The sequence below is a fragment of the Triturus cristatus genome, chromosome 4_2, assembly GCF_964204655.1.
Source record: "Triturus cristatus chromosome 4_2, aTriCri1.1, whole genome shotgun sequence".
Taxonomy (NCBI): domain Eukaryota; kingdom Metazoa; phylum Chordata; class Amphibia; order Caudata; family Salamandridae; genus Triturus; species Triturus cristatus.
In genome coordinates, this window is record NC_140586.1 from 22,786,713 (window position 1) to 22,858,801 (window position 72,089).

A 72,089-nucleotide genomic window follows, 5' to 3' on the forward strand; every position below is an offset into this window, starting at 1 on the left:
TGGGGGGGAAGTTACTCGTCTGTACGATCGCTGGAGACGGCTCTCCACGGAGACCTCTCCCCTTGTCCTCGGCCGACCCTCCCGGTCCGTCTAACAGTACTACTCTCAGGGCTGCCCATGCAAGATGTGGCCATATCCCTTTGGGCAATCACATAGTTGGATGTTGTTTGTGAGATGCTAGCTGTGTGAAAAGTGGACATATGTACGTATGATGTAGCTGAAGGTGTCCCTACAAGTAAGTTGTGCTGTTAGCTGGACTGTGATGCTAGTCATTGTTGCCGTTGTGTCAGTCAAAACTTAAGATTCCGGACGCATCTCCAGGTGGATTGCACTGACCTGTGTCTGCTTTCTTATCACCTAGGAGGAGACCAAATGTGCATCGTCCCTAGAAGGATGAGGAGGTCATACGGAAATTCTGTCTGGATCGAGCCATCCTACAAGACCTATGTGCTATGTTGGAGCACCACCTGCAGCCTCGCAGAACATATCTGACGGCTTTCACGCCAAAGTCTAAGATTATGGCGGCCATGCATTTCTTTGCTACTGGATCTTTCCACCACACGGTGTCCAGCGCAGGTGGGATGTCGCAACCTATGTTCAGCATGGTGCTACGTGATGTCCTGTCCGCTATGATGGTCTACAAGGACAGAGATATCCATTTCCCCAGGAGGCATGAATTGGCGGCTGTGAAGGGAGATTTTTATGCCCTTGGGCACATCCCCAATGTTGTTGGTGCCATTGACTGCACACATGTTGGCCTGGTTCCACCCCAGGCACGTGAGCACATCTACAGGAATAGGAAGCATTTCCATTCCATCAATGTGCAAGTGGTGTGCCAGGCGGATATGATCATTTCACACGTCTTTGCCAAATTCCCTGGCTCAGCTCATGACTCGTACATCATGCGTAACAGCATTGTGCCCCGACTGATGGATAATCTGCTTCCGGAGCATGCATGGATTGTGGATGAGTACGAAGAGTCCAGTAGCGTGCTGTGTATGTGACATGCTGTCCTCTGCCACAGTTACATTACAAGGTTTCTCTGTGTTTCTCACTCCTAGGTGATTCTGCATATCCCAACCATCCTTAGTTGCTGAGCCCACTGTGGAATCCCAGGACACCAGCTGATCTGCTTCAAAGATGCCCATGGGAGGACACGTTGTGTGGTGGAGCGTACTTTCGGGGTCCTGAAGTCACCTTTCCGTTGCCTGGACAAGATCGGAGGTGCACTGATGTACTCGCCCAAGAAGGTGTGTCAGATTGTAGTTGCATGCTGCATGCTCCACAACCTGGCCTTGCACAAGTAGATCCCCCTGCTGGTAGATGCTGATGAGCAGCCAAGGCCCCCGCCTGCAAACCAACCTGTGTCCAGTGACGAGGATAGTGGAGAGGAGGAAGGTGTCGACCTGCGTCAACAGCTCATCAACCGCTACTTCACTTGAAGGTGAGTGGCAATGTACAATGGACCCATTGTGTGATGATGTCGCTGTTGTTGGCAAGGTGTATGTTAGTTTTGTGACTGCAGCTGGTTGTTGACTCAGTGGTGGCTGCCGATTTTTCTGGGACAGGGTAGTTTGGCACAGCTACAGGATGTTTATGCCGGCACTGTTGCTCATTGAAATGAGTGCTGATTGGAGTACCTTGATGACAAGTGTTGTGTGATGGATATGATGCCAACACCTGACTAGTGAATATTGTTCTGTTGTGTTTTCCTAGGTCCCTTCAGTCTCTCCTTGCCTGCATACATTCCATACTCCAGGTACATTGTAATCATGGTGAAGACTGCACTTCCTGGAATAAAGGCGGAGCAGACACAACAACATGTGTGTAAGGAGTGTTTATTTACAATGGGGACATGTGAGGGGGTGAATATTTACAATAAAGTGATTAGTGAAGCAGTGAGTTGTCAGTTATGGTACATGAGACAATCGAGTAGTCACCACATTGATGTGGTGACCCAGTCCAACAGACAGATGCCATTCATAAGACAGTGGGGGTAAGGACAGTCCAAAAAGTCAATGCAGTATTGAAGAGTGTTGCCATCATGGCTGGTTCCGTGACAGGGAAGAGGTGTGGCGCTGCGGCCAGGGAGACTGACTCTGGAATCTGGGGATCACGGTTCGATCCCCGGCGCTGGTGGCAGATTAGCCCAGCACCATGTGACTCTGTGCAATAGCTTGCTTAATCTTCCCGACTGCCCCAGCGCCTGGAGACCCTTACGGGTGATTGTTCTCGCATCACAAATGTGTATTATTATTATATTATACTTGCGTTTGGTAGGTGCTTTGCCACTTGATCCTCCCTGGGATTTCTTGGGACGGCTCTTTGGTCGTTTTGTGGGGTGGCCTCTGCTGCGGGCCAGTGGGGTCTGAGGACTCACCATTCTCTGTGTCCGCAGGGGAGGATGGTGAACTGTCATCCTGCGGCCAACCAGAGGGAGGTAGAGGTGTGGGTTGTGGTGCAGGCCTGTCCCTCAGTACCGCCACTAGCTGGCCCAAGAGGTCCATAATTTGGCCCATGCAGGTTTCCATGGACCTCATCAGCAGGAGGAGCTCACGTGAATCTTCCACAGCCTGGCCCGTTCGTCCCTGGGCACGTTCATACACCCCAAGGACTCTGTTGATGTTGTCCAGGGCTTCGGTCCCAGTGTCCGGTTGTCTGTGACTAACCCTTGCCCTCCCATCTTCCCTGCTGCCATGGACCTGTTGCCTCACCACTGTAGGCACCCGCATCCTATCCCTGCCCTTCTCAGTTGTTGGTGTGGGGTGGTCATCCTCTGGGGCAGGGGGAGTGTTGCAGGCAGCACTGGTGGTGGTGGTGGTGGTGGAGGCCGCACAGGCCAGAACAGTAGGGGTCTGCGTGGATGTTGGTGTTGCTGCAGATGTGGTGGGGGGACAATGTGGTCCTGGAACCTGTTGCGCCCTGGCACACCAGATGGGCCGGCTTCGAGCTCCAAGTCCAAAGGATCCAGGGAGTCCACATCCAGGAGTCCATGTTCCGGGGGAAGGGGGACTGGCTCTGCAGGTTGCTGTTGTCGTCCTCTGCAGTCAGTTCTTGGTCACCTGTGGGACAGAGGGGAGATGGTTATGGAAGTGCACCCCTCAAGCTTGGTGTTAGATTTATCTTATTAATAGGTTATACACCACACAGTTTACTAGTTATCACATTGTTTGTCTGCACACTACTGTGCATCCTGACATGATGTGGAGGTACATGCATTACTTGTCCATGGTGTGACATGTCAATACATACCATGCGCAACGTACATATTTTGTGATTTCAAGGACATGTTGTAATCTGACGACTAGCGCCACAACGGATTTATGTGAAGCATCTTTGTTGCTTACTCTGCCTGGTAGACATTTAATCTGAGCATCAACTAGCCATAGTTGTCTCATGCATACCTTTGTCATGTCATGTGCAAATCTCAATTTGTTCTACAGACCATACTTGCTTTGTTTTCATGTGGTCCTTGATGCTCTGCCCACATGGCACTTACACATGGCATTCAGTGCTGTGCATGATTGTGCACAGACTTTCTTCAACATGTGAATTAGTGAGTCACACTTTGAATACTGGTACAGTTACAGTCGCTTAGCTTTATGCACACTGTAAGTGGCAATTGGATCTGTGTGGATTTTTGTGTGATGAGAGGGCTAGTGTTGTCATATGGCACCATGCTTTTTGAGAGGAATGGCTGGGTGCATGCACTGTCTACTTACCTGTTCTGTTGTCACATTTAGGTTGAATTTGTGACACATCTCTGTGTGTATGTGGTGGAGGGCTCCATCCTGCTCAGGGGTGGGACAATAGAGCATAACATGTCTACCTACCTGTTAGTTTGAAGTGTACAATGCAATGGCTGACACTTGCATCTGGGTGGGAGGGTGTGCTCCATCTTGATGGGCTGGGGAACAAGGGGGCATGGTGGGAGTAGTAGTGCAGGCCTCCCACCCACCCACAAACTGCCCTCTCTGGAAAGATGGTTATCTACCTGTTAGTTTGAAGTGTACAATGCAATGGCTGACACATGCTTCTGGGTGGGAGGGAGTGCACTACTACACCCACCATGCCCCCTTGTTCCTCAGCCCATCAAGATGGAGCACTCCCTCCCACCCAGATGCATGTGTCAGCCATTGCATTGTACACTTCAAACCAACAGGTAGGTAGCCATCTTCCCAGGGCGGGCTGTTTGTGGGTGGGAGGCCTGCACTACTACTCCCACCATTTATTTATTTATTTATAAGGTTTTATATAGCACAAACGTGACCCACGAGGGTATCAGAGCACTTTACAGTATATAGTTATAAAGACATAAGAAATGAGGCAGTATACTCGCATTTGATATTCGTCATTACTTACAAAAGAGGTAAAAGGTATAAGATAACATAGGTATAAGGTAACATCGGTGACCAGTGGACGACACATGACGATTCCAAAGGGCAACATCATATTACAATCAATACAGTTATTGAGACTTAGGTCAGTATTGTGGAAATAAACAAACCTATAATGTTCTCTTTCAATCCACACGAGGTAGCCAGTGATATGAGGTTCGTATCGGTGACTCGATGCCAGCATAGGGTCGGGTCTTAGGATATGAATTTGTTCATTAGGAGTATTGTTCCCCAGCCCATCAAGATGGAGCACTCCCTCACCCAAATGTGTCAGCCATTGCATTGTACACTTCAAACTAACAGGTAGGTAGCCATCTTCCCAGGGAGGGCTGTTTGTGGGTGGGAGGCCTGCTCTACTGCTCCTACCATGCCCCCTTGTTCCCCAGCCCATCAAGATGGAACACTAACCCCCACCCAGATGCATGTGTGTTAGAATCCGGGGTCTTTGGTTGGCGCAGGTATGCACTTGCGACAAGCAGGGATCCTTTCCTCTAAGTCAGGGCGTAGGATTACCTCTTTAAAAATAACCCCTGCTCACCCTTTAGGTAACGTGGCGCGAGCAGTCAGGCTAGATTCCAGAGGGCATTAGGTTAAGCGTTCAAGATGTCCCACACAATAACCACCAACCCACCACACAGAGACACAAGGCTGTATTTATGTAAAAATAAAGTTCTTTATATAAAAGATTTCTTTAAGCAGGCTTTCAAAAATACAGATCTTCATGTAAATCAAGTTCCAGTTACTTGTATTGCTTTTAGGCAGTCTACAGTTCTTAAAATGGCAGATTGTTATTTAAAATGAGCTTCTTTGGGGGTCTGTGCGCTTCGTAGCGCCGCTGGTACGCTTCGTACAAGGTTTTAAACGTGTCTTGCCGTTTCTCACGCTTCCCGCGTGAGCAACGTCCTATATATTCAATGGAGTACGGACCGTACCTTCACGGGGGCCTCGCACAGCTGATACGGAAGGTGCCAAAGTTCACGCTTCACGGGTGAACAGCGTAGCGGTACGGCAGCGCCAGTACGGCCCGAACAAAGCAACGGACGGGTCGTACTAGCGCGCGCAGGTCACAGTACCTTTGTTCTTTGGGGGAACTCGTCGTCACGGCCTCAGGGGTCCACAGAGGAGGGTCCCACGTCGCGTTGTCGTCCCTCCTGGTCAGTGGGCGGCGATGCTTCGTGGGGCACTTCGGAACGCTCCCAGGCACACAACGAGGTCGGCAGAAGGAGGGGCCGGCCGGGGGTGATTTCTAGCACGTTGCAGCGCTGTCGGCTTCGCTCAGGGGATGAACGGTGCGTCGCAGGTCCTTACAGGTGCTTCCACGGCCAGGAGGATCGCAGAGGCTCGGCGCTTGGAGCCTGATCAGTTTCTTCTTTGCAGTGCGAGCTACGGCTCGGGGGGCAGTTGCTTGCTGGGCTCGGGCCAGGCAGGCCTTTGCGGTGCTTACAATAGTCCCGGTGGCAGAAGTCGCGGTGCTCAGATGAGGGGCACACAGGTTTGCTGAGGTCAGCGGCTTGCAGAATCACTTCCAGCAGCTTCTCTTCTTCTTGGGGAAAGGTAGCGCCCACTGTTCCTGGGGCGCAGTTCAGGGGGCAAGTTCACAAGCAAGCCCTTGGAGATTCTTTGATAAGCACAAGTTGATCAAAAGTTTTTCTCAGTCTTTTCTTCCTCTCCTTCCAGCAGCAAGGCACCCACCGCAGGCCAGTCTCTCAGGCTTAGAGACAGTACTCCTCCATACAGCTTTCCCAGGTCCTTCTCTTCAGGCAGAGTTTCTTCTTGGCGCAAACAGGATCTGATTTCTTAGGAGCAGGGCTCCTTCTTTTATACACCAATTCTTTTGTTCTTTGTCGCCACGGGGCCTGGGCCTGGATCAGTCCGGTTTTGGAGCACTTTGTTGTGGTGACTCTGCTCTTTCCTTTCAGCAGCAGGGCAGAGACATCAGCCGCTCCACAGGGGGCGGAGCCGGCATTGTGGTGGCAGAGCATAGGTCTATTCAGAGTCAAGGTGTACTCCTCCCACCCATCCTGGTGTAATCTCTCTACCCACCACCTGGCAGCCAGCCTGTCCCCTGGAATTCCCCAGCCCTGCTCCTCACTGTTAGTAGGCAGAACACACACACACACACAGCGCAGAGGCGGACTGAAATGGCCAGACAAGTAAATACTAACTTTCTAAAAGTAGTATTTACAAACACAGGATATTAAAATAAACTTTACTAAAAGAAGTATTTTATTATTCTGAGTTCAGGCATACTAAACTTGACTTTCTACCATGCTCTCGGAGTCCACTGGGATTACAGCGTGTAGTAATTCCAGCAGCCCATTCTGGCCTATGGAGAGCAGGTTGCCTTCAATGGTGAAAAACGAAAATGGCTGTAATTCACTATTAGGACATGCCACACACATCAGGGTATGTCCTACCTTATACCTACAATGCACCCTGCCCTTGGGCCTACCAGAGGGGTGACTAATATGTAGTTAAGTGAAGGTTTGGGGACTGGCAAGTAGGTGCACTTGCGCAATCAGCGCGACAGTACCAGACCGCGCGCAGGCTCTGCAATGGCAGACCCTAGACACATTTTACCAGGCCGCTTCAGTGGGTGGCACAACCAGTGCTGCAGTCCCACCAGCAGCATTTGCATTTACAAGCCCTGGCACTCCTGGTGCACTTTACTAGGGGCTGATAGTAAACCAAATAGGCCAAACATGGACACCAATCAATGTATACACTTTTTAAAAGGGAGCACTTGCACTGTGGCACTGATTAGCAGTGGCACAGTGCCCTGAGCAGCTAACACCAACAAAACACAATGAGGCACATCAGCAAAAAAGTGGAAGGGAAACTCACGCCAAGGTGCCAGGTCTAACAATGTGTCAGCCATTGCATTGTACACTTCAAGCTAACAGGTAGGAAGCCATCTTCCCAGGGAGGGCTGTTTGTGGGTGGGAGGCCTGCACTACTACTCCCACCATGCCCCCTTGTTCTCCAGCCCATCAAGATTGAGCTCTCCCTCACCCAAATGTGTCAGCCATTGCATTGTACACTTCAAACTAACAGGTAGGTAGCCATCTTCTCAGGGAGGGCTGTTTGTGGGTGGGAGTCCTGCACTACTACTCCCACCATGCCCACCTGTTCCCCAGCCCATCAAGATGGAGCACTCGCTCCCACCCACAAGCATGTGTCAGCCATTGCATTGTACACTTCAAACTAACAGGTAGGTAGCCATCTTCCCAGGGAGGGCTGTTTGTGGGTGGGAGGCCTGCACTACTGCTCCTACCATGCCCCCTTGTTCCCCAGCCCATCAAGATGGAACACTAACCCCCACCCAGATGCATGTGTGTTAGAATCCGGGGTCTCTGGTTGGCACAGGTATGCACTTGCGACAAGCAGGGACCCTTTCCTCTAAGTCAGGGCGTAGGATTACCTCTTTAAAAATAACCCCTGCTCACCCTCTAGGTAACGTGGCGCGAGCAGTCAGGCTAGATTCCAGAGGGCATTAGGTTAAGTGTTCAAGATGTCCCACACAATAACCACCAACCCACCACAGAGAGACACAAGGCTGTATTTATGTAAAAATAAAGTTCTTTATATAATAGATTTCTTTAAGCAGGCTTTCAAAAATACAGATCTTCACTTAAATCAAGTTCCAGTTACTTGTATTGCTTTTAGGCAGTCCACAGTTCTTAAAATGGCAGATTGTTATTTAAAATGAGCTTCTTTGGGGGTGTGTGCACTTCGTAGCGCCGCTGGTACGCTTCGTACAAGGTTTTAAACGTGTCTTGCCATTTCTCACGCTTCCCGCGTGAGCAACGTCCTATATATTCAATGGAGTACGGACCGTACCTTCACGGGGGCCTCGCACAGCTGATACGGAGGGTGCCAAAGTTCACGCTTCACGCGTGAACAGCGTAGCGGTACGGCAGCGCCAGTACGGCCCGAACAAAGCAACGGATGGGTCGTACTAGTGCGCGCAGCTCACAGTACCTTTGTTCTTTGGGGGAACTCGTCGTCACGGCCTCAGGGGTCCACAGAGGAGGGTCCCACGTCGCGTTGTCGTCCCTCCTGGTCAGTGGGCGGCGATGCTTCGTGGGGCACTTCGGAACGCTCCCAGGCACACAACGAGGTCGGCAGAAGGAGGGGCCGGCCGGGGGTGATTTCTAGCGCGTTGCAGCGCTGTCGGCTTTGCTCAGGGGATGAACGGTGCGTCGCAGGTCCTTACAGGGGCTTCCACGGCCAGGAGGGTCACAGAGGCTCGGCGCTTGGAGCCTGATCAGTTTCTTCTTTGCAGTGCGAGCTACGGCTCGGGGGGCAGGTGCTTGATGGGCTCGGGCCAGGCAGGCCTTTGCGGTGCTTACAATAGTCCCGGTGGCAGAAGTCACGGTGCTCAGATGAGGGGCACACAGGTTCGCTGAGGTCAGCGGCTTGCAAAATCACTTCCAGCAGCTTCTCTTCTTCTTGGGGAAAGGTAGCGCCCACTGTTCCTGGGGCTCAGTTCAGGGGGCAAGTTCACAAGCAAGCCCTTGGAGATTGTTTGATAAGCACAAGTTGATCAAAAGTCTTTCTCAGTCTTTTCTTCCTCTCCTTCCAGCAGCAAGGCACCCACCGCAGGCCAGTCTCTCAGGCTTAGAGACAGTACTCCTCCATACAGCTTTCCCAGGTCCTTCTCTTCAGGCAGAGTTTCTTCTTGGCGCAAACAGGATCTGATTTCTTAGGAGCAGGGCTCCTTCTTTTATACACCAATTCTTTTGTTCTTTGTCGCCAGGGGGCCTGGGCCTGGCTCAGTTTGGTTTTGGAGCACTTTGTTGTGGTGACTCTGCTCTTTCCTTTCAGCAGCAGGGCAGAGACATCAGCCGCTCCACAGGGGGCGGAGCCGGCATTGTGGTTGCAGAGCACAGGTCTATTCAGAGTCAAGGTGTACTCCTCCCACCCATCCTGGTGTAATCTCTCTACCCACCACCTGGCAGCCAGCCTGTCCCCTGGAATTCCCCAGCCCTGCTCCTCACTGTTACTAGGCAGAACACACACACACACACAGCGCAGAGGCGGACTTAAATGGCCAGAGAAGTAAATACTAACTTTCTAAAAGTAGTATTTACAAACACAGGATATTAAAATAAACTTTACTAAAAGAAGTATTTTATTATTCTGAGTTCAGGCATACTAAACTTGACTTTCTACCATGCTCTCTGAGTCCACTGGGATTACAGCGTGTAGTAATTTCAGCAGCCCATTCTGGCCTATGGAGAGCAGGTAGCCTTCAATAGTGAAAAACGAAAATGGCTGTAATTCACTATTAGGACATGCCACACACATCAGGGTATGTCCTACCTTATACCTATAATGCACCTTGCCCTTGGGCCTACCAGAGGGGTGACTAATATGTAGTTAAGTGAAGGTTTGGGGACTGGCAAGTAGGTGCACTTGCGCAATCAGCGCGACAGTACCAGACCGCGCGCAGGCTCTGCAATGGCAGACCCTAGACACATTTTACCAGGCCGCTTCTGTGGGTGGCACAACCAGTGCTGCAGTCCCACCAGCAGCATTTGCATTTACAAGCCCTGGCACTCCTGGTGCACTTTACTAGGGGCTGATAGTAAACCAAATAGGCCAAACATGGACACCAATCAATGTATACACTTTTCAAAAGGGAGCACTTGCACTGTGGCACTGATTAGCAGTGGCACAGTGCCCTGAGCAGCTAACACCAACAAAACACAATGAGGCACATCAGCAAAAAAGTGGAAGGGAAACTCACGCCAAGGTGCCAGGTCTAACAATGTGTCAGCCATTGCATTGTACACTTCAAACTAACAGGTAGGTAGTCATCTTCCCAGAGCGGGCTGTTTGTGGGTGGGAGGCCTGCACTACTACTCCCACCATGCCCCCTTGTTCCCCAGCCCAACAAGATGGAGCACTCCCTCACCCAGATGCATGTGTCAGCCATTGCATTGTACACTTCAAACTAACAGGTAGGAAGCCATCTTCCCAGGGAGGGCTGTTTGTGGGTGGGAGGCCTGTACTACTACTCCCACCATGGCCCCTTGTTCCCCAGCCCATCAAGATGGAGCACTCACTCACCCAGATGCATGTGTCAGCCATTGCATTGTACACTTCAAACTAACAGGTAGTTAGCCATCTTCCCAGGGAGGGATGTTTGTGGGTGGGAGGCCTGCATTACTACTCCCACCATGCCATCTTGGTCCCCAGCCCATCAAGATGGAGCACTCCCTCCTACCCAGAAGCATGTATCAGCCATTGCATTGTACACTTCAAACTAACCGGTAGGTAGCCATCTTCCCAGGGAGAGCTGCTTGTGGGTAGGAGGCCTGCACTACTACTCCCACCATGCCCCCTTGTTCCCCAGCCCATCAAGATGGAACACACTCTCCCACCCAGATGCATGTGTCATCCATTGCATTGTACACTTCAAACTAACAGGTAGATAGCCATCTTTCTAGGGAGAGCTGTTTGTGGGTGGGTGGGAGGCCTGCACTACTACTCCCACCATGCCCCCCTTGTTCCCCAGCTCATCAAGATGGAGCACTCCCTCCCACCCAGATGCATGTGTCAGCCATTGCATTGTACACTTCAAACTAACAAGGAGGTAGCCATCTTCCCAGGGAGGGCTGTTTGTGGGTGGGAGGCCTGCCCTACTACACCCACCATGCCCCCTTGTTCCCCAGCCCATCAAGATGGAGCACTCCCTCCCACACAGATGCATGTGTCAGCCATTGCATTGTACACTTCAAACCAACAGGTAGGTAGCCATCTTCCCAGGGAAGGCTGTTTATGGGTGGGAGATCTGCACTACTACTCCCATCATGCCCCCTTGTTCCCCAGCCTATCAAGATGGAGCTCTCCCTCCCACCCAGATGCATGTGTCTGCCATTGCATTGTACACTTCAAACTAACAGGTAGGTAGCCGTCTTCCCATGGAGGGCTGTTTGTGTGTGGGTGGCCTGCACTACTACTCCCACCATACCCCCTGTTCCCCAGCCCATTAAGATGGAGCACTCCCTCTCACCCAGATGCATGTGTCAGACATTGCATTGTACACTTCAAACTAACAGGTAGATAGCCATCTTTCCAGAGAGGGCAGTTTGTGGGTGGGTGGGAGGCCTGCACCACTACTCCCACCATGCCCCCCTTGTTCCCCAGCTCATCAAGATGGAGCACTCCCTCCCACCCAGATGCATGTGTCAGCCATTGCATTGTACACTTCAAATTAACAGGTAGGTAGCCATCTTCCCAGGGAGGGCTGTTTGTGGGAGCGAGGCCTGCACTACTACACCCACCATGCCCCCTTGTTCCCCAGCCCATCAAGATGGAGCACTCCCTCCCACCCAGATGCATGTGTCAGCCATTGCATTGTACACTTCAAACCAACAGGTAGGTAGCCATCTACCCAGGGCGGGCTGTTTGTGGGTGGGAGGCCTGCACTACTACTCCCACCATTTATTTATTTATTTATAAGGTTTTATATAGCACGAACGTGACCCACGAGGGTATCAGAGCACTTTACAGTATATAGTTATAAAGACATAAGAAATGAGGTAGTATACTCGCATTTGATATTCGTCATTACTTACAAAAGAGGTAAAAGGTATAAGATAACATAGGTATAAGATAATATAGGTGACCAGTGGACGACACATGACGATTCCAAAGGGCAACATCATATTACAATCTATACAGTTATTGAGCCTTAGGTCAGTATTGTGGAAATAAACAAACCTATAATGTTCTCTTTCAATCCACACGAGGTAGCAAGTGATATGAGGATCGTATCAGTGACTCAATGCCAGCATAGGGTCGGGTCTTAGGACGTGAATTTGTTCATTAGGAGTATTGTTCCCCAGCCCATCAAGATAGAGCACTCCCTCCCACCCAGATGCATGTGTCAGCCATTGCATTGTACACTTCAAACTAACAGGTAGGAAGCCATCTTCCCAGGGAGGGCTGTTTGTGGGTGGGAGGCCTGCACTACTACTCCCATCATGCCCCCTTGTTACCCAGCCCATCAAGATGGAGCACTCCCTCACCCAAATGCATGTGTCAGCCATTGCATTGTACACTTCAAACTAACAGGTAGGTAGCCATCTTCCCAGGGAGGGCTGTTTGAGGGTGGGAGTCCTGCACTACTACTCCCACCATGCCCACCTGTTCTCCAGCCCATCAAGATGGAGCACTCGCTCCCACCCAGAAGCATGTGTCAGCCATTGCATTGTACACTTCAAATTAACAGGTAGGTAGCCATCTTCCCAGGGAGGGCTGTTTGTGGGTGGGAGGCCTGGACTACTACTCCCACCATGCCCCCTTGTTCCCCAGCCCATCAAGATGGAACACACTCTCCCACCCAGATGCATGTGTCATCCATTGCATTGTACACTTCAAACTAACAGGTAGATAGCCATCTTTCCAGGGAGAGCTGTTTGTGGGTGGGTGGGAGGCCTGCACTACTACTCCCACCATGCCCCCCTTGTTCCCCAGCTCATCAAGATGGAGCACTCCCTCCCACCCAGATGCATGTGTCAGCCATTGCATTGTACACTTCAAACTAACAAGGAGGTAGCCATCTTCCCAGGGAGGGCTGTTTGTGGGTGGGAGGCCTGCCCTACTACACCCACCATGCCCCCTTGTTCCCCAGCCCATCAAGATGGAGCACTCCCTCCCACCCAGATGCATGTGTCAGCCATTGCATTGTACACTTCAAACCAACAGGTAGGTAGCCATCTTCCCAGGGAAGGCTGTTTATGGGTGGGAGATCTGCACTACTACTCCCATCATGCCCCCTTGTTCCCCAGCCTATCAAGATGGAGCTCTCCCTCCCACCCAGATGCATGTGTCTGCCATTGCATTGTACACTTCAAACTAACAGGTAGGTAGCCGTCTTCCCATGGAGGGCTGTTTGTGTGTGGGTGGCCTGCACTACTACTCCCACCATACCCCCTGTTCCCCAGCCCATTAAGATGGAGCACTCCCTCTCACCCAGATGCATGTGTCAGACATTGCATTGTACACTTCAAACTAACAGGTAGATAGCCATCTTTCCAGAGAGGGCAGTTTGTGGGTGGGTGGGAGGCCTGCACCACTACTCCCACCATGCCCCCCTTGTTCCCCAGCTCATCAAGATGGAGCACTCCCTCCCACCCAGATGCATGTGTCAGCCATTGCATTGTACACTTCAAATTAACAGGTAGGTAGCCATCTTCCCAGGGAGGGCTGTTTCTGGGAGCGAGGCCTGCACTACTACACCCACCATGCCCCCTTGTTCCCCAGCCCATCAAGATGGAGCACTCCCTCCCACCCAGATGCATGTGTCAGCCATTGCATTGTACACTTCAAACCAACAGGTAGGTAGCCATCTACCCAGGGCGGGCTGTTTGTGGGTGGGAGGCCTGCACTACTACTCCCACCATTTATTTATTTATTTATAAGGTTTTATATAGCACGAACGTGACCCACGAGGGTATCAGAGCACTTTACAGTATATAGTTATAAAGACATAAGAAATGAGGTAGTATACTCGCATTTGATATTCGTCATTACTTACAAAAGAGGTAAAAGGTATAAGATAACATAGGTATAAGATAACATAGGTGACCAGTGGACGACACATGACGATTCCAAAGGGCAACATCATATTACAATCTATACAGTTATTGAGCCTTAGGTCAGTATTGTGGAAATAAACAAACCTATAATGTTCTCTTTCAATCCACACGAGGTAGCAAGTGATATGAGGATCGTATCAGTGACTCAATGCCAGCATAGGGTCGGGTCTTAGGACGTGAATTTGTTCATTAGGAGTATTGTTCCCCAGCCCATCAAGATAGAGCACTCCCTCCCACCCAGATGCATGTGTCAGCCATTGCATTGTACACTTCAAACTAACAGGTAGGAAGCCATCTTCCCAGGGAGGGCTGTTTGTGGGTGGGAGGCCTGCACTACTACTCCCATCATGCCCCCTTGTTCCCCAGCCCATCAAGATGGAGCACTCCCTCACCCAAATGCATGTGTCAGCCATTGCATTGTACACTTCAAACTAACAGGTAGGTAGCCATCTTCCCAGGGAGGGCTGTTTGAGGGTGGGAGTCCTGCACTACTACTCCCACCATGCCCACCTGTTCTCCAGCCCATCAAGATGGAGCACTCGCTCCCACCCAGAAGCATGTGTCAGCCATTGCATTGTACACTTCAAATTAACAGGTAGGTAGCCATCTTCCCAGGGAGGGCTGTTTGTGGGTGGGAGGCCTGGACTACTACTCCCACCATGCCCCCTTGTTCCCCAGCCCATCAAGATGGAGCACTCCCTCACCCAGATGCATGTGTCAGGCATGGCATTGTACACTTCAAACTAACAGGTAGGTAGCCATCTTCCCAGGGGTGTCGCTGCTGTTCTGCTGAGCATCGGCTGGAGGAAAGGCAGCCTGCAACTCTAGAAGGCACTCCAAGTTTTGAGATGTATGTGAAGCACGGTATTGGCCCTATTATGTTTCATACGTTATGACACAAGTATACGAGGGACAATACTGAGCTTCAGTGGCCAATGGATGGTACCTTTGACAAACAAAAATTGAATTATTTACAGGACACATTATTTGCTAGAAGAAGTAGGCAGTCGATGTTTGATACTTTGCAAGTATAGCAGAAGGAAGCTAAGCAGAGGTGTATACGGGTCGAGAAGGAGTCTAGGAAGAAGGCAATGCAGACAGTGGTTCAGAAAGCCGTAGCTTATGATAGAGAACAAACTGAAAAAAAGTATTGAGTATGCAGATAGGAAGTTTTGATTACAATGTAATTAGTCTTATGCTGTTCAAGAGGATGAGGATCCTTTTGTGGAGGATTTGCTGGAAGCACGTCCCCCACCTCCCTATGCCCCGCAGAGAATATATCCTGTGTGCCGCCGTCTCAGTCTTCCGTTGCTCCACCACTTTCCTCTGGTCTTTCTGTAGACTCAACAGCTTCGGCTCCAGTCTTGTCTGTCTCCCCTCCGGTTTTGCAACCTGCGAGTGTGGTGACTGCAGGCACCCCCACAGTGCCTGCTGTTTCTTTTCTTGTTTCTCCTCCTTCTCTTACTCCTAACACACAGCCATTGTTGACACTGTCACCTGCGTCTTTATCTCTTGTGTTCTCCCCAGACATTTCATCCGCAGTGTTGTGTAGTGTTGGGACGCCAGTGCGAGGGCCAGACAGAGAGAATTGGTTGGCAGCACGGGAGCAAATGGAGCGGGTATTGATTCGATCTGATGGGGTGAAGAGGAGAAAAGGATGGTCGCAAATCAGGCAGCACAGTGGGCTCAGAGTCCAATTTATAATGTGGAGGATATATGGAGTGTGATGAAAGATTTTGATCCATTTGTACAACAGCATGCCCTCCAGCGTATGTCAGCTACATTGATTAGTTTGTGGGAACAGTGTATTGGAGGCACAGCTCCTCAAATTATTTATGACATTCAAGAACGTGTATATTCAGCTGGTATGGCCCCTGCAGAAGTTCTTAGTAATGTTGGGACGCTACTTGATTATCAGGAAAGGTTACATAACCGTACTCCGACTAGTGTGTTCCAATTTCCGATGAGGGAGGTGCATCCTATTTTCCATCCCTAGATTCCGGAACAGCGTAACCAGAGTGGGTGGGTGGTTCAACAGCGGGTAGCGGCTCATTTTCAGGAACAGTGGGTTTATACCCCATGGAAGAGGAGTGAGGTGCTAGCTCTTAAGAGTCGGTTACCGGATCCTAGGAAAAATCCTACACGGCGTATTATAAAGAGTTAACAGAGGCCACCTCCTCGTCAGCTATGACCTTAGCATATATAGAGATGCTTTTTTAACTGTTGGTGCCGGTGGATATATGGAGGCAGGTGCATACACAGGATCACGGAGTGGAATTGGGTGGCTCTTGGGATGAGATTAAGGCATGGGATAAGGAGTAAAAGCCCGGATAAAAACCTAGGGCTGAGATTCTGGCTTTGCCATGTCGTATTATCACTTTTATGCATTCTCTTATCCCACCCAGACGAGTAGACTGGAATAAGCTAACGGCATGTCGTCAAAAGTAAGAGGAGAGTGTGTCTGATTTCTTTACTCGGTTTGAAGGGGTGTTCTTGGATTTCAGTGGACAGGATTTGTCAGCCAAAGGTGATGTTCGTTTCTTTGTTAACAGGTTTGTCACAAATTTACTTCCAGAGATTGCGGCTCGGTTGCAAGCTTCGGAGAGCACTTGGGCTACCTCCTCCCCTTCGGTGATATTGAGTATGGGTCAGTACTGTGAGCATTGAGAAAATGAAGAAAAGGACAAGGTGGAAAAGAAGAGTAAGTATTTGAAAACAAGGGTATTGCTGCAACAGGTTGCAAGAGGGTCTGGAAGGAAATGGGGTACTGGTCCGGCTCAGAGGTCACGGGGTGCCGGTAGAGGCTCAAGTAGGTACATCCTCGGGGGGTTATTATGATCTGAACTATTTTGATGACCCCCGGGAAAGGCAGTACTATTATGATGATTATGATATCGATGAAGCTGCAGGAATGTCCTATGGTTAGGACAGTCAGGGACAGGGTAAGGGACCAGTCCAAATTCCTGTAGATCAGCGTGGTCCTTATGTCACAGTAGATTTGCATGGTTCGGCACAGACATTTTGGGTGGATACAGATGCAATGAATAGCTCTGTTTTTTGTTCACTGGTCCCTGGGACAGCCCTGTCTGGCCGTAATAATGTTTTGGTAGGTTTTTCAGGCATACCGTTGTGAGCCCCATTTACAAACCTCTGGCTTTGACTGTTGGTCCTTTCACTGTGGACTCCGCATTTTTGTTGACGGCGAATTGTGGGGAAAATTTATTAGGATTGGATTTGTTGAAAAAGTTACATGCTACTATTTATTGTTCCCCAGATGGTGTTTACATGACTCTTAGACCTAATGGGGCAGATTTATGAGCCCCTTGCGCCACTTTTGCGTCACTTTTCCCATGTTAAAAGTGACGCAAAAGTGGCGCAAGGGGCTCATAAATCTGCCCCAATGTGTTTAGTGCAAAACAGTGTTTGGCAAAGGATACGCCACTTCCTGTTGAATTTATGGATGTGCCGTCCTCTTTGTGGGCCACAGGAGATACGGATGTGGGGTTGTTGCAGATACCACCTGTTTCGATAAAGGTTTAGGATAACGCGGTGCTTCCTCGTATTCCCCAGTACAAAATATCACAAGCTGGGGAACAGGCTTTGATGCAGATTATAAAGGACCTGATCAGATCGGGGGTAGTTGAGGAGACAGTAGCAAATGTATGCAATAGCCCCATTCTCTCTATTCTTAAGAAAGCACCTTTGGATTCCCCTGATGCACATCCTGATGTTTATCGCTTTGTGATCGATCTCCGGGAAATTATTAAGATAGTAGTTCCCCAGTTCCCGGTGGTACCAGATATTACTGCCCTCTTGACGATGATTCCTTCCACTGCTAAATTCTTTTCTGTGAGTGATTTGAACAATGCTTTCTTAGTATTGCTATCCATCCAGTAGGTATCTTCCTTTTCTCTATTTTCCATTAAACTCAGCAATTCTCTTCCCCTTGCGCCCACCCCCTCTCCCCCCCTCCCCCATGACACCCCTCCCCACTCCCACACCATTCTTCATGGAAGCTACTAGACCGCTGGTCTAGATGTTGATGGGGTAAAAAAACAATGGTTCGGGTGTGGCCAAAAGGTCTAATAATAAAGTGATCCTAAGGAGAGCACTTATGGTTAGAGAGTTGAAGATTAATTATTTTAAAGGAGCAATTCATCAATCGAGTTGAGACCATGTTTAATAGTGTGGCAATTAAAAATCCATTTGCATTCCAATCGGTTGAGGATCTGTTGTTGGTTTCCTCCCCTAACGTTGGAGTGAAGGGTTTCAATGACCTGCCAAGTGAAGTCTGTTTCAGAGTGTCCTTTTGATATAAAGTGTTCCTACTAACACCAAAGTATTTGAATTTGAGAACTCTAAGTATACTTTACAGTCTTTTTCAAATTGCAATTCACAAAATGTAATCTACTGTATTGAGTGTCCATGCAAACTGAGGTACATCGGCCAAACCACACAGAAGATCAAGGCAAGAATCGCCCAACACAGGAGCAGAATCCAATGTATGATCACGACGGCGCCCCTCGTGGAACACTTTATATCAAAAGGACACTCTGAAATAGACTTCACTTGGCAGGTCATTGAAACCCTTCACTCCAACGTTAGGCGAGGAAACCAACAACAGATCCTCAACCGATTGGAATGCAAATGGATTTTTAATTGCCGCACTATTGAACATGGTCTCAACTCGATTGATGAATGGAATGCCATACTATAAACATTTGACTATTCATATCTGCACATTTTGACCTCAGCCACCTGATACCACTATGTACTTCTTGCTTAGTTTTCCTAACAGATGTATACACACTTCCTTATGTTTGAACCTCTTCCTACCCATTGGTTCATGTGCTACCCATTGGTTCATGTCTAATTTATATGTTGCCACAGTAATTGAATATCAGTGAGTACATTGCTAGACTGTATGCCTTAACTGATTTTGTGTTTGGTTTTTAATTCATATAGCAACTACCTCAGTAGGTACAACACATTAGGTTGCTTCAGAATTAATTCTGCTATCATGTGCCTGAAACAGTTGTTGCACACACATTGATTTATTGTTTCTTATGACTCTTTCTTCTCTATTCTTACTCTGCTGAGTTAGTACTTTTCCCTCGTTCCCTTACTTGATTCCTACTGACAGCCATTTCCCTTCAGCATGCTCCCTTGCACACAACCGCTCGCAGGTGTGTGCTAATTAGCTCCGCCCTGCTGCTGGTTTCACAGCTGACACAGCCCTCAATTACTTCCTGGCTCACTCTGTCTCCCTCTCGCACTAAACGCGGACAGCCCAAGCAGCATGACGCGCTGAGCTCCTCTCCCAAGACTTTCCAAATATGAACTGGAAGTGACTTTAACTGTAAGTACTATGACGGCGCATACGCCTTTACCATCATTTAATCTTTACCTTGGAGTTCCTGACCCCCCACCCTCCTTTTGCTCTTAACAGAAACAAATTGGCAGCAAATCGTTAAGCGCAACTTATACAGCTGACCCTGCCTTACAAGTTTACACAGTAAGTGTTTTCTTTCACCAACTTCCTTGCAAGCGCCCTTCACGGACGCACACCAGTTTCTAATTACTGCTCTAACTCCTTTACAGCATGTGATATTCTCACGCTCGTACCTTCAGCGAATTAATCTGGGTGAACTCGTCTTCCCTCAGCTGTTTTCTGAAGCCCTCAATTGCTCTTCCTTGCGCTACGAATAATTGCATCAGTAAGTCTGCTCTGAGTGTTCTCCCTCTCCCCCTTCCCTCTTTTAGCGGGTTGCTACCCAGCTTCATCTGCGCTCTCAACTCTACCTTCCTACTAGCGCAAATTATTCCTTGTACTCCCACCTATGCTTGCGTATTCACGTGCAGCATTTTCACCATTACTGGTCTTTTGCTTCTGAATCGCTACTATTTAACGTCTCTTTTCCACCATTTAAATACTTCCACCACTTGTAATTTACATCATTGACTTTCGCTTCTGAATTGCCTTTAAATCATGTCTTTCGCCTCTGTAATTGCCTTAATTCATGTATTTTCACACCTACCTTGACCCCTAGGCATGGCTAGTTACATGATATACAGAATAATTCAGGATTAATATATATTTATATCTGTCTCTGATTGTATTAATTATACTACATGTAGGGATCAAACTATAGCTTATTTATTTGCCCGTTTTTCCTCATTTTAGATTCAGCTTGCTCACCCGTTATATGTTCTGATGATGATCTCGAACAGTTGAGATCGAAACGCTGTTGACCCTTTACAACAAAACTCTTCCTATTCTATAAAGTTGCTTGAGGAGTTTTACACTATTGTTGTCAATGCGATGCCGTTATTTTAAACTTCACCATCACTCTGCACGTCACGCCTCTTTCACTTATTGTGTGAGCACCTGAATTCTATTGTTGTGGAAATAAATGCTTCACATGAACTGACTTATGTCCCTATGTACATTATTATTATTTTTTTTTTGCTCCTTTAAAATAATTAATCTTCAACTCTCTAACCATAAGTGCTCTCCTTAGGATCACTTTATTATTGGACCTTTTGGCCACACCCGAACCATTTTTTTACCACATATTTCACCCCAGGTTCACGTATTGGGATACCCTTGTTTTTTTTAATACTAGTTGTTGAAGGGGCAGCATTGTGACATGATCCGTGAGTACCCTTCATAACTTTTCATCAACAACATCAAACAAACCCAGCTTCTTACTACCAATATACCTTAGCCCGCACCCCCAAAGCAGCCCACCACCACCCAATATTATTCAAAGATTAATACATCCAAAATCATGAATATTAAAGTCATTGAAATATGCAGTGCTCAAAAATAGAAAATGGAACAAGACAGATAGCGAAGCCTCTCATCCTCACTATAAATCAAGTCCATACCAACTCTAGAGGCTAACCCCACTTAACCTTTCCTAGTTAGTTCATCCAGGAATTCCTTGTCTTTAATTTCTTGACATAAAATAGTGAGCTCTATCCTCAATAACAACTTTTAATTTAGCCGGATTCAGGAGGTATGCCTGTGTCCCCTTTTCTTGGAAGGGGTTTATCATTTGTCGTAGCCTCCAGCGCCTTTCCACTGTCATGTGGCAAAAATCTGGTCTAGTAAAAAACTCAATATCCCCCACTCTGCGTCTGTGGTCTGGTCTGGCCTTTTCAAAGACGGTCTGCCGGAGGAGGAGGTTTCCAAAAAAGACGAGTACTGCACACGGTCTAGTGTCAGCACCTGCGTGCTGTTTCATCACCAGGGGAACCCGATAAGCTTGTTGTATTTCCTGGGCCCAGTTCCAGCCTTCAACCTCAGGAAATGCCTTGGCCAGAAGATCCACCATATAAAGATGGACAATCTTTCTACCTAAATCTTCCAGAATACCTAGAAACCGTAAATTGTTTCTACGTTGTCGATTCTCTTGATCTTCAAGTTTCCATTGCACATCTACTAGTCTGGCCTCATGAGACGTGGTCTGCTGCTGGACTGACACCAAATCAGCCTCGATCGTACCTGTTCTTGTTTCAAGCTCAGTTAATCATTCCGAAATTTAACTGCATACCTTCGCTATTTTACGAACTGAGGCCTGGACTTTATGAATTGCTGCTTGAGAACATCTATTGTCTTGCCTAGACTCTTCACGATGGGCCATAACTGATTGAAGAATGGCATCTAGGGTTGTAGTGGATACTGTTTCCATTGCAGGGACTGATTTGCTTATATCTCCCATTAGTAAATTAGATGGTGAATAGTCCCAATTCCAATCCTGTTCCCCCACCCTTGTTCAGGCCGAAAGAGCTGCTGCTTTTTTCGATTGTCGAAGCGTTGCAGCGGAATCCCTTCCACTAGCATCATGAGAACTTTCACTTTCTTCCTCTTCACTGCCACTCACCTGTGATATGGAGTCAACCATCGATTCTGTGCAATCCGAAAGAGAATAAAAATAGTCCGTTGATTCCATATCTGTTCCTTTCCCAGGATGAACCTTTTGGGCAAAATGCTTAGACTGCGCATGGGGTGGGTTCCCACACTTGAAGCCTGTTGCCTGTGTTCTTTCCATTTGATTAGACCTTGGAGAATAGGAAAGGTTTTCTCCTTTCCTCAAATCTTGTTCACCCTCAGCATCCGGACGGTTACTAGATTCAGCTTCTGTCACAGTTATTGCATCCATATTATCACCATCCTGGAAACACAAGCCCATATCCCGCTGTACACTTTCTCTTCCATCCAGCACCCCCTCAGCGGCATTAATGGCAGTATTGGTAGTGAGGGCATCTAACTGGTCCCCCCACATCAGTCCAGACCCTGCTACAGTTACTCCTTTAGGGGCATTTAATTCATATACCCTCTGCGCACCCGTTATGTCATTTGTCTTTGTTAAATTAAACACAGTTGAGGCAGCGTCCCCCCCCCTACTCCATTACCTGCCGGATTTCTCCCATAGTTTGAAGTCCAGTAACCGACTTAGTTAAATCCTTCTTCTCTGCCACCTGCATTACCTCCTCCGGTGCATTGATCAAGAGAAAAGGAAGAAATAAATAAGAAATGGAGCGGTAGGCAACATACATGGTTCTCTCAAGGAGTAGGATATGGATAAATTAAGGATTCGTTCTGTTAATGTGGCTGGTCTAAATGATAGAGTAAAGAGAGCCAAAATATTTGAGATCTTGCGCTTTATTAATCCTGACGTTATTTGCCTACAGGAGATCCATATTCCATGGAACAACAGGGGGTCCTCCTGAATAATGGGTATGACTTGGTGGTTTGCTCAACACAGACCACCATGATAAGAGGAGTAGCGATACTTATTAAACAACAAGTGGGTATTAGTAATTGGACTATGGCGGATAAGTGGGGTCGTTGGGCCATTGTTTCATTACATTCGGGGCTGACCATCGGGACAATGTATGCTTCAAACCAGGATGATCCCGAGATCTGGGAAGGGCTGGAAATAGAACTTGCTCTGTGGCAAAGCCCACTAATATTATGTGGTGATTTTAATGTTCATCTTGAGATCTCAAGCGGAAGAGGGTATAGTGGGAGGTAACCTCGGGTCAACCGGGCCTTAAACAGTCTGAAAATTAGTCATGATCTGGTGGATGTTTGGGCAGCCAAATATAATACAGACCCAGGATATATATTCTTTTCATGTCCTCACCACAAATATGTTCGCTTAGATTATTTTTTGACCTCAGCTACTATTCTTGGCGAGGTTGAGATAACTAAGCTCCCGCAATTCTTTTCAGATCATAACCCACTTTTGCTAGAAATAAGGCGCCAAGGCAGGGAAGGGGAACATCGCTCCTGGACCATCGATAGGAAACTATTAGTAGATGAAGACTTTATAAAGTATATTTAAAAAATGGTCTAGAGAATTTTTACAGTGCATTCCGCACGACTGTTTGGGATACCTACAAAGCATGCTTAAGGGGCGAAATAATAAGCTATGTTGGCCAGCAACGTAAGGTGCGAAGGGATCAGATCAACTCTCTCATGACTAGATTGGCACAGCTAGAGACAGAACATACTAAGATGCTGCTGCAGAGGGGATCAGCGAGACTAACTGAGGTTAGGGATCAAATAACATGTGTCAAAATAGAGCTAAACAGCTTTTTTCAAACTCTAGTAGCCCGACATATTAAGCACACTGTAGCGAGATGTATGAATATGGAGAGACACGGGTAGACTCTTGGCTCTTAGGATAAGACAAAAGGTCTCTCGTAATAATATAATAGAGATTAAGAACTCAGAGGGACAGCTGGAAACTACCCCGGCAAAGATCATGGGGTGTTTTGAGCAGTTTTATAAAAAATGATATCAATCAGATCCCTCTTTTAATGATACACACTCAGCCACGGCAGGGCAGTATCCACAATTGAGCAGACTTGATTTATAGCTACGCTTGGAGTTGAAAGAGTTTACATTGGAGGAAACTGTGGCGGCTTTAAACTCCCTTTCTTCAGGGAAAGCATCAGGCCCTGATAAAATCCCGGTTGAGCTATGTAAACTTCTCCAGGCGGATTTGGCTATACTACTCCACGATCTCTTTTTGGCTGTGCAACATCGGGGGCTCCCTCCTAAATCATGACAGGAAACGGACATAATAATATTTCATAAAAAGGGGAAACCGCAGATGCTGCCTGGTTCATACCGCCCCATATCATTAATAAATTCGGATGCGAAAATGTATTCCAAAGTTTTGGCATCTCGGCTTCAGAGGGTCATAGCCAAGTTAGTTTTGCCATGGCAACATGGATTTGTGCCCGGTAGGGGAACCACGGATCACATCCGGCGTGTGATTTCCTTGTTGGATATAGCTAAAGTTAGGGGAGATGAATTGGCTGTGATCCTCTTAGATGCTGAGAAAGCTGTTGATGTGGTGGCATGGCAGTATTTGTGGGGAGCCTTAGCTGCAAGAGGGTTTGGCCCTAAATTGATTACAGCTGTTCAAGCGATGTATTACGAACCATTTGCCAGACTACAGCTGATGGGGAAGTCTTCCGATCCAGTTGTGGTTGAGAGGGGTACTAGACAGGGATTTCCGTGTTCCCCAATTCTCTTCGCCATATATTTGGATCCTTTTATCAATCAGATAATTAAGAATTCTGCCATTGAGCCTTTTAAAACAAGGGGATATGAGACCAAGATAATGGCCTATGCGGACGGTGTTTATGTAGTTACCTCTAACCCAGTAACAGCATTAATTGAAATTGAGAAAATGGCGGAGGAATTTGGGAACAGGTCAGGATATCGCCTCAATAAGGAAAAGACTCAGGTAATCTGTACCACACAATGTAACCTACAAAATCAGCGACAGGTGGAGTGGGTAACATACTTAGGGGTAAAGGTCGGGTTGGGTCTGGAAACATTGTGGGCAAATAACCTGGGCAAATAACATTGGTGTTGGAAGATATTACTACAGAGCTTAGACGGTGGATAAACTACATTTAACAATCGTAGATAGGGTGAATGTGTTGAAAATGAAGTTTTTCCCTAGAATATTATATCAACTACACTCTATCCCCTTAGAATTACCTGGAAATGCAATTCAGAAAATGAATTCTATCTTTTCAAACTTTATTTGGAATTATCAAAAGACGAGACGAGTTCTGAGAATATTAACCCTTCCACGGGACAGGGGTGGCTGGGCTGCCCCAAATATATTATATTATTATTGGGTGGCTACTCTGCAAGAGTTGGGTGCCTTGCTGGGTGCAGACAGGTCTGGTAGGGAGGAGGACTTACCATCTATTTATCATTTAGCTAATGGGGAGGAAGCAGCAGGGCTCTTTTTAAGACAGCTAGAGCCCTGTTATTATAAATAAATTTGCTTTAAGTGCTTGAAAGCAGCCAGAGTAATATGGGTTAAAGCTAGCAGGGTATTGCAAATTCCCAAGCTTAATAGGTATACCCTCCTATGGAGATCCTCGCTTTTCCCTGCGGAATTAACCAATGGTATGGCTAGAGAATGGGCGCAGGCCGGTATCCTTTGGGTAGCGAGCCTACTTAGCGACAATTTAGAATGAATATCGTTTTCGGAGTTAGTTCAGAAATTTGGGATCAGTAATAGCTCTTATTTCAAATATATTCAGATAAGGAGATGTCTAAAAAAAAATCTGTTGAATTAAATAATTGTGGGCCAATACTCATTTTGGATAAGATATATCACGAGGATGGGCGGATTGGAGACTTGTACCGTATGCTGATCGAAACAATACCAGATGATTTAAGCAAAACTGAGATGAGATGAGCGACCAAAATAGGGGATGATGAGATAGATTTGGACAAATCACTAGAACTAAGCCAAAACATCTTTTTGGCGGCAAATCTTAAAGCTCAACACTACAAAACTCTATTTAACTTATATTATACCCCGGCAAAACTTTTTGGCTGGGGAAACGAGAATCAGACAAGTGTCCAAGGTGCCAGCATAGCCCAGCTGATAGCATACATATGTTTTGTACATGCGAGTCGTTGATCCCGCTTAAGAAAGGTATTGAGAAATTTTGGCAAGATGTAATTAACTGTGCGATTGGAATCAGCCCAACAATTATGTTATTTGGGTATGACAGTCGAATTGGGCTATCAACAGCACATAGGGATTTTGTGTTTATTTCCATGGCAGTAGCGAGACTACTGATAGCCACAGCATGGAAGGATATGGAATCACCTGTGTATACTGCTTGGCTACATCAACTATTGAGCATACATGGTCAGGAAATGGCTCTATATAAAAACAAGGGCTGTCGGGCTAGAGAGAAGGGGGTAAAATCTGGGCACCCTTGATCAATTGGCTCAAAAGGAATAGCGAGGAAACTCAAAGTAGAACAGGGATTGGTTAACTTATTGAATTTTATTTTATTATTTGTTGGGACTTTGATGTGTCATATGCTTCCTCTTTTTTCTATGCTATTATATGATGTACTTGACGGCTAAATAAAAAAACATACAGTAGGTATCTTTTGGAATTTGCTCTGGCTGGTAGAAGCTTTTAATTCTGTCGAGCTCCTCAGGGGTATACAGAAAGTCTCAGTATTTATAGCCAAGCTTTGAAAAGTCAATTGGACTCTCTATCTCTTCCCGCAGGTAATGTATTATTGCAGTATGTGGACGACATTTTGATAGCCTCCGATACCGAAGAGGGTTGTCGGGATGCCATGGTAAAATTGTTAAAGCATTTGGCAAACAAAGGACATAAAGTGTCTCTTTCCAAATTCCAATATTGTCAACAGCAGGTCACCTATTTAGGTCACCTGCTGTCGAAGGAGGGTCGGAGGCTAACACCGGAACGAGTTAATGCCATTGTTAAGATGCCTGTCCCTGTGACTCAGAGGGATGTGCGTGGTTTCATAGGCATCACCTTGTATTACCGACATTGGATACCCGCTTATTCTTCATTAATACAGCCTTTGCTTCGCCTCACAACTAAAGATGTGCATAAACCTTTAATCTGGAGCCATGAATGTCAGCATGCTTTTGAGCAATTAAAAGTTGCACTTTGCTCTGCACATGTGCTTGGTACTCCCGATTATAAGAAGCCTTTCGTGTTGTACATACACAAAATGGCTGGGTGTGCGCTTTCGGTGTTAACACAAGCCTTTGGAGGTAAGCAGAGTCCGTGTGCATATTTTTCTGCTACGCTTGACCCTGTCGCCAGAGCCCTTCGGAGTTATACAAGAGCCGCCGCGGCTGCAGCGGTCTCTATACGACAGTTGGAAGGGTTCGTTCTTAATCATAATCTCACAGTAATGGTACCCCATGCTGTGGATCTACTTTTGAATAAGACAAAGACGCAGCACCTTACCAGTGCTCGTCTGACCGGTTACGAATTGACTCACTTTGCACCTCATATTACTATCAAAAGATGTGCCATTCTGAACCCGCCACGTTACTATCCCTCCCTTCGGAAAATGAGGACACAGATGTCCATGATTATTTATTCCGTACAGAAGAACAGACAAAGGGACGGGTAGACTTGACTGACGCTCCCTTATCTGATCCACAAGAGGAACTATATGTCGATGGTTCTTGTTTCAAATTGTCAGATGGCACCACTACAGTGGCGGATGTTATTACCACGCTGCGCACTGTAGTTGAAACATTACATATTCCTTACCAATCCGCGCAAGCTGCGGAGTTGATAGCCCTTTTGCAAGCATGTGAATTGAGTGAAGGACTGTATGCCTTCAGGGTGGCCCATAATTTTGGACGCCTCTGGGCAGAGAGAAAATTCTTGACTTCACATTGCACGAAGATTCAGAATGGTCCACTGATAGAAAGGCTTTTGACAGCCTTAACCCTTCCCAAACGATTGGCAATAGTGAAGTGTAGTGCCCATAAAGCAATCACTGATGATGTGGGGGGGGGAAATGCTTTTGCAGATCAGATAGCAAAAGAGACAGTCAGGTCGAAAATGACGAAAATGTTTGTGGCAGGACCTGCTAGATGGGTACCAGATATTACATTGTTTGAAAATTCGTTAGAGTGCTAGGTAAATACAAAGTGAAGCAACAATTGAGGAGTTGGCAGTGTGGCAGGAAAGTACAGGGCGTTTAGACGACAATGGGTGTTGGACTGATAAATCCGAGAAGCAGAGATGGATGTTGCCTGATGCATATGTATTTCCCATAGTTACAATGGCACATGGTCCGGCTCATATTAGTGCTAGGGAAATCCGTAGGTTATTGGATCCAGTGTAATAAAATGATAATATCCCAAAGGTTGCTGCACACCTAGTGAAACACTGCATGATTTGTATGAAGAACAATCCTGGAAAAGGTACCCCAACACTTTCTGGTAATTTTGCACCACCTCCTCTCCCTTTCGAGGTACTCCAGATGGATTACATTAAGATGCAATGAGTTAATAATTTGAAATATGTGTTAGTGGTTGTTTGTGCCTTTAGTAAATGGATTGAGGCTTACCTACCAAAAGAAAACACAGCCATGGCGACGGCGTTGGCTCTTATTAAGGAGTTCTTCCCGCGCTACAGTTTCACCGTTTGATTTGGAGTGACAACGAAAGTCACTTTAACGCAAAAGTGATCCAATTGGTGTGCGATTGTTTGGACATCAAGCAAAAATTCCATGCAACAAATCATCCTCAGTCAGCAGGCTTAGTTGAAAAGTACAATGGTACTCTCAAGCTAAAATTGACTAAGAATAAGGAAAGTACTGGGTTGCAATGGCCAGATGCATTACCCCTTGCTCTATTGTCCACCAGAATGAGAGCCCATTTTAGAACTGGATTATCGCCATACGAGGTGGTCTTTGGCCGTCCTGCAAATGTTTGGGGCGTCCCTAGACCGAAAAAGTTTTCTGAAATTGATTATCCTCTGCTTGTCAATTATTTATATGATCTCACTAAAAGCTTACTTTCTGTTCATCAACAGATACATGAAGCTTTGCCTCCAGCACCAGAGGGGCACGGGCATACCATACAGCCTGGAGACTACGTCCTTGTTACAAATTACCAGAGACGAGACAGGTTGGAACCCAGATGGAAAGGACTATATCTGGTCCTCATCACGAGAAGGACGGCAGTGAGAAAGGACAGCTGGAAGCACTGGATCCATACCTCTCACTGTCGGTGAGTGCCGCTCCCCCTCCCCTATGACCGGTGGGTTCAAGAGGGGATAGGGGACCACGAAACGGAGAAGGTTCCACGTTTTGTTCCCTTTTCTTATGCCCAGCTGACTTGGGCGCAGACTGAGGAAGAGAGCGAGGCAGTTCTGAAAGCTCATACTGTGCTACTTATCTCTCTCCCAAAAGGATTTCAGTTCATGATACAAATGCAACAATAATGCTTCAAAAGGAGCTTGGTACAGTTCTGCAAATTGAGGTTCAACTACTTCTCTTGCAGGCTCTGTTCCTGATGTTACTTGTACTGCTAATGTTTAGTGTCATTTTCTTCCATATGTTTTTTTACGCATATAATACATATATACAATTATACCTGACATGTTATAACGTGCATTTCTATATTTTTTTCCTACCTTTAGAATTGTAAAGACCTTTACCTAATAGCAAGAATAAAGATGTCCGTATTAGCTTATAAATGCTAAAAGGAGGGTCTGTTAGAATTGAAATGTATTATTGCCATATTACTCGTATTTTACCTGAGATTATGTTAGCATTTATATAGCTAAATCATTATATATGCATACAGTCTGGATACTCAACAAGTAAATGCAGATGTTACGTAAGTTAGATTGACATCAGTGCCTCCATTTTACCTCTCGAAGATTCCATTTTGTATTATAATTGAAACTGTTACTTGATCATTTACGAGAAATGGTCCTTGATAAGTTTTGTTTCTTCAAAGCTAAATCTTGCTCATTAACGCATGCCTTTTCTGTTACATAGAGGCCTTATCCCACCTGTCTAGTGGGGAGGATAAGCCAGAGAACCTTGACCAGTAGATAGCTTGTGCCAGGCTGCGGAATTGAAACTTCTGTTCTGTACCCCCATTGTATTACGACAGCTACCAGTGTTTTTCCATAGTAGCCAGGTTTTTTGTGGGCTCCTCAACATACATAATGTAGCTTTATGCTTGTTACAGTCAGTCCCTCGTCAGCCATCATAGGAGGCTGGTCAGATTGGACTCCACTGCAGTGTACTTTGTAAATAAACTAGTTTGCTTGTATTCTCTACAGCGTCATCGACTCTTCATTATTGGAAGGCTAGAGGAGATCGAGAGTGACCCGGGTGGCCCTAATTGGGTCACCTCCTTCAAGTCATAGAAGGAATATCTTCACTACTGGGGTCAGAATGGGTTTAAAGATTCAAAAGGTTGCACGATCAAGCATAAAACGCTATGGGAACAGGTAACTGAGTTGAAAAACGAACGACAGCGAGCTCATGTGATACACATGCTGAGTCATCAATGCAATGGCGTTCACGTTGAAGTGAATTCATTGGCTGATGAAGCTGCAAAAGGGGCAGTACGAACTGCAGCGGTAGCTACAATCACTTGTTCTAGAACGAGAATAGATGGAAGTATAATGATAGCTGTAATTTCTTCACGCACAGACAGCACAACCTTGCCGAAAGGTTTTCCACTCAAGTACTCCAACAATTTAAATGCAAATAACATTTCATATGCTCAAATTCCAGGAGTTGGGGATAGAGCAATACAAAACATAGATCCCAGATTAGGCTTAATACTAGCTGCACATGAGGGTCTAGGTTCTGCACACGCAGGGATTATCGTGACGGTTTCTTCATTGAAACAATGCTATTGGTGGCCAGGATTAACTAAACAGACGAAGAATTTTGCCTTAAAGTGCGACATCTGTCAGCAGATGAAGGGTTCTACCGTGGCGCGTCCAGCGCAGACACCATTACTAATATCAGACAGACCACTTACTTGTGTCTATTTGGATCACTGTGGCCCCCTGGAGTCTAATGGGGCTTACAAGTGTATCTTGGTGGCCGTGGATTCATGCTCTAAATTCCTGTGGGTTTGCCCTCAGAGCTCAACTGACTCTCAAACTGTTATAAACGATTTGCGAGTCTTCACAGGGACATACGCAGTTGGCACATTACATTCTGACCGTGGCCCCGTGTTTAGCTCTAGGGCTCACAAGGAAGCTATGGGAAGTTTGGGTGTTGAACTGCAGTACTCCTCTCAGTAACGTCCCGAGGGAAATTTGGTCGTAGAGAGGAAAAACTGAGACTTAAAATCTTTAACAGCAAGAGTATTAGGTCCAGGTGGTAGTTGGCTCAATCACTTATATGGGGTTCCGAGGGCTCTCAACAATATGCCAAGAAGTTCCCTAGGAGGTATCGCTCCTTACAAAGTCCTATTTGGAACGAGAATGTGGGTACCTGATCTCGACTATGAAAGCACAGTGGTGGATGAAAAACCATTTGACATCAATAAACGTTTGGCTGTTTTACAGGATCTCAGTGAATTCTGGGCACTATGAAGCAACGTGCAAGTAAAATGCATCGTCACTGGAGAAATAAAATCAGTCACGGTAAGACCTGCCTGGATCCCTAAATGCAGGCATCTGGTCAGAGAAATGTTGTGGACAGGGAAGAATTTGGGCCATCATACAGAAAGCCTTTACCTATCCTGGCTGTCGAAGGAACAAGAACAGTACTTCTTCTGCCTCTTGCCAGAAAAAAAGAAAAGAGATTTGTCTCCATCGAACTGATCAAACCACACTATGTAGCCGAAACTGAACAGTAGGCTTTGTGGGCTCCTGGGTAGCCGACGCTCTCCTCTCGCTACCATACAGGAAGTTCAGACAGAAAGACTCATAACATTTGCAGAGTCATCAATACAAAATAATGTACTTTCCAGCAATGAAATGGAACTCGTTCCAATTGAAACAGAAGTTAAAAACACAAATGAAAGACAAATATTGATTCGGCCTAACACCGACAACTACATAAATCTGCCTCTACAAGAGACGTCTGCCAGTTCAATGAAACCTGCGGAGCTACCAAAAATAGATGGAACTGCATCTGGCTACTTCATCGATTTTGATACCTTCTCTATGGATCCCCGTGAACCTGAAACAACGCCAGCTCAAGTTTCCCGTAAACAACAACTTCATGACTTATACATTTTTCTGAAAAAGACTTATCTAGTATCACCTTGGCTACAGCTCTGGATAATAACTGGGATATTGTTTTTTTCTATTCTGGAATGGCCTAGTGACTGTATTTTGCTTATTCATGAATGGAAACTATCTCTCAGAACGCTCTGCAGTATCAAATGTGAATTTGGTCCTGAAACCTCATATAAATTTTCATCATGAACAAAGAGAGTCACCTGATTCTGTTGCCGGTAGGAGTGACATAACGCTGAACTTTGGCAGAGACAACTTCATGTTGTGTGGATGATTATGAAATGAAGTATTATCTCTGAACCCCTCTTAAACTGAAGTTAAGGGTGTTCATACTTGATTGTGCTTTTTTTATTTGGATACTGATTTTAAGCCTTGAGAAAGTCGTCTATCGACGAAACACGTGTCGGCTGTGTGCTTGCTTCATCAACGTGTCATCTTATCAAGAATTGATTCACTTTTGTTCAAGACTGCGCCCCATTACTTGCTTTTTGATTATAAATTGTGAGATTAAAATTGTCTATTGACGTAATAGTCATTTGTAACTGTTCATTGTGCTGTGCTCTGTTTAATTTTCACCTCGGATTCCCTCACCATCACACTTTGAGGGCTGGCAAAACTTTACAACATGTGGTGGGGATACAGTAGGTGACATCGTAGATTATAATTCATCAGACCCCAATTGGAAGGGATGGTTAATTTGGCCTACAGACACAAATAGATATCAGACAAGATTCAGGGGTAGCACTGAAGGGTTTAGGATCCATAGGCCGGACTAACACTATGTACAACAAGAACATCTGGGGGTGATGACATCATACAGTGTTGCGAAGTTATGCCTCGATTGGCTAAAAACCTCGCCTGTCCTAGGTGAACCAACACTTATCCTTACTATCAGATGAGGTGGATTTAAGGGATTTTTTTATTGGGTCCCCGACAGCCAAGTCAGAAACGTTTCTTATATGATGTTTATAATGAAATCTGGAAAATCTCTCAACAAGAAGCTGCGGAGAGACTTTGTGAAATTGATAGAATTAACCTAGAAAAAGCGTTAACTGTAGTTGATAATGGTATGACTACATTAACATCCAGGATTTATTCACTGAGCAACATTGTATCTTCTGCTATAAATGTACTAGAACAGGATTTGTCCATACAACAGCATGGACAGTCTCAGCTACGTTCTATTATGTTGTAGAGTAGGAAGCTACAATCATTGCATTCAGTCTTATGCCTTGGCGATTTATCAACAGTACGTCCTTGTTCTCTGCATACAATCTAACTAAAAAGCAGATAACAATGGCACAAAGGGGAGCAAAATATACAATGCGGTGTATTGAAAAAGTGGACCAATTACCTTTCACTGTGGCTGAGTCACCATGCACAGAATGGTTAATCCATGCCCATATAACATTACCGGTCACAACTTTCCAGTTTCAGTATTGCCTAGAACAACAACAGGCAGGCAGATATGAAGTGATGGGTAGGGAATTTATCAAGGAATCTTGGGAATTGCCATACAGATTTCGATGCAGGAGTGGGGACATGGAATTGTTTCTAAGTGGTACAAACTGCGAGAACTCATGGATCTCTTATATGCCAGGATATCATGCTTCACGGGGCCTGTAATGGTTCAGTTGCAAACTTATCCTGTCATCTGAAAGGGTCCCAAGCTGCCGTGATTAACCCGGTGTTCAAGTTGCTCTTGAATGGGAGTTACTTGATGCTGAATACTCAGGGTTGTTGTGGGATGCTGCAACACATCACATATCTTGTCACTGTAGGCTCCAGGGTTACTGGTTGTATGCAAGTATTGTTTCCACCGACCCACACAGGCAGGGAGGCGCCATTATGGCCTTTATTGAATGTTTCCTTCATACTGTTTGATACTCTGAGCCGAATGAAAGCCATGCTTTTACAGAAAACCGTGCCCTTAACCTCCACTGAGAGACTTTTGATCTTCAGGTCGCAAGCTCCTCAGCTGAGATGCAGGCACTAGTACGAACTAACTGCCCTTTCCATTTCACAGAAATGGTACAACATATCTTTAACATGTCTGATACGAAGGGTATAGTACACCTATTTAAGACCATAGGTCCGGGACTGTTAAGCACCTTTCAGACAGTCTTCGGAGTGATTCCAGCATTCATACACTCCCTATTCGGAAGGATTTTTAGAGGAGTTCTGCTGATCCTGTTACTAATAGCTGGAATCCTGATTGTAATTTTTCTGCTAAGCAATGGAATTCCCAATCACCAAGGACATCCCAATCACCAAGGAGATGGAAAAAACGCTCTTGGAGCGCCGATAGCTTGGATGTCACACAGGGTTCCCCACTCTATGTCAATCCACTCTATGCCACTCTAATCTACTCTGCACCGCTGTACTGTACAACACTATACTCTGTGTCACTGCACTCTATGCCACTGCACTCCACCCTGCACCACTCCATTCTACATCACTTCACTCTACTTTGAAACAATCTACTTTATGCCGCTGCACTCTACGCCACCCTACTACACTCTGTGCTACTCTACTCTATGCACTCTCTTTCACTGAACTCTACACCACTCTACTCTGCACCACTGCACTGTACATTGCACAACTCAACTCTTTGCCACTCTACCACATTTTACTTCACAAACGCACTGTATGCCACTACATTCTACGCCCCTCTACTCTGCATCACTCTACTCTACACCACTGCACTCTATACCAATCCACTCTACACCAGTATATTCCACACCACTCTACTCTACTCTATCCTGCACCACCCCACTCTATCCTGCACTACTGCACTCCATGCCACAGCACTCTAAGCCACTGCACCCTGCACTACTGCAATCTGCACTGCACCCCTCTACTCTATGCACTCTACGCCCTTGCACTTAATGACACTGCACTCTGCCACTCTTATCTATTCTGCACCATTGCACTTGACAAATCTGCACTCTAAGCGGCTCTACATTGCGCTACTCTACTCTATGCCAGTGCACTCTACTCTAAAACAATCTACGATACACTACTGCACTTTACGCTACTCTATGCTATTGCACTCTATCCTGCACCATTCCACTCTATGCCATTTCACTCTACTCTGAAACAATCTACTCTATGCCACTTCACTCAATGCTACGCCGCTCCACTCTACACTTAGCCACTCCAATTTACCCTGCTCCACTCCACTCTACTCCACTCTACTCTACTCCGCACCACTCTGTGCGAGTGCACTCTACGCAACTGCACTATATGCCACTGCACTCTATGCCACAGCACTCTACACCACTACACTCTATGCTATTATACCCTACTCTGCAATACTCTACACCACTGCACTCTATGCAGATTTAATTTATTCTGCACCACTTCACTCTATGCCACTGCTCTCAAGACACTCTACGCCACTGCAATATATGACCCTCTACTCTGCAACACTGCACTCCCTGCCACTGAAATCTGCACCACTCTACTCTGCACAGTTGAATTCATTCTGTGCCACTGCACTCTACGCCACTGAACTCTATGCTGCATCACTATCCTCTATGCCACTCTACTGCACTCTATGCCTAAGCACTCTACACCACTCTACGTCACTCCACCCTATGCCAACCTACCCTACACCACTTTAATCTACTCTGTACTTTGACACTGCACTCTACACCGCTACACTCATGTCACTCTAATATACTCTGCACCACTGCACTCTACGACACTGCACTCAGCACCGCTCTACACTACGCTTCTCTACTCTATGCCATTGCACTCTACCCTACACCACTCAACTCTACATCACTTCGCTCTACTCTGAAACAATCTACTCTACACCACTGCAATCTACGCCACTCTACTCTATGCCATTGCGCTTACCCTGCATTACTCCACTCTATGCCACTTCACTCTACTCTGAAACAATCTACTCTACGTCACTCCATTCCACTCTATGCTATGCCACTCCATTCTACCCTGTGCCACTCCAATCTACCCTGCTCCAATCCAATCTATGCCACTCTCCTCTCCTCTGCACCATTCTATGCCACTCTACCCAATGCACTCTGCACCACTGCACTCTACACCACTGCACTTTACGCCATCGCACTCTACACCAATCTACTCTGCAATATGCTACACCACTGCACTTAATGACACTCTATTTTACTCTGCATCACTGCATTCTATGCCACTGTTCTCTATGTCACTCTGCAACCTGCTACTTTGTAACCCTACACTCTCTGCTAGTGAACACTGCGCCACTCTACTCTGCACCATTGAACTCTGTGCCACTGCACTCTATGACACTGCATTCTACTCTGCACCACTCCACTCTACACCACTCTACTGCACTCTACCCCTGTGCACCCTACACGACTCTACTCTGCTTCACCCCACTCTATGCCAGTCCACTCTATGCCAATCAACTGTATGCCATTCTAATCTACTCTACACCACTGCACTCTATGTCATTCTACTGTATGTCACTACATTGTACACATCTCCACTCTACCCTGCACTACTTCACACCACTTCACTTTACCCTGCACAATCTCCTTTACTCTACTGAACTCTATGCCACTGAGCTCCACACCACTCAACTGCACACTGCACCCCTACATTCTGTGCCATGCCACTCCACTCTGCATAATTCCTCTTTGCACTGCACTACTCCACTCTGCACCACTGTACCCTATGCCATTGCACTCTATGCCACTCTTCTCTAAATCACTGCACTCTACGCAACTTTACTCAAAACCAATGCACTCTTCACAATTGCACTCTGCACCAAACTACTCTGCTCCACTGCAATCTACACACTGCACTCTACTCTGCACTACTGTTCTCTATGCCACTACACTCTACACCACTCTACTCTGCACCTTGCACCTCTCTATGCCAATGCACTCTACACCACTCTATTATACACCACTGCACTCTATGACACTCTACTCTGTACCACTGCACTTTACTATTCACCACTCAATTCTACGCCACTCTACTGCACTTTACACCAATGCACTCTATGACACTACACACTACGCCACTCTACTCTGCATCACTCCACTCTAAACCACAGCACTCTATACCGATCCATCCTATGCCACTGCACTCTACACCACTGTACTCAATGCCATTCTACACTATCCTACAGCACTCCACTCTACCCTGCACCACATGCCAGAGCACTCTACTTCACTACACTCTGCGCCATGCAATCTGCACAGCACCTCTTTACTCTTCACCACTCTACTCTATGCCACTGCACTCTATATCACTGTACTCTATGTCACTATACTCTACTCTAAACCACTCTACTCTACGCCACTGCACTCTACGGCCCTGCACTCATTGCCACTGCACTCTATGTAACTCTATTCTATTCTGCACCACTGCACTCTGAAACTGCACTCCACACCATTCTACTGTACACCACTGCTCTCTATGCCACTCTAATGTACGCCATGTTGGAGGGAAAATCTATTAATAGAGTAAGACAGAACAATTTTAAACAATAATATGATTTTAATAAATTGGTAAAATCAGCCAGTCTCGAAAAGAGACCAGAGTCTGAAGTTCAAAGTTCTGGATTACAAGCATTGGTAGATATACTTTGAGAACAACAAAAAACACAGGTTACAAATTCCTATACGCAGCAAATAGCAAGCTGGGCAGGTAAGATATTGGCAAAACATCTAAATATTCCAACGAATTGCGTACATGTCCAGTGCCTGAAATGGAAAAATAGAAGTGCAGGTACTCTGTAGCAGAGTACCTGCTTGGTTCTGAGAAGTGCCGGTACTCTGCAATTAAAAGTATAGCATTTCTCTTCAGAAGTGCCGGTATTCTCGCTCTCAAAATAAAAAAGTGCCGGTACCCCGTACCGGACAGTACCAGCCCATTTAAAGCACTGTACATGTCCACATTTAGCAGAACCCCCCCCTCTTGTGGGTTTTTCTTTTAGCTCTGAGAATAAGGGTGAGATAATCATGGAAAAATATTTTTGTTTTTCTGCAAAGTGAGTGATTATCTCTTGTTTGACGTCATTAGGCCCAGTCCAGCCTATCTGACTTTAACATATTCTCAACAGGCTGGCACTAAGGCAGAATCCACACTTGTTTACATCCTGTGCTCAATCACAATGCAAAAAACAATTTCTACTGTCGGCCTTTCGTTGTGTTTGTTTAACAAATAGAGATGTGATAACCTTTACTGTGACATCTATACTAATTATTGATGTCCTGTCAAGTTTGAATCTGCAAAGAAATGTAATCTATTTATGTGTTTCAGTGCAGCTAAATTGACCATGCAACATTCAAGTATGTTTTCTAAAACCAATGTGCACTATGACGTATGTATATACAGAACCCACAGTTACCTTTTTTCATGACATACATTTACTAGGCCGAGGCCGGTTCACTACGTACATATGTTTAAAACTATCCCTCACCTGAAATGTTTGTTTTGGAGGTTGGAATTTTATATTTGTGTGTATGTGTCTATAAAATGTATTCCTTTCCCTACATCAGTCCCCCCCCCCATCTAGTTGATTTTTCAACGATCTTTCCCACCTTCCCATCTACTAGGGGGATCACCTTATGCAAGTACTTAATTTGAGCTGGTGGTTTCCGGTGCCCAGCACCGGCATTTAATTGTCAACACTGGGGCTTGTACCAGACTGCCACATAGTGACGCTGCTAAAAATGACTTTTGACTGCTGCCCAAGCCATTCATATAACTTTGGGGACCTAGAATAGGCTGAATTGTCACACTTATAAGAGTGTGATGATTAATAGTTGTGTTGGTAACTGCCATTGGCAGCAAGGCGGGGTCAATGTGTGATGCAAGCTGCAGTGGCCTCCTGACGAGGGCCCTGGCATTTATTTTTATTAAGCACTGCCTTATACTCACTAGTCTATCCCTCAACATCCTTAGCAAAAAGGCTACTGCCATTTTAGCTGCCATCCTTTTACAACATGAAAAATAAGACACGTCAAGAGCAATAACCACACCAAAGGCAACAAGGCCTTAAACAACCCTGACATCCAGGACGGCACCAACTCAAACCAACCCATGAACCACTCATCAGGGCCACTCCCCTCGTTGACCATTTTATTTTGTAGGTCATGCAATATCTGAATGGCCTCTGCCAAAGTCCCATTGTCCGTTTGCGCACACCCCCCTTTATGGCCATCATTATCAACTTTAATTCTAGTTCTTCTTCAAAATCAAGTTTGGTGGAGCTACAGGGGGCTTTCAAACTGCATCTGGGCCTAGCCAAACCGCCTCTGCTTCCCCTTGGCTCAACCCTCTGACGGCAACCCCTAACGACTGCCACCATGCTACTTATAACCACTTGTGTCCTTGGATAGTCTGTGTTCCTGTGGGACTTTTTTCCAAACTGCAGTGTCATAGAAATGCACTCTACTCCGGCATCAACAAGTCTTTACTCCGCAAACTCCAGACAATAAAGAACACCGCCGCCAGACTCGTCCTCGGAATCCCCCGGCATGAACACATCAGCCAACACCTACGAAGACTCCACTGGCTCCCCGTGGAGAAAAGAGTCACCTTCAAAATCCTCACTCACGCCTATAAATGCCTACACAACAACAGACACAAATACCTCAACGACAGAATCAACTTCCACGTACCCAAAAGAAACCTCCGATCTTCCAACCTTGCACTGGCCGAAACCCCTTACGCATCCACAGAACCAGAACAGGCGGAAGATCCTTCTCTCACATTGCAACCAAGACCTGGAACGAACTACCGGCAGACATCAGATGTACCCCCTCCTTGAACACCTTCAGAAAAACCCTCAAGACCTGGCTCTTCGGCTAAACCGGTCTGCGATCCCCCCCCCCTATTGCGCCTTGAGACCCTCACGGGTGAGTAGCGCACTTACAATTCCCTGATTGATTGATTGATAGAATTTTGAAAAGTTATTTTTGTCCGGTGCTGATAAAGCAAGGTCGGTGGATGGCATATGGGATGGTCATGTAACTGGGTGATGTTCACACCTGGTATCACCAGGGAGTGTGTAGAGTCACGAGGGAGTGAAGACCATTCCAGTATGTGGGTAGTTGCATGTGCAGCCGGGCCACACATACAATAATCACCCATCAGGCTGGAGGTGGCGCCCTGCATATCGGCGTTATAGGTGGTGATCTTGCAGTCGAGGTTGCTCGCCACCCTTACTGTCCCATTTCCTCTGAAACAAAGAGAAAACTATGTTCCTTTCATTGTTATTCTAAGGTGAATGCTAGTTTCTGAACTTGTATATCTCTATATCTCTATACTATGCTTGTGCTGGTACCACATATTCTCAAATAAAGCAGTATGGAGAGGTTGATGGTCAATATCATTATCAACAGTTCTGAGCATGCATGTAATAGTTGATGTAGGATCAAAGGAATAACAATGCACTAGGGCTAGGAATAGAAGTATTAGTGCACAAGAAAGAAAAACAAACAAAAAATACATAACTTAAAAATGTATTGTCTATTGTTGGGACGATAGAGGAAGGCTTTACTCCAGTTGCTTTTCGTGTTCTCCCCTCTCTTTTTCCTGCTCGGTGTCTGAAGGTATGGATTGCATGATCGGGTGAGGTGGACTTTTGTCAGATGAATCCATGGTTTGTGGTAGTGAACTTTCACTGCAGTAGCTGTGCTGTCTGTTACAGAAAAGGGTCCTTAGAACTTAGGGGTCACTTGCAAATGTTTCTCAATGTTAATTATAGTTCGCAGTGGCAAAGGTGTCTGTACGTTGGTATGTGTCAGCTACACATATAGTCTGTTTAGAGAAGAAATTTGCGGGTTTGTTAGATTAGACATGTAGACAGAATTTTCACTTTATACTATTTCAGGCACACTCTCAATTTGCAATTTATGTCTACTTAGTGGAACAGATATATTCGTTACTCTCCCTGTTACAATCTGATGTGGGGTCAAATGGTAATCTGATCTTGAGGTGTTTCTTCAGGGAAATGTCATGGCCATCCTGCAAGCCGACAGACGTCGGCGGGCAGGGGCGGCGCTTAGGGCCATTAAAGGTTGTGTCTGTGACTGGAACGCGCTTCGCGTTCCATCAACCATTCCCGCAAGGCCCTACCGCAGTCCCACACTTCCCGGCACTCACCTGCATCTTCCCTCGGCTATGCGTCAGGTCGCAGAGACGTTGCCGACACGTAATCGCTACAGCTTCTTGACCCTTTCCTTTCTGGGTCGCAGCTCTTCTTCCGGGGCAGCAGCTGAGTTGATGATTCCTCGCAGGCTGCTTCAGTCTCATTTCCTCAGTGGCTGCTTTAGTCTTCTTGGGTCCTCTCCTGGCCAGCTCTTTTCTCTCTGTGTAGATTCTTTCCTACGAGGAAGAGACAGAGAGATGTTGAAAGAATCCTAGTCCCCAGTTTCACAGTAAGATTAAATAATCCTGCGTACATTTCACGCAGTGTGGAGTTTATGATTCCTCCTGTTTTTTTTCTTCCGCTTCTTTTCTTATGCTGTTGAATAAGAAAATGGCAATTAGTTAATTATTCGTGATATCTGAGAATAGTTTATCCTAATCAGACCCAGCACCCCTTTTTGTGTAGTTTTGTTTAAAATTCTATTCAGTCAGGGAAAATAAGTATTTTGTTTTTTTCCTAGTAATTCATGATAGTTATTTTTTGGGGTCGTATGGAACTTAATGGTGGTCCTCGTTAAGGTTAGTATTGTTCACTCTTGTCATAATTCTGCAGTCCTAATGTTAATGTGTAGTCCTTTTTCTTATAGACACATCTGTTCTAACTTTACTTCCTACACGTCCATATCTTCAATTGATTTGGAAGAGGGATGACCATTAGGTATATCCCTCCTACATATATCTTACATCCTTATTAATATCGCTATCTTTGTATGTATGGACTGTACTTACCACATATCATTTTCAGTCATCAGGAGGTATATGCAATCAAACCCACAAGGACATCGTGCCAGAAGTACTATTGTGTTCTACTCCTTTTCTCTTTCCTTGTTTTGTTTCCCCTCATCCCCACTTTCACCCCTTTGGCTTTAACGGTGTTGGGCTGCAGTGGTGGGTAAGGGAAGTTGGGACCCAGCATCGGTTCATCCAAATCGTCCCTCCGGAAACGCCAGGTGAGCTTCTCAGTGAACAGTGCCAGTGAAAGATTTTGTTTTTAGGAGGCTGTACTTGGAAATGATAAGGTGACAAAATTTTTTGCATTATTCCGAACACGGTGGTGAGGTGGGAGGAGATATTATTAAGGACATGGGTGCTAAAGTCGGACCTAGTCCCCCTCAGGACATCACACTGGGGAATTTACCTCGCGGACCAGAAAATTAGCTACAAACTTGACATCAGAGTGGACACTCTGTTCGGCTTCTTAAGAATGAGCAGACTACAACTGTAAGATAGCAATAAAGATTGTATTTCTCAATCATATCAATGTAGTCAATGTGCAGTTCCTTAAAGGGTCCGTGTGGTTGGGGTATTATGGAAGCTATTTCGTTAAAGGTGGGGCTTGAGGAATACTGAAGACACACAGTACAGGTGCGTTTGTGCATTATAAATTAATCTTGGCATATTTGTAAGGACATTTTGTCTCTAGCATTATGTAAAAGAAGATGTAGCTGGTTTAGGTCTATCAGTAGCAATGCTTAGGGCATGACCAGTTTCCCTGTCGATATCTATCTTTATTTTAAATCTGTTCCTCTCTGTGTGTATCTTCTAGCTTCCCACAACTATTTCTCATGCTCTGGGCACTTTATTTTATTTTTCTGAGGTGCATGTATGCTGACTCAGTGTAGCGACTTGATGCATCCAAAAGGTCTGATGGTGTTGATGTTTCACTAGCTACCAAAACTGTGATGTGTTTGTCACTAAGGGGGCGTATTGCTGAATTTGTGGCTGCTCAATTGGCCATAGTATTTCCATGGGATACAAAAGCCTGAGCACTAGTGTGGGCTGATCACTTCACCACTACAACTACATGTGGCAGTGTTCAGGCTTGTATCAAATCCTCCAAGAGCGGACGGTGCATGACGGGACTTCCATCAGACTTAAGGTGTCTGCATCTGCTCCACCTCATTATGCTAGAGTGCACTGTTGTAATAACATAAACTGAATCATAGAATACTATTGTTGTTTCTCCTCCCCTTGTTTTAAGGCTGCCACTAAAGTTACTAGTTCAGTAGTCTGGGCTAAGTAATGAAGTTATTTGGTCTTTTATCTACTATAAATCTGAAGAGTCAAGTTGCATGACTTTGACCACTACCGCACCTGTGTCTCAATCCCATGTCCTAATCTATTGTAAAAAATCCATCTACAAAAATATGGAACACTTCCTGGAATGGTGTGTGCAAGAAGGTAGCAAGATTGACTGTATGGCAAAACTATTTTGAGGGATGGTGATGATATTATTATTACATAGCCTGATATTCTTTGTGTTGTTAGTGTTGGTTCGGCTTTCTGCATGATTGCAAATACTGAATGTTCAGCGTAAAATGTCAGAGTTGCACCTACAAAAATGGGGGCCCTTTTCTTCAGTGCAAAGGCTGCCATTTCTAGTGCTTGTTCGCAAGGGTAATGGCCTTTCATGACAGAATCAAGTAGGCCACTAAAATACACAATTGGCTCATGGTTCAAAGGATACTTTTGGGTGAGGACAGCCATCATCATCTAGCCATTGCAGTGGCAGAAAAGGAAAAAAACTCCCTGTTATAATCTGGTGTTTCCAACACAGTGCATTTATTATCTCCGTTTTTAACTCGCTAAATGTTTGTTTTATCTCTTTAGTCCACTTTATCTTGTCTTACTGTGTTTTAGCCTGTTTGATAGATGCAAGCAGTGGGGATATTAAAGTACTGTAATCAAATACCCATTGTCTGGCATAGTTACATAAGTCCAGGAACGTCTGCATTCCTTTCACAGTCTTGGGCTCTGTCATCTGTCTCATGGATGCTGCTCTGTTAATTGTTGGCCATATGTTGCCCTTGTCTGGCCATTACATTCATCATTCTTTTTAGACATACATTCTCTAATAAAATGTCCTGGTTCCCTGCAATAGTAGCATGTTTGTCCACTCTGAAATATATTTGATTGATTTCCCTCAAAACGTCCTCGCTCTCCTCTTCTATTCATGTTATTGATTCCTTTGGCATATGGTTGGCATTGTAGAATGCCTGCAGGATGCACATCCAGGGATATGGCAGCTAACTTAGAGTGGAAGTGGCAATTCTTCCCTCAGTTTTCTTGGCCAACTTCTGCTAGACCAATTTGACCGCTGCTTTCTCTCGTTTTGTCTTTCTCACTCTTCCTTTTTCTGCCTCTTCTTATAAAAATGTATTATGAGTGCTGTTATCTCTGTCCATGGTTTGGTATCTAAAGCTACTGGGTTATTTATTTTGTCTTGTACTTTAGCTAGGACTCTCTGGCTTTGGCCATTTTTGGATCCTTTCTCTTAACCTCTTCTGGACTTGTGCACCTTCTTCTTGTTCATGAAAAATGACTTTTCTTTGTACTGCCCTTTGGTCTGTCTCTAGGTCTCTTCTGGGTAGGAGGACTGGCAGGATCCTGGGGCCACGAGTGTGTGTGGTGTTTAGTGGCATTGTACCATTCTGTACACTGTTTTCCTATACGGTCTTTGTCTCCACGGAACACTTTGACCAGTTGTTCTACAGGGGACCCCATATCTCTTCAGCAAACCATTAAATTTGAATAGGGAGGTTGATCTGAACAAAGCATCAATTTTAGTACATGAATGGATTGTCCACTTCTCTCTCAAACCTCCCAAAACTCCCTACTTTGTAGGCCTGTTGCCTTAATACCCTAATTTTAACTTTTTGTATTTCTCAATTCTTTTTATATTGTCATAGCCTTCCATTCATTCCTTATTTTCCTTACACAACCAATTTGTCATACCTTTCAACTCACAGATTCTCATATATTCTTCTAAATAATTCTAAATAGTCCAGTTTCTTTCAGCTGGTGAACTTATAAGCAGAGACTAGTCTAACGTCCTATATTCTCTACACATGTAAATATATAAGACAAATATTTTATTTTACTTTTAATGTATGTTAAAATATGATTGCAATCATCTAAAAAAAACATTTTTATACTGCAGTTTTAATTTACTGAGTTCCATGATAGGAGAATGTTGTCAAATACTGACTGTCTGTGATTAACACTGTCCATACATCTGTCTATAATGCATCTATTAACACAGGTTCTAAGTTTGCTACAATTTCTGGCCCTGAACAACATGTCTCTATTTAACTATTCAACACCAGCTGCCAGTTCAATGCTCCGCCTATTTTTTATTATTCCTGCATGTCTGTATCTTGTCAATTAACAGGAACTTTTGTTGCCATGTTGAAGGGTACATCCTTCAGTATTATTGGGACTAATATATATATTATATTTATACTTTTGGTATATGATGATAATGAGATGCCTCATCGAGAAAGAATTTATGAATTGTTAAACATGCAATTTAAAGCTAAAAAATTGAATGAATTATGAGTTTAATTTGATTATAAGGAACGTACAACATGAATGAAATGTAATTTTGCATGTTCAAAGATGGCGACCAAAGTTACATTGAATTGGTCCCTCGTTTATGTTTACAGAATAAGATAAAAATCAATTTCCGTTTTTGAACGCGAGCCGACACTGACGAAAGCTACGGCTGAAACGCGTCTGTTTGCACCAATAAATCCGAATTGGGATTTAAATCTAACCGGAGTGCTGGTCCTTTGTTCATTTTGTGGAACTTTGGAGCGTTATATATATATATACATATATATATATATATATATATATATATATATATATATATATAATATAACTATCTATAGAGAGCCTTTCTAATGTGTTATTATATTTAATAGGGTAGTTTATAATATAAGAAATTACGTGCATAATCTTCATACTATTCACCTTGAGGCATTTAGTCTGTGACAAGGTCACAGGGGGAGACTCAATTAGAATCGGTTGTTAGTCATGGACTCTTCAGTCATTTGCCTAATTTAGTCAATTACTTAAATTGTCGTTCCTAATATTTTACAACATTCCGCACAAAAAAGGAAATCCTGAGTTATAGAACTACATAACACCCAAAAAAACTAATAATCTGTAGCCACATTTCTACTTACACGTACATATACATATATATCAATGCTAAATTATATACTATGGCAACCAAAACTCTACTGCATCAATTCTAAATTACATACTAGGGCACACAAAACTCTACTGGTCACTTCCCTCTGGAGTCTTAGAGAGAACAACTGTTGGACTTAGCCCTTTTTGCAGGGTCATCCCTGAATTTTTTGCCTTCCTCCTAGCCTTTTTTCTGCCATGGTGTTCGTGGTTTTAAGACTCTGGGCACTTTAGCACTGCTGTCCAGTGTAAAGTTCACACATTGCCTCTGGGATAAGTCTAACTGCTCGTTCCAAGCTACCAAGGGAGTGAGCAGGGGATATCTTCAGCCTGTAACTCCCTTGCCCTGACTAGAGTGGTGGTTTCCGCCTGGCTTAGGCGCAAGCCCTAGCCAACCAGAAATCCCATTTTTAACAACAACTTTTCACTATTTTGCAGAACATTCACTGATAACTCAGCCTCAAACCTTGTTCTGCCTTGACCATTTGAACTTATTCAGTTGAGTCCCTTGTATCTTTCGGTCTGACCACTGGGATCCCTTAATATTGTGTCAATACACAATCTTGCATGCGAACAATAAAATCATATATTATTGTAAAAATTGTTAATGTCTTTACAAATAAAAAGGAATGGAGGTCAACTTTTCCCACCTTAAAAACACCAAACACCCAAGTCCTACCTGCCCTTTAGAAGTGCAGAGACTTTTACTGAACAATGGCGTCTCTTTTACCTTTCAAAAGTGCACAAGTTATATCTTGGGGTACAGGCAGTATTCTGGGCTGGCAGTTGGTGAAGTCAAGGAGAGCTCCAGGCTGACTCGCCAATATGTTGGAGGGAAAATCTATTAATAAAGTAAGACAAAGCACTTTTACACTACAATATGGTTTTAGTCAAATGGGAAAGTTAGCCAGTCTCAAAAAGAGACCAGAGTATGTAGTTCAAAGTTCTGGAATACAAGCAGTGGTATATATACTGTGAAAATCACAAAAAACACACAGGTTCCATTGGGCGGCTCACCTAGCCTCCATCAGCCACGGTACGTATGCCCGACTCGAAGATCCAGGCTATAACATGGACAGATGGTTGCTTTCTGGTGGGAACTACAATAGAGCTCTTTATTCCAAACCGTGACATTTTCCACTTATGGGCCCCACCAAGCACTCAGTACATGTGTGGCACGCAGCCTCTAAGGGCCTGGGTTGGGATCGAAGACTTACCCTTGCGACACCACTATGGGACTCAGAACAGCTGGGTAGTTTGTGGAAAAGTAAGGGGTTTGACAAATGGGTCCTAATAGGCCTTTCACGCATTGGTGACCTATGGGAGAAGACAGACCTTAAACCATTCTCGGCACTGCAGAAGCAATTTGACTTGGCTGACTCGGAGTACTTCCGCTATACGCAGGTTATGCACGCCCTGGGATCCCATTTGCAGCGTGGAACTGCCCCTCCCGACTCCTCCCCATTGGAAGATAGAGTTTTAGACGGTCACATTCCAGACAGGACTTTCTCGCTAATATACAAAAAGCTCATTAATAACATGTCAGACCCTCTCCACTCACTTCGAGAGAAATGGTCCAAAGATGGTATTGAAATGGACGATGAGGAATGGCAGGACGCCGTGTCCTCACCCAGAGTAGTTGCTATACCTGATCGCCTCCGACTGGTCCAGCTTAAAATCTTCCATAGGGTGTATGTGACTGGACCTCAGCTAGTACGGATGGGGAGATCGGATGGGAGTGAGTGCAGACGGGGGTGCGGTCAGGAGGCCACTTTTATACATATAATTTGGGAATGTGACTCCATACAATCTTACTGGCGCCTCATACACGACACCATTAATGCAGTCTTGTCCACACATCTTCGACTAGAAGCCTGCAGATGCTTATTGAATATATGGGAGCTGATTGACCTTAATACCTACACGATACAGTGGGCTACTTTGTGGCTTATGATTGCCAAGAGAAATATTGCTCAGCGGTGGGGGGCATTACTCCCGCCTACAGTGCGAGACTGGGAGAAAGACTTGGTCTGGTCAATGTTCCAGGACAAAACGGTGTTTATGTCCCGAGGGTGCCCTAAGAAGTGGACTCGAATATAGGGTTTGTGGAATGCCTACCGGGGGTATGGATGTCAACCTCCCCTTGCTACATGTAATGAGGATCCCCCTTCACCATGGACTTTCCGAGCTATATTCTGTAATGATTCCTATTGCCTATTGTAGTCATGACGTAAGATTCATACCTCATCTGTAATGTGATTGTAATGCTGAGTTTGTTAATAAAAAGTATTTAAAACAAAAAAACACAGGTTCCAAATTCCGATATGACACAAATAGCAAGGTGAGCAGATAAGATATTGCCAAAACACCTAAATATTCCCAAGAATTGTGTGCGTGTCCATGTTTAGCAGAAGCCCCCTCTTGTGGGTTTTTCTTTGTGTCCACGTTTAGCAGAAGCCCCCTCTTGTGGGTTTTTCTTTAAGTGCTCGGTATAAGAGTGAGATAATCATAGAAAAACTTTTTTGTTTTTCTGCATAGCAAGTGATTATTTCTTGTTTGACGTCTTTGGGCAAAGCCCAGCCTATCTGACTTTAACATAATCTCAACAGGCTTGTGCCAAGGCAGAATCTACACTAGTTTACACCCTGTGCTCAATGACAATGCAAAAAACAATTTCTACCGTCGGCCTCTCATTGAATTTGTTTAACAGATAGAGATGTGGTAACCTTTTCTGTGATATCTTTACTAATTATTGATGTCATGTCATGTTTGAATCTGCAAAGAAATATAATCTATTTATGTTTTTTAGTGCAGCTAAATTGACCATGCAACATTCATGTATGTATCCTAAAACTAATGTGCACTATGACCTATGTATTTCTACAGAACCCACAGTTATCTTTTTTTGCACATCCATTTATTAGGCCGAGGCCGGTTCACTACGTAGATAGGTTTAAAACTATCCCTCACCTTAAATATTTGTATTGGGGTTTAGAATTTTTTATTTGTGTGTATGTGTCTATAGAATGTATTCCTATTATTTTCCTACATTACCACTGTACTCTACCCTGCACCACTCCACCCAGCATCACTTTACTTTACTCTGAAACAATCTACTCTATGGCACTGCATTCTATACCACTGTGATCTACACCACTCTGCTGCATTCTGCGCCATTCCACTGTGCGCCATGCCCATCCACTCTGCACCTCACAACTCCATTCTGCGCTGCCCCACTCTACTTTGCGCCACTCCACTCTGCACCACTCTATTCTATGCCATTGCACTCTATGCCACTATACTTTAAACCACTGCACTCTACGCCACTTTACTCAAAACTAGTGTACTTAACGCCAATCTATTCTTCTCCACTGCACTCTATGCTACTGTACTCTACACTACTGCACTCTACTCTGCACAACTGTGCCCTATGCCACTGCTCTCTACGCCACTCCAATCTGTACCACTCTATGCCAGTGCACACTATGCCACTCTACTCTACACCACAGCACTTTATGACACTTTACTCTGCATCACTGCACTCCGCCACTGAACTCAATGCCTCCCCACTCTGCACCACTGCACTCTACTCTGGACCACTCAACTCTATGCCACCCTACTGCACTTTACACAAAAGCACTTTTCGCCAATGCACTCTATGCCACTACACTCTATGCCATCTTACTTTGCATCACTCCACTCTACACCACTGCACTCTACCCCACTTCACTCTATACCAATCCACTCTACGCCACTGCACTCTTTGCCACTCTGCTCTATGCCACTGCACTCTACTCTTAGCTGCTGAACTCTACATCACTGCACTCTACACCAATGCACTATACACCACTCTATGACACACCACTATTTGGCATTTTACACACCACCAATCTACAAGACTCTACGCCAAGCCACTCTATGACACTCTAGATTACGCCATCCCACTATCCTTTACGCCATTAACCTTTTGCTCTGATGAACAGTAGCCACTCTGATGTACAAGATGGCTCGAACACATTGGCAAAGCCAATAGCTCTTGCATGGGGGAGACCTGTTGGCTTTGCCAGTACGTGTTAATTCACTCACCCGATCAGGATAGGTCTCAACGTATGCCCATTCCTCTATAGGATGGCCACTCCCCTCCCCACCACTGCCAGCTTCCTCCTATTGATGGAGAAAGGACTTGTAGAAAAGAGACTTGCTCAGACGCAATCAGCTCCTTTAACCTACTAACATGTTATTAAATATGTTTTGTGTTAAACTAATGCGCACCACACAAACACGCAGGTTAGTGAAGCTTGCTAATGTGTTTACTAATGCGAGTAACACGGACGAAGGACTAAAACGCTTTAAACGGGGAATCCTTACTGCGCATCCTTCAATTGCATCTACGCAGTATGACAAGCTAATGCTTGGAGGGAAATTCTTGCGCGTGAGCAGAAGGCACTAACATGGCGGCTTAAAGGCTTACGTGCATGGCATCTGCTTTACTGAAAAGAAAACAAGCTATTATACTAATGCTAATGCGGGGAAAATATTAATAAATGAAGGAGATTAGAGTAGAGATGGGTGGTATGCAGTGAAACCATTTATTTCTGAAAGTAAAATTTGTCTTTTTGACTTTATTTTTAGTGTGCATTTGGGCCTCTCGTGCGTGACCGAAGTAAACTAAGCCACGTGACTTGAATGCACAAATGCCCATGCCTACTGAAAGATGATGACACTGAATTTGGGAAAAAGCCAAGGTCGTAGAGTGTCCCAGGCTGAGAAAGATCGGTGAAAAGTTCACCGGAATGAATGTACACGTTGAAGTTTTTTTACAATTGTTGCAAATGTAATGTGAATGCGGGTGGGAAAAGAAAAATTGAATGAAAATTAAGGGGATGGATTTGGGAACAGTGAACAGAGTGATTTAAATGACATGTAAGCATGGTGTGATGATCATCCCCTCTTGCCTGACCAATTAGATTTAGAATTTTTACGATATTGAAACTTTGGTGGGTGGAACATCCAGAACGAAAGGTATAATTAAGGTAACTTTAGTTAGTTAGTTTCAGCTCGAATTGCTGAATGCTGCAAAGGGGAGTTGCTGTCGGTGTGGCGGGTGATGCTGATGCTGAGAGAGACTCTATGAGATGCTGATGAAGAAACCGAATGCAGAACTTTCGATCTTAATTAAATTGGGGTTAGAAGAAGACTTACGGAAGAATCTCGAGGATGAAGAGAGTGTCAGAGAGGGGTGCGGCGCAATCGTTGGTATTAGAGAGGTCAACTATACCGTTCTGAAATCCTGTCCTGAAGTCTTTGTTGCCTGAACTCTCCCGGGGGACCCTTACCAGCCCTTTGGCCAGGGGGTTGGTCTTCACTCCATTTTTGGTAACTATTATATTTGTGTATTTGCAGATGTTCTTTTCTCTCTGTCCTCTCCCTTTCTGAGCATAAGTCATTGCAAGTGTTTGAAATATGTGTTTGATGATTAATTGAATTTTCTCTCCTAATGAGTGAAGGTGACTGAACTGTATTTTTGAAATGGTTCATATGCTCTAAAATTCTAGATAACGTTTTAAACCTTAAAGGAGTCTGTGGTTATTTCATTTTAATTTAAGTATAGGTAAGTTAGGTTTTATGTCATTATCACCATCAATTAGTTCAACTAATGGTGCATCAACCAGAGGAAGGAACGTTTTGATCTGTGAAGGGTTAGTAAAGGTATTATAGACTAATCCTGAACATTTGTGAAAACTTATAAAAACCCCAGTCCAGCGGTTTACTTGACAGTGTGAGTGTGTTTATGGACCCAAGGTGAGTATCTGTTGTCTGTTGATGGTAACCCACTGGATCAGTTTTTCTGGTAGCAAAGCTATGGTTAATATTGACTAGTTTGGTGATAAATATTGATTATTGATTATTAATTTATGTTTAACAAAAAGAGTTAGCGTCTTGTTTTATGTTGTCCGGAAAATTCCCGGGGAATGAATAGCAGGTGGTGATAGAAGCCACACTGCAGTGAGGTTACTCGTCTGTTGGAATATCACCGAGTGTTGGCAGTGTTAAATTAGGGATTATTTCGTATAAAAGTTGAGTGTGACTGATAGCAGAGAGTTCGCTGGTGAAACTTTGGTCTTATTTCCTAGTAAGGGTAACACTGAAGAAGTAGCAGGTTCTTCCGAGCTTGAATGAAGGGTAAACAGAGGTTTTTACTCGCAGTACAAGAGGAGCAATTCTGAGACTCCAGAATAAGTCGAAATTCTATCCTTTGTTTAGTGGAACAGACAGAGTAGCGAGTGTTTTTATGTTGTTATTAATGAAAATATTAGTGAAAAGTATTAATAAGTTTTCGTATAACCTTGTGAGGGGAGGGTCAGTCGCCGGAGATGTACTGACATCACAGAGAGCCGCGCTGGGATTGGTTGAAACAGCAGGTGTGTTGCAGAAGCAGATTGTAAAGGAAGGGGTCATTAGTGAGGAGTAATACTGATGTCACAAAAAGCTGCGCTGGTATGGGTCAGACCACGAGCGTGAGCCTGAGTCTGATTTGTTGAAAGGATAGAAACCGCGTTAGGATTGGTCGAAAGAGAAATTGTATATTGGATTCTGATTTGACTGCTAGTGTGAGTCGCGCAGATAGAAGATCTCAAGGGTTTGCGGAATACAATTTTATATATTGTTCATCCAGAATGTATGGAGAGAAGAGAAGAATGTCGCTAATAAAGAAAATTAAGAATTTCTTTAAGAAAGATAAGCCTGTGTTGACTAGAGAGGTAATTCCTATTCCGCCACCGAAAACACCTGCATCTTTTATGATGATGGAAAGAGGCTATCATACTTGTGTATGGTTGGACAATTGGATAGAATATACGAAAGGTGATGGAGTGCCAGCTTTTCCAGAAAATGGTACGTTTAATGGGAGAATTCTTCAGAATTTAAGGATGCGAATGAATGATTTGGAACCAAGACCTAGGTTAACTCAGTATGAGGCTTTAAAAGAGTGGGAGGCTGAATCATATGAACGAGAAAAATGCAGAGGTGGTAGATATAAGGTATTTTTCCCCAGATATTAGCGTGAGTCACTGGAAGGTCGGATGAAGAAATGGAGAAGAGCTATGGTATCAGAGGGTTTATATCCAGTGTTAATGGCAGAGGAACAGTCTGGAGGCAAGTGTAAGGAGAAAACAAAACATATGAATGTGACAGGGTATGGTGAGTCAGATGATGAACTAATATAGGATATTTTAACTAAAAACCCTCCACCGTACCAAGAATGACCCAGTAGAGTCACCCCAAGTGCACCGGTAATGGGAACACCCTTAATACCTCATATTTTACATGATACATCAGTCAATAGGGTGCTTCAAGACAAAGAAAGAGAAGCAATAAATAGAAATATGGAGGAATTAATACAGAAAATAAGTCAATTGAATATAAGCCCTGAAGCATTGACAGTACCAGTGACCATAGGTCCTGTTATCCCATTATATGAAGATAAAATGAAATGCCCCAAACCCCAAGCTCTAACAATTCCTTTGAATAATCCAAGAAAAGAGATAGTAATTACTGATGATCAAGTCAGTGAGTGTGATTCAGTCATTTCATTTATGGACCTTCCAGTAAGAGAAAATTTAACTGAGATCCCTAAAAGAAATACACCAGGAAGTTCGAGAGAAAGAAGGTCTATGGTACCTTTAAGAACTAGAAGTTTGACAGCAGTCACTCCATAAGATTTAGAAAGATGGGCACAGGAAATAGAAAAACAAAGCTCAGCACCAAAGATGTTAGATATTTACAAGTTGAAAGTGCAGTTGGAAGAAATGATTGCTGGAAATGTGGGAATAGATAGGTTGAATCTTTACAATGAGGAGGAGTTGTTGTTTATATGTAGGAGCATAACCAGAAATGCGAGATTGTTTCATAAGAGATTGACAGGGCTTGCTTCAGAAATTGGAGTGGATATAGGGAAATCAAAATTATTGCAGAAACCATACAGAGTGGAATTTACTGATAAGGATTTGGAGAATATAAATGTGTCTGAAAGAAAACTACAGGTGAAAGAGTTAATGAATATTTGACAGAAGTGGGGAGGCACTGTCAAGTGGAGAGCTAGGTGGACAAAAAGGAAGGAGGAAGCACAAGCAAAGGAAGCATCATCTGCATTCTTACTAAAAGAATCAGGAAAAGCAGAGAGATTGTGTCCCATGGGAGAATTCTCTGATGGTGGATATGTTCATGTTCGATGGAGAAGACAGGATATTTTGTCATTTACGAACGATTTCCCTAGGTTGAGAGAAAAACCCGTTGAGTGGTATAAACAGGTTGAAAGATTTGTGAAAGTTTCAAAGGTTCTGTTGAAAGATCTGGATGGTCTGTTTGATATTGTGGTACCAGCTGACTTATGGACAGAGTGTAAAATCACAGTAGATTGGCCAAGTGAGGAGTATGCTAGGGACTCGAAAACAGGAGCACCCTCAGATGAGGTGATGAAGAAATATCACCACGTAATTACTTTCCTGAAAGGAAAAATCCCTCCCAAAGAAACGGATTAGGTGAAGATAGATAGAACAACTCAAGAGCCAACTGAGTCTGTGCATGCCTATTATGAGAGGTTATTGCAGGTGTTTAAACAGTATAGTGGTTTTGAGAATATTGGTGATGAGGATATGGGACATTTTGTGTATCGGTTTGTGTATGGTCTGCAACCGGATATTAGTCAGATGATTCAACTGCACATGTTGAGCTTGCAAGGGAAGTCGATTGACTACATTTTGAAATATGCAAAATATTGCAGAAACGACATTGAGGCAAGACATAGAAAGTTAAAAGAGAAAATGATGAGGGCACAAGCACTGTTCCCTGTAATGTGCGCGCCCGGGCGCCCGCGCACCTATGTCTCCCAAAGCACGCAGTGTAATATGCGAAGCGCGCACACTCAGCTGAGGACCGTTCGCGCCACCGCTTTTATAATGCGTGCGGCACGAAAGGCGGAGGGAGACCACCCGAAGTTCGTCAGCAAGTGGCTCCTGCTGCATTTCTTTTGTTTAAAAGGGCTCGGCTGTGGGGCAGATTGTATACTTTTTTGAAAGTATTCATGTTAATCACAGCGCCCGTGTGCGCTGCAATTAACATGAATACTTTCACAAAGGCACACAATCTGCCCTGCAGCTGTGCCCTATTAACAAATGAAAGTCAGCTAGTCTACCAGCATGACGTGTGCTTTCAGGTGTTTCTAAAAGCACATGTCCTGCCTGTAGACTTGCTGCATCACTTTTGATAAGAAAGCAGGGCAGATTGTGTGCCACGCTCTATTAACAAATGAAATGCAGCAAGTCTGCAAGCATGACAAGTGCTTTTAGAAACACCTGAAAGAACACGTCAGGCTTGTAGACTTCAGAGAGGTTTGTAAGGAATGGCCGTGGGAGGAGGGGGTGGGCGTGAGGGGGAGACACCCTTAAACATACCCTGGAAATAACAGGCTTTCATCCTGCCTTTACATAAATGTTGAGTCAAACCTTAGGGTTTTAACACAGTGAAATAACAAGGGTGTCTTCAGACAAGCAAGAAACAAAGGCCTCTTACAGTCGCAGTTTGGTAGAAAAAGGAAGCCATACTTGGGTGAGGTGGGTCTCTCAAGGTCCTGTGCCCAGTGCAACTGCAACTGCTGCTCTATCAACAGCTCAACCCTGCATTCAGTTCGGGGAATATTTTCTAAATGCCACCAACATTTCCTCACAATAGCTAAAATGATATCGATGTCTGTATTGAAAACTTTGCTGCTTTCTAAATTATTTTAAATGTGCTGCATTATAACCACTTACGACCATCTCACGCTTGACAATAGCATGTTCTATGGAGTAGGGTAAATTGTAGGGGATAATTGCTTCACCCAACATGGACAGAAGGATCACGTGCACAGCACTCTCCACTGTTAACCTCCTAGATGGATGTGTGTTGTATAAAAACTGTGTAACATAACTTATACCTCTCAACATAGCCAGGCCATGCATGACCATAAAGTACTGGGGCTCTTCCACTGGGGTGGGCTCGAGCTCAAACATTCCCATTAATGCGAAGTTGAGTTCTGCTGGTAAAGCCACCAGATAGTACCATTCAGCCAGGATTTTAGAATATCCACAATGAAAACATCTGAGAAAAATGTACCTTGCATACATTTCATTGGAAATAAATTTGCATATTTGATAGCTATCCCAAAGTCAGATTGTGCGTAACTAACTATTTGCTGGATCAAGAAAACCAGCCAGTGCTTAAGTTAATTTGTACCATTCTGCCAATTATAGTAACAACACAACTGCTAACCATCACACTCCTCCTACAAGTGTGACAATTTGGACTATTACAGGCCCCCAAAGCTTTAAGAATGACTTGGGTGGCAGGTAATAATAGTTTACAATGTATATTGAATTAATAATTAACTGTTGTTGTGGTCATCTCTAAATAAGCGAGACACTGCCACCGTGTGGCATACTGTCGCAAGTGCTGGTGTTGGCAAGTAAGTGCTGGTGCCAACACTGGAAACCACCAGCTCAAATTAAGCACTAAACCCAGCGCTAATAAGACGGCAAGCCATCTTTTTCGAGAATCTCCGCTTGGACACGCGGACAAGTGCCACACTGTCAGGGATCCAATATGGCTGCCTGCTTTCGAGAAGACCGCAAGGAATTTAGTGTGCCCAACTAACCACTAAGGAGAGATTTGGCAAAACCCACAACAGCATGCAAATAAATCAACACAGAAGCACAGATGGTCCCATAATCTATGAGAATGTTACTGTTTCACTTGGATCCCTCTCCTTGCATCTGGATCTACACCTTTGTTTGAAATATCATTAAGCTCTCATATGTGTTGTATAATATGTCACAATTGCTTTACTTTTCAGCGACCCTACTGTGGAGGGTGGCAGATGCACAGATGGTATTTAACGCACATAAGGGCTGCCTACTATAAATCTACAGACCTTGCTTTCTCGCCAGATCTGGGTTTGTTTGGGTCTCGCCTACCACACAGCTCAATCTGTCTGGTTGTGAAAAGACCCATGGTCAACTTGCAGTGGTCTAAGACGCTGCCCACTGCTTCCCATTGGTTGGCTTTATTTTCACTATCAGCTTGCTCATTATTAATTTCCTTGTGTGGGCTTACCTTCCTTTCCTGTTTTCCCTACTTCCTTCAACCACTTACTTTTCGGGAACTGCATTTTTCTTTTTGGTTCAGCACTCCATGAGAGTGCATGCGTTTTCCAGCTGTCTCCCTCGTGTACTTCTCTTCCATATTCTGCTGTGTTCTATGCTGCCCTCTCTTGCCCATGTGTTTCCTCCCTGTTAGAATCCGGCTGGATGCGGTGCAATGCGACAACTACGATGGCTGCGATGGCGACACGCATCCTCCTCGATGCGAGACTCTTCTCTCGATGCGGTGCAATGCGACAGCTACGATGGCTGCGATGGTGACACGCTTCTTCGGCGTTGTGAGACACTTCCGGAATGATGCGAGACGCTTCCGCTCGATGCGATGCTGCAGCGGTGACACCCTTTGCGAGATGCGACGACAGCGGCTTCGACAGCGGCACGCTTCTCTTCCTTGCGTCGCGCTTCCAGCTCCTTGCGACACGCAGTCCCTCAGAAGGCCCAACAACAGCAGCAGGCACTTCCAAAAGACTCTGGGAAGCTGGGGGTGAAGTCCACTGGTCCTGGGACTTCGTTCAGGGGGCAAGCTCAGTTCAAGCCCTTGGAGATCTTTTCAAAGCACAAGTTGAAGCAAAGTCTTTAGTAGTCTTTCTCCTCTCCTTCAGCAGCAAGGCAACCACTGCAGGCCAATCCCCCAGGTCAGGGACAGTTACTCCTCCTACAGCTTTCCCAGTTCCTTCTCCTCTGGCAGAGGTTCTTCTTGTTTCAGCAGGATCTAATTTCTTGGGAGCAGGGTCCCAATACTTATAGCCCTAATTCCTTTGTTCCTCTGGGTTGAGGGGCCTTTGCCCAGTCCAAACCAGTTCTTGAGCACTCTGTTGACATGACTCTGCCTTTCTATTCAGGGTGCAGGGCAGAGACATCAGCCACTCCGCAGGAGGTGGAGCCAGCATTGTGGTAGCAGAGCACAACCCTATTCAGAGCCCAGGTGTACTCCTCCCACCCATCTGACTGCCAATCTTCCTATTCACCACCAGGCTGCCTAGCCCTGCCCCTCTGGGTTTCCCCAGCCCTGTCACTCACACAACCAGACAGGCAGATATACATCATAGCAGAGGCGGGCTGAAATGGTCAAGCAAGCAAATACCAACTTTCTAAAAGTGGTATTTGCAAACACAGAATATTAAAATAAACTTTACTAAAATATGTATTTTATTATTCTGAGTTCAGGCATACTAAACTCGAATTTCTACCATGTTCCCTGGGTCTGTTAGGATCATAGAATGTAACAATTCTAACAGCCCATTCTGGCCTATGGAGAACAGGTAGCCTTACAATAGTGAAAAACGAAAATGGCTGTAATTCACTATTAGGACATGCCACACACATCAGGGCTTGTCCTACCTTATGCTTACAATGCACCCTGCCCTTGGGCCTACCATAGGGGTGACTGATATGAAGTTAAGGGAAGGTTTAGGGACTGGCAAGTGTGTGCACTTACCCAGTCAGCATGACAGTACCAGACTGCATGCAGGCTCTGCAATGGCAGACCTTAGATACATTTTACCAGGCCGCTTCGGTGGGTGGCACAACCAGTGCTGCAAGCCCACCAGCAGCATTTGTATTTACAAGCCCTGGCACTCCTGGTGCACTTTACTGTGGTCTGACAATAAACCAAATAAGCCAAGCATGGAATCCAACCAACATATACATTTTTCATAGGGAGAGCATATGCACTTTAGCACTGAACAGCAGTGGTAAAGTGCCCAGAGTCATAGAATAGCCAACAACAGGTCAGAAAAAGTACAGGTGGAAGGCGAAAAGTCTAGGGACCATCCGGCCAAAAGGGCCAGGTCCAACACTCCCCCTCTATGTGTTTCACGCATCTTCGTGTGCTACTTGCCCACTTTGCATTTACACTTCTGTTCTTCTGCCACAAGTGATATCTTCCCCAACCACTCTCCATTGCTTCCTTACACACTCCTGCTCCCCCAGGCTATCTCCTCCTCCCCTTACCAACTTAAAAGCACTTTTGTGCTACACCTATTCTATTTTTTTATTATCTACTATTACATCTGAGATCTGTAAACATAAAACATTTTGTAGGCATGCATGCGCAATGTAGCATACTTGTGCCTACAAAATAGCATGGCTGCATAATAGTACCTTCCATTTTGTAGCTTTCCATTATGCTGCACAGCATCTTGATGCTGCCGAATAGCATAGCTAAAAGGTTTTGGCAATGAGCCTGTAAAAATATGACATATTGTCTTTTCCAATGCTTGTTATTATTTTGCTACTTTTGCTGCAAAGACATTCTGGGCATTTACTACACATTCTGAGCTACTTCTCAACAAATCCTGATCTATAGAAATGCATCCCCTTGTATATGATGGTCTCTTCAACTGTATTTGTACCGTTGGGTATTTTACTGTCTACCTCATCTTACTCCTCGCCTCTACAAAATATGTATCAATTTTATATCTGAACAGGTCCTCCAAAAATTGAAGAAAATGTGAAAAGCATTGCAGTGCGTTACATAGTAATAGGAAAGTGAACCCATTTTAGTTAATGTGGAGACTAGGGAGCAATTCAGAGTGTACGATGGAAGGAGAGAGTTGACTGGGACAGAGTTTCTTCATAGTTGGGCTCATAGACAGAGGAGGTCGGAGTCCTTACCGATGCTAGATGAGGTGATCACAGAAAAGACTTTAGTTCCTTTCTGAACTTCGAGAGTGATGTGGTGAAACTGAAATCCAGAAGGGGTTTTCTTGGAGGTCCTGGTGCGTACATTGTCTCCAGTTCTCATTCTTGCATTTATCGATCTGAAGTCTTCTAATGTCATGATTTTCAAGCAGGTGAATCAGTGGACCTGTTGTTACTGATTTGTAGGTTCAAGCCTTAAAATCGATGCAGTCTTTGATGGACAGCATTTGCAGATTCATCACTCTCACTGTGATGTGTTATATATTGAACCCTGTGATGAGATGGGCGGTGGCACATTGGATGCAATGTCATGGAGCGAATGCGAAGTGATGGAAGCTGGTGAGTAGGACATTGCCACCACCCAGGTGAGAGAGGATCAGGTCTTGTGTATTGCTTCTTATTCAGTTAGAGCTCTCTTTAATGTCTCTTGGGAATTGAAAAATGTATCCAACCAACCACTGTTCCCTGTAAGGTGACCTTACACTGCCACACACAGAGGAAAATAATTAGAGGGAATATTGGGCACAAGTGAAATTGGCAGAACAGCAGGAAATTAAGATGAACACCCAGACTGATAGTCAGGTAAAAGAACAGAATCAGAATGATCAAGTGGCGAATGGTGGTAAACTAAGAGGACAATGAATAGAGAGGATGCGAAGAAGAAGTTTCCTTGTCATGCGTGCGGAAAGCTTGGACATTGGAAGAACGAGTGTAAGAGTATACAGTATAATAATGGGCTAAACCAAAATTTAAATCCACAGACGCAGAATGAAGTGATTATGAATCAGCCGCAGCAGGTAGTTAATCCGCAATATCAGGTGCCACCAACTCCTATGCCAAACTTTGTGAACCAGCAAAAGTACAGTGCAGATGACAGATTTCAACGAGGAAGTGGTAAGAAAAATTCTGTAGTTTCAAAATATGTTTTGCAGAATAATAATGACAAAGAAGAATCCTCGCAATGATGTGCCTGAGGGGGAGTAAGAGGAGTGCATACTTGGCGCATCCTTGCCGGTAGATCAGTCAGGTCCATTCATTGAAGGGAAAGTGGAAGGAAATTATATCACTTTTCTATTGGATACTGGTGCTACCAGGTGTACTGTGAGAACAGCAGACATCCCAAACCTACCCCTCTCGGGAGAAAGCATCCAAGTAGTTAGAGTGTCAAATCAACAGATTAGAACCCCGATCACAAGGCCAATGGAAGTACATATTGGAAATTTTAAAGACATGCATCGATTTGTAGTGTGTGATTCTAGTCCACTAAATCTGTTAGGATGAGACCTACTGTGCAAAATGAATTGCACAATCTATTGTACACCGGATGGTGTCGCTTTCCAACCCCCTGATGAGGACGTTGTATACAAAATGTTACTAGCTAAGCAAGTGTTCATTGATGACTGAAAGTGAATTACCAGAAGAATTGAGAGCTACAGTGAATCTTGGTGTATGGGATTTTACAGGAAAAGATATTGGGCTCATGGCAAATGTAGACCCAGTGAAAGTGACTGTGAAAGAAGGAGTAGTTTATCCAAACACATGACCGTACAAAATAAGTCCAGAAGTGAAAGCAGGAGTTGCTCCAGAAATTGACCGAATGATTAAACAAGGCATTTTGAAAGAAATAATAAGTAGCCCTTGTAATTCGACAATAATAGGACTTAGAAAGCCTAGTGGGAAGTACAGATTAGTACAGGATTTACGAAAAATAAACAAAATTGTTGTGCCTTGTTGTCCTGTGGTGCCAAATCCAGCATTGATTCTTTATCCAATACCCTGGAACACAGGCTGGTTTACAGTAATTGATTTGTGCCAAGCCTTTTTCTCTATTCCTTTGCACCCAGACAGCCAGTATTATTTGCATATAAATTCGTAGATCGTATCTTGGCATGGTGCCAAGTTCCTCAAGGGTATACAGAGAGCTCCTCGATTTTTAATCAAATCTTGAAAAAATGTCTAGAAACATTGGTCATGCCCAGAAACTCAGTCCTGGTTCAGTAATTGATGACCTACTGGTGGTATCAAAATCATGAGAAGATTGTGTCACTGACACAATTGCATTACTTAACCATGTGGCCGAAAGGAGGACACAAGGTGTCTCCGAAGAAATTACAGTTTTGTCAACAAGAAGTGAAATATTTAGGCCAAAAAATAGAAAGAGGAGTGAGAAAAGTTACCCCAGAAAGAATAAAAATAATCAAGCAAATGCAGTTACCAAAGACACAAAGGGAGATGCAAATGTTTCTCGGAGTGGTTAGGTACTGTAGGCAGTGGATTATGGGATTTTCCCTGCTAGCAAAACCATTGATTCAGTCGACCCGAAAAAGAGCAAAAGATCCAATCGTCTGGAATGATGAGTGTGTGGAAGCATTTGTGAAGTTGCGAAATAGTCTGTGTGAGGCCCCTGCCTTAGGCATGCCTGATTATATGAAAGAGTTTGCATTGTTCTGTTGTGAAAGAGAAAATTGTGCACTTTTACTGCTGACTAAAAGACATGGACTAAGCCGACATCCAGTAGCATATTTTTCTGCTACCTTGGATCCTGTGGCTTCAGCTTTACCTGGCTGGTTAAAAGCAGGAGCTTCTACTTGTATGAGTCTGGAGCAAAGTGAGTCGATTGTGATGGGACATTCAGTAAAAGTTTATGTTCCACATTCAGTTGAGATTCTTTTAACAAGAACTCGGACACAGCACCTTACCCCTAGTCGGATGACTAAGTATGTAAGAGTGATTTTGGGAGCAGAAAATGTGACAGTAATCAGATGTACAATAATGAACCCTGCTACCCTATTACCAGACCCATGTTGTGAGGAAGTGAAAGATGAAGTGGATCATGATTGTCTCGATGTGACTGAGATGTGTACCAAGCCCCGTCCCGACATAAAGGAAAAGCCCCTGAAAGAGCCAGATCATGAACTATTTGTAGATGGCTCTTGCATGAGAACTGAGGAAGGAGGACTCAGTACAGCTTATGCTGTGTGTAAAGTAACAGGGGTCATTGAAGCATCCTGTTTACCGGGAGTCAAGTCTGCACAAGTAGCCAAATTGGTGGCCTTAACAAGGGCATGCAAAACTGGGAAAAATTGGAGAATAATCATATTTACTGATAGTCAATATGGTTTCGGGGTTGTGCATGACTTCGGCCAGCTCTAGATGCAGAGGGGATTTCTGACTTCTTCAGGATCTCCAATACGTAATGGCAAAAATGTAAAAGAATTATTGGAAGCAATGTAGATTCATTGATGGGGAAGACTAGCTGCATATTGTCTGCATAGTTGTAGATTTGCACTCCCATCTGTCGTAAGGCAATGATAAGTGGACGGATATATATATTGAAAAGATGTGAGGATAGGGATGAGCCCTGTGGCACTCCACACTTATTTACTGTGCCCGATTTGTACGGAGAGAGCCAAACTGAATGTTTTCTATCCGCAAGAAATGATTGAAACCATTTCAGGGCCGTGCCACTGAGACCTGCTGCAGCCAGATGGTCCACCAAGATGTTGTGGTTGACAGAGTCAAAGGCTGCAGACAGGTCCAGGAGAATCAGTGCTGGACGGTAGTGGTAGTAAAGAAACACGCCAGAAAGTCGTGCTTAGCACCCAGGTGGTATAAACCACTTCAAGTCATACTGGTCACTACTACAGCAGTGCAGAGTGCAGGTTTACCCAATTGGATGTATGTGAGCCATACCAAAAGAGTTCCTGGCCCCACTGAAGAAGAACAACAACTGATTGAACCAGTTGAGATTGCTGAAGGTTGTGAAGTCAGAGAATCTAGAGTGATAGATTCTGAAGTGATAGAGATGAAGAGCAACCGAGCACAAGTCAGGGGGATTGGATACCAGTGATTGGCACACCTGAAGTTGTTATTCAAACAAGAAGGAGAACCAGATTAGAGATACAGGAAAATAGTGAGGACCAGATAGGTGTAGAAGAACATGCTCAGGTAGAAGAGAACAAAATTACCCAAAACCTTGAACAGGACCAGACAGGGAGAGAAGAACAGACTCAGGCAGAGGTGAACGGATCCGTTTAAAGACCTGTGGAGGGACAGACAGGTGACGAAGAACTCGTTCAGGCAGAAGAAGAACAAATTGTATTAAGACCTGAACAGGACCAGTTAGAAGAAGAAGAACAAGTTTGGGTTGGAGATCAATTTGAACCAAGACCCGAACAGGACCAGGTAGAGGAAGAAGAACAGGTTCAGGTGGATGACAACAGGCCTGAACAGGAACAGGTAGAGAGTGATTCCGAAGAAGAAGAACGGATTGTGCCTCGACACCCTAAAAATAAAAGAACTTTAGAAATAGACAAAGAGGGTGAAAGTGCAGTTCAGATTAAAAGGGTCAGAAAAGGTGACAACTGGCCAGGTGGAGTGAAAAAATTGAGGTATTATCTGAGAAAAACAAGAGAAAGACCAGAGCAAGTGAATGAGGTTACTAGTCAAACTCAGTCAAAACAGTCGATTGTGAGAAACACTCGAAGAAGTCCAAGACTGAGAAATTTGAACAATAAATACAAGGGTTCTGAGTGGACCTATGTTATATTGGAATAATTTGAAAACTTAGACTTAAGTGAAGAGTCAGAAGAATTAGATGCTGCACAGGTTGATGAAAGGAAAGTGAGACCACCTTGAAAATAAAAATAACTTACCAAGTGAAGTAAAGAAAAGAAGAGAAATCTTCTTAGATCAAAATGGCGAAAAATGAAGTAACTGTGCAACTAAAACGAAGTTTAAAACAAAGATGCTGTAGAGCTTGCATGTGTAGTATTCTATTAGTGATTTCTATATGGCTATTACTAATAGTAGCGGTGCCTTATTTAATGATAATAAGTAAGAAGAATGATACGGTTACTAATGGAAAAACAGATACAGTAAAAGGAGATAGAGTAGAATTAGAAGCACCAGATGAGACAGATTTTCAACACACAGTATTAGATAATGATACATCTTTAAATGCATTCACACAATTGTTATTTCAGTATGTAGATATAATGGAGATTAGTGATTGTTATGTTTGTATGAAATTACCAGCTTCAATGTCAGAAGGCGTTACATACCATCATTTACCTTTAACATATGGTATTTCATGAAGTGTACTAGCAAGTCTGTTTTATAGAACAGGAAAACTTCAGTATTATTATTCAAACTTAGATGTAGTATTTTCAGAACTTCCTATTCGAAAGAATATGAATCCAGTACTTAGTAGTCCAGATGCACAGTTTATGGGGGAATTTTTCTTAACAATGAAATCAATAGATATAGTAAGAGCACACAAGAACAACTTAACATGTACATTACTTGCTGCTCTGAATTTCCTGTTACATATCCTAGGCAGGACGTTCTCAGCTCGAATACAATGAAGAGGAAAAAACACTTAAACCAAACCGCATTGAGACCTTTTTTTGAAAGCAAGCTGTAGGTTATTTCCAGATACAATTGTGCAACTTTAACATGCACGTTTAAACAGCATTATACTGTTTTTCTGTCTTTACATAATATTTCACAGTGTGTCGGCACGTGACAGATAAAACTGAATAATTAGGTCCTAAATCTAAATTAGGGTTTTGATTCCTCTCAGTTCTGAGGCGGTTTTGTTTAGCATTTTGAAGATTGTGCAATGCTCAGCAAAAGTTTCACGCTCAACTTGAATTTGAATGTTTACATTTCTGTAAGTGATGCTCACTTTTTCTTGTAACAATACACTCTTTTGTGCATCAACATAAGAGAGTTATCAGTGTACTTTGTGGATGGCTAATGGTTGCAAAACCTCACCATGTCTGCAGCCTATGTACTGTTAACACATCTTTCTCGGGCAAAGACCTAGAACATAATGAAATAGGCTCCCTGTTCCGTATCAACTAGGAATCTGTGGGGCGTGGCCAACCAAGATGGCCGATTAGAAGTGCCTCAGTGACGCTCCAGCCAAGAGGAGCAAAATCCTGTGGAATCTTGTAGTTTGGGAGCTGGTGGGACCAAGAACAGCACAGCCATTCATTTCAGTGCCCCAATGCACTCAGAAAATCCCCAAACCCCCCCACGATCGTTAATCCACACAGTTGAAAAGTTGGAGCAAAGATGTGGCCTGGGAGGTGTCTCATGTGATGGAGTGCGCCACACACTATAGCGGCTTAGCAAGTAGAGTTGAGAGCGACCTTGTGGGGCATTAGCCTGCAGATTCCTGGCTGGGGCTTCTTAGCTGTGGTGCAACCAACTGTGGCCCTGAAGACCACGACCGCTGGACTCCATCGAGCGGTGGATCCCTACATTGCCAATCGCAACATGGGGAAGCTCTGAATGTACAGTGACTGTCTGGCACAGAGACTGGCAACGCCGGATGTTGAATCGACACCGACCCAAATGGGGGTCAAGTGGTGTGAAAAGCAGTGTGGTGCCCGCCTATTGGGGGTACCCTCGACCGTGAGATTGTTACGATTGGCTGCAATGAGACACAGCTTGGCACAGTACTCAAGCGCATTATTTAGGAGATCTAACATCGTGGTAAGATGCATACCATGACTGCTGTGGCACTGTGAGAGGCCTCCCTGAAGCGGCTGGACCCTGGGTGGGGTGCCAACGACTGGGGGAGTGTCCCATATGAGGCAGAGGGGCTGAAGTGAACACAGTGCCCCGAGGACCCTGCTTAGAGTGAATGCTCAGTACAAAACTGGATGCAGGTGAGCCTCACATATGCTGCTGTGCATCTGATTGATAGGGCGGGCGAAGTGACTGAGAAGGAGCTGCCTTGTTGACTGTGTGTAGGGGTTGGCTGCCAAATTTGCAGCACAATGGTGTGGCTTGCCTGAAACAGTGAGGAAGTGATATAGATGTGCAGATATGAGTCCACTCTGGCCCACGTGAGGGGTTAATAAGTGCAAGGAGACAAAAAAGGCACCTCATGTGCTCTTCCCCCATAGTGGGTGTAGCTAATCCAACTCTTCCTTTCCTCCTCTGCTTTGGTGGCCTGGCCTTGTGGATGGATGTCCTAGCAGATGCGTGGGGGAGTCTGTAGACTACGGCCAAAGTTTGGTTGTGGTGCAGTATATGCCAAATAAAGACCTCCATTTAACCGGTGAGGGGTTGCTAGCCTACTGCTGAAAAAATTGCCATGAATAACGAATGAGAAGGAGTCAAAACACTGTTGTTGCCTGAGAATGGATACTGTACTGGTCCTGAGAAGTCTCGAGTGTATGAAGCTGTTGGAAAATCTCCAATCAAAGACAAGCGCACAGTGAGAAGCTGCGCATTCAGACAACCCCTGGTGCCCAGGGAAGAGACTGTGCTTGTCTGCATCTTTTTCTATTGTGAACTGTGAGAAGTTGGCCTGGCATATGCTGGTCACTAGTTATAGTGGCCACCTTGCACCAATCCAATTCGACTCTTATAGTAGATAAGTTTAAGACAACCTTATAAAGAAAGCTATCCTAGTGGTAGCTGTGGAGAGCAGCCTTCAGGCTAAGTCTCTGAGGAATGTAAAGCAGCTTGTTTTACCTTAGAATCTCTTGAATTACCGAATGAAAGGACACCACACAGGTATATATATCAAATATATATGTATTTATTTCTAGACACACTCTACTAATCTCTTTATGAGATTAGAAGCCAGGTACACATTCAAATGTCAACGTTTCACAATAAATTAAGCACAAATATGGCTGGAGCCCTAGGGCCGTACCAGACCATATACTAAAAAAATAGGTTAACAATGTCGACTTGCATAATGACAAGGCCTAGGGCCTGGGGAATAGCTGGGGCTTTACTACTGCAGTATTAGCAGGTAAGTAACAAGCCCACGGGAGACGCGTGCAGTGTGTGAACACAGCCGCGGGTTTCCTATTGGTTTCAATGGGGCAAGTCGCGGTTTGAATTTTTAAGGTTTAGGGTACTTCGAGGAAGTCAACAAGCAAGCCACTTACAAGGTAAGTACTTCGAGGGCCAATACACACTAGGGCACCAGAGTGCATGAGCTACCTCACCCAGGGAAGCCGGGTGCATAGGTGTCTTTTGGTGTCGGGTCGAGTCGCTGTTTTCTATGGAGACCAAAGAAGACTTGCTGCTTGTGACGACTGAAGAAGTGTCCGGTGGAATCCGAAGGTGGATTGAAGATGTAGAAGCCCTGCAAATTGAAGGGACAGTGTTCAAGGTCACTTGCCAGTGACCGGTGGCCAGCAAGATGGATGACCACAGATGTTGCGTCAATTCAGGTCATCGATGGTGTTTTGACTCTTCGCTCACGAGGTCCAGGAAGGATTGATGATGACCAACAGCTGGATTCACAGTGTCCCACAACGTTTGCAGCTGATGACAGTGTCGGCAACTGGATTGGAGCCAACAAGCCTTGGCAACTGCAAGTCTTGTGTAGACTGAAGAAAGTCAATGGTGCAGACCAGCAAGGTCTGATGGACTCACCCAGCAAATGTAAATGAGGGCAAGCCTGGAGCAACCAGAAGAGCCCTTTGAGTTGATGAGAAAGTCTTCTGGGGACCCACTAGTCAACGGGCAAGTGATCTCAAAGATGCCTCCTCAGGAAATTCTTCACAGGAGCCCACGGTCACTCGGGATGGAGTAGGCAGCTGCTTTTTGGTGCAAGACCTGCTGGATGCTTGGGCCATAAATGGTCCAATGCACAAGTTCATAGAATGTTGTTTAGGGTTTGCACTTGACAATAGTGCACGGTCCCCGGGTATTGCTGTTCCTCATCACTCGTGGGGTCCACTTGCCACAGCTTCACTGGAGACTCACAATGGCCATCGAGAAGTCAGGAAATCTACTTTCAGGGCAGCAGGGACTTCGAACTCTGGCGGGAGTGGGAAAGTTTGCAACCATTGATTAAGGTTTTTGGTGCCTGCCAAGCAGGGGAGTCACTCCTTGACTCCAAGGGAGATTCTTCTGTCTTCCAAAGTTAGTGGAACATCTAAGGGCCAGGATTCTTCTTTGTAGGGCATCGTCCAGGGTTATCTGTTTTGCAATGGCAATGATTGCTATCTTATAGTGAAGATAGGGGAGGGACTAGCTCTATGACCACTCCTCTAGGAGGGTCAGGGTAGTGGGTGGTTACACCCACTTCCCTTTGTCCAGTTTCACACCAGAGCAAGGGCAGGTAGCCCCTGAACCGGTTTGAGCTGGCATATGCACAGAGAAGCCTACTGCTCCCCCAGTGCAGGACTTCAAAGCACTCTAAGAGTGCACCCACCCAACTCCAATACACTAAATCCTGTCTGGAAGGTCGTGACAACTCCCTGTGACAGGATGCCTTTTGTTGGGCTTCCTCCACTGCGAGTTTCAGTCAGCAGCAGGAGGGCAGCCCAGTGTCTGTGCTGGTGGCATCCATTTTGTGATGCCAGGGCTCCTTCAGATTTCTACCGTTTAGTACAGTGGGTACATGTCATCCCCTCTACAAGGGTGGGATCATACTCCCACACCAGTTACTGGTGTGGGGGTATGATTCCAAGTTGTTTGACACCAAACACAACATGTTTTGATGCAGTAATTCCAAAGATAGCATTTACCGCGAGGTTATAATGCACTTAAGAGTATATGGTTTAACCGCATCCACAAACAGCAACAGAGAATAGACTCTGCCAGCTGCAGAGGGGTCCTGCTCATGCAGAAGCACCCCCTCACATAGTAAACCAATCACCCTGCCCTCAGGATTGATAGGGCCTGCTATAGGGGTGGTGTTTATATGTGTGTGTATGGTGAGATATAGGAACCTATACCTCAGTGAGGAGTGCTAACACTACCTCACACAGGCTGCAGTAGCAGGCCTGTGGTGTCAGATTGAGAATGCTTCCCAGGAGTGGCATGATACATGCTGCAGCCCCTGGTAGGCCTGTGAAGTACCAATGCCCTAGGCACCTATGGTACCATATACTAGGGGCTCATAAGGTACCACAGTATCCAATCACTAGTGCATCTAATATGCACACCAAGTTGTTTAGAGAGAACAGAGAGACTGGGGCCCTGATTAGCAGGGACCCAGCCAGCCTATAGCCAGAAACCAGTGTATACATCAGAAAGAAAGTGGGGGCAACATAAGTGCAGATCCTACTCTTCTACATGAACATTGTATTAAATATGGATCTAGGCCAAAATTAGTATTACAAGAAGTAGACCCGAAGTGTATGTTAGTTGAGACTGACTTGTGCTTCGCTCATAGCACATCACTCTCCCAGCTGAATTAGCCTGGCATGTACAATAAACCTTTTTGTACTCCCTTTTGTTGCAGATGTGGTGATAAAATGATTTGGACTGCTTAAAGGATTTTTTCCCGAGATCGTGGCAGAGCCAGCCAAGAGATCCCCTTTGCTCCTGCCTGCCGCTGGGGAGGTTCCCCTTCGGACAACTAATTTAGTCGTGCACAATTTTAGGAGGATGACAGACGCCCGTTGATACGAAAGACCTGTTTTTTGGACGACAGGGGTACTGGTCTGGGGGACGTCTGCAGCGGCCAGATAAGGTAGGAAAAAAGGGCGATTGTCGAATCCTTGGGTATTGATCCACAACTGTTACAAACGGAGATGTGTATTTAGTTAATCCTGGCAGACTTTTGTTTAGGAATCGTCAGAGAGGAAGAGAGAGAGAGAGAGAAAGAGAGAGAATTAAATGTGTTTTGTTGATTAAACTTGGCAGACTGTTTTTCTTTCCCTTTGGGAATTATTAGAGAAATAGGAATTATCTAAGAGGTTTATCCTGACAGTTTGAATTAGGAAAACGTCAGAGAAAGAGGAAAAGCTGACATTTTGTATTTATGTTATGTGAGTTGTTTTTCTAAATATATATGTATATATAAATATAATGTAGATTTGTGATTGTTATATCATGTGTAATAGATTATGAGTTCTCTTGCATTATCAGAGGTACCAACTGTATTTTTAGTGTGAACTACATTAGGACAGTAGCCTTTAAGAATAGTAAAAGTTTTTGGGTAGATTAAAAGGAAAATTGTGAGGTCATGCCTTTCTTTAAGAAATCTTCCAAGGGGAGGCAGGGAGACAAAGGGACTCCTTTAGGCCATATGATTTCCACATTACCAGGAGACTCTGACAGAATAAAAAGACATTGTCAGGAATGGGCAGAAGGCACAGAGACTTCCCTGGTTCCATGTCCACCAGATGGCTCTTTTGATAATAAGGTGATAGCCCATGTAATATCATATCTTAGGAGCATATGAAGGAGATAAGAGAACAAAAAGATTAGCATCATTGGACATGTGGAAGATATTCAGTCAGGATTCCCATGTTGAAGCCACAGCACCACCCCCGACATATTCTGAGATAATTAAAGGGCCCTTATGCCGTCAGGGTATGTATCCATCATTGTCAGTGGAATCCACTACCTCAATAAACTCAGTGGACACTGATGTTCCAGCTTTAGGCTTTAAAGATCTGATATTAATACCCTTGACTGACATAAACAAAGTTACACCAAAGGTTGATGACTTATTAAAAATTGAGGAGGTTGATTTTGCTCAAACAATTAATGAAGACCCTCTTAAACCTGAAAAAGTATATGAGGGAACAGTGTCCTTAACAGGAGACATTTCAGTAAAATTAAGACAAGACAACATTGGAAAATTGCTGGAACAAAAGTCAAAAGATATATTAGAATGGGCTAGCAAGATTCCTCAAAACTCAAGTGAGGGAAATGGATATTATACTAGCACCCCACAGGTGAAGTTTGATTTAGGGGCACAATCAAAAATATATCAGGAAGAGGATAAGGGTTATCGTGCCATGACTACCATTGTAAAGGGAATACAGAATACAATTAAGAGATTAAGCGTTATTGCTGATGACTGTTCAAATATATGTAATTCCATATCATTTAAAACAGATGAAAAGCCAGTTGTAAGGGACATAGGATATGATCTAGAAATCAAGAATGTGACAGGAGAGGATGAGAAAGATGAGGAAGAAATAAACTCAGTGGAGAGTAAAACTAGAAGAGTTCTTGACCGGAAACGCATAGAATTGTGGCAAGAGGCTGAGAACAGAAATGCTGAAATAAATAGAA